Source organism: Prunus avium, chromosome 3, assembly GCF_965620075.1.
Source record: "Prunus avium chromosome 3, drPruAviu1.hap1.1, whole genome shotgun sequence".
Taxonomy (NCBI): domain Eukaryota; kingdom Viridiplantae; phylum Streptophyta; class Magnoliopsida; order Rosales; family Rosaceae; genus Prunus; species Prunus avium.
In genome coordinates, this window is record NC_142286.1 from 27,141,337 (window position 1) to 27,212,891 (window position 71,555).

The 71,555-nt window shown below is 40.9% G+C and overlaps 4 protein-coding genes and 1 pseudogene across 5 annotated transcripts; 3 read left to right on the forward strand and 2 right to left on the reverse strand.

Moving 5' to 3' along the window:
• The first annotated feature begins 5,013 nt into the window (after positions 1-5,013).
• On the forward strand, positions 5,014-26,260 carry LOC110757866 (UPF0481 protein At3g47200-like). 2 transcript variants are annotated; one of them, XR_015834779.1, is made up of 2 exons: positions 5,014-5,434; positions 5,558-6,240. XR_015834779.1 is itself a non-coding variant. In XM_088251224.1 (2 exons), the coding sequence occupies exon 2, from the start codon at positions 24,869-24,871 to the stop codon at positions 26,258-26,260; it is 1,392 nt and encodes a 463-aa protein (XP_088107350.1). In that variant the 5' UTR covers positions 5,014-5,434; positions 24,831-24,868. The 2 variants fall into 2 exon arrangements, 1 of the variants encoding a protein (XP_088107350.1); XM_088251224.1 differs by lacking the exon at positions 5,558-6,240 and adding an exon at positions 24,831-26,260.
• A 62-nt stretch (positions 26,261-26,322) lies between these two features.
• Positions 26,323-28,580, reverse strand: LOC110757859 (Clathrin light chain protein). The gene is made up of 3 exons (XM_021959596.2): positions 27,888-28,580; positions 27,337-27,490; positions 26,323-27,211 (listed from the first exon to the last, which is right to left on the reverse strand). The coding sequence occupies exons 1-3, from the start codon at positions 28,373-28,375 to the stop codon at positions 26,609-26,611; spliced, it is 1,245 nt and encodes a 414-aa protein (XP_021815288.2). The 5' UTR covers positions 28,376-28,580; the 3' UTR covers positions 26,323-26,608.
• A 1,445-nt stretch (positions 28,581-30,025) lies between these two features.
• On the forward strand, positions 30,026-31,743 carry LOC110757869 (B-box zinc finger protein 24-like). Its single transcript, XM_021959607.2, has 3 exons — positions 30,026-30,393; positions 30,687-30,986; positions 31,247-31,743. The coding sequence occupies exons 1-3, from the start codon at positions 30,205-30,207 to the stop codon at positions 31,481-31,483; spliced, it is 726 nt and encodes a 241-aa protein (XP_021815299.2). The 5' UTR covers positions 30,026-30,204; the 3' UTR covers positions 31,484-31,743.
• Positions 31,744-32,112: 369 nt separating this feature from the next.
• LOC110770170 (uncharacterized) lies at positions 32,113-35,015 on the reverse strand. The gene is made up of 5 exons (XM_088250803.1): positions 34,738-35,015; positions 34,410-34,582; positions 33,699-33,797; positions 33,453-33,604; positions 32,113-32,605 (listed from the first exon to the last, which is right to left on the reverse strand). The coding sequence occupies exons 2-5, from the start codon at positions 34,578-34,580 to the stop codon at positions 32,218-32,220; spliced, it is 810 nt and encodes a 269-aa protein (XP_088106929.1). The 5' UTR covers positions 34,581-34,582; positions 34,738-35,015; the 3' UTR covers positions 32,113-32,217.
• A 29,177-nt stretch (positions 35,016-64,192) lies between these two features.
• LOC148295845 (secreted RxLR effector protein 161 pseudogene) lies at positions 64,193-64,863 on the forward strand (annotated as a pseudogene).
• The last annotated feature ends 6,692 nt before the right edge of the window (positions 64,864-71,555 follow it).

The following is a 71,555-nucleotide window of genomic DNA, read 5'->3' on the forward strand; positions in this document are numbered from 1 at the left end:
TTCAAACAATGTATATGTGAATACGAATTCAATTTTTACTTATAGGGAGTTTGTAAATATTATGGACAGGTTAATCTGTAGATCATCATTTGACTGCCAACATTTACTTTTCCATCTTTGTTTGTATACGCTAGCTGGTGTCAAAGTAAATATTAGTGCTGGTGCCAAAGCTTGAAACAAGCAGGCAACAGGTGCCAAGATCTTGACATTTCATTTCCCTTGTGAGGGGACTAAAGGAATTTCTTCTTACTAGATCTCCTTATTCTTAATATGCCCTCTTAATTGTTTATTTGTATTATACATTCACAAAACTAAACATATATATTGGTTAGCATATGTTGAGTACAGTAGTTTATGGGTACAAAAATGAGCTGAGCTCATTTTTGGGAGGGGAGGAAATTGTCGGGTTGTCTGCCTCTGTTAAAACAGAGGTTGTTCTCTTTTTCTTTTTTCTTTTTTTAAACTTGAGTCAAAATGACGTTGTTTTAGCCGGGTTTATAAAAAATATAAAAAATAAAAAAGGTTTAGTAGGACGATGTCATTTTGACGTCGAGGAACAAAAAAAAAAAAAAAAAGAGGAAGCGCAAGGGTTGGAGGATGATGCGCGCTCTTTGGGGACTTTCATCGAGCAGTTTGCAGGGGTCAATTTTCTCCTCTCTAATGGTAGATTCCAGAGTTGCAGGGTTCACTTGACCACCCTTGCTCCTCTGTGGATCCATCCCTGCATGCGGTTATTGATACAAATACATGAAGTGTTTGTTTTAATGGTATTTGAGCATCTAATCCTTATATTAAATCGAACATTTTATCAGGACGATCCTTAGTAAGGACTAATTAATTTGGGCTATAGCACAGGTGGGGGTTTTTTTTAGCCCAAAATTTCTAATACAACCCACTCAAGTCTACCCGTAATATTACTTCACACGTAACCCCTTCACGTAACGTAAGGTGAATTTAGCTTATCCCATTTTGAAATCCTAAGTTCATTCATGACTTTTATGATGGATGGTGCTTTAAGGGTAACAAGGCCCAATTGTATCATTTTTTTTAATAACTTTTTTTTATTTTTTATACAAGTGATAATGGAGAAGGGGAAATCGAACTTGAGACCTCGGGTGCACATCTAAATGCTCTAAACCACATGAGCTACAAGCCCCGTACTATCATTCTTGGTTGTGGTAGTTAGTGCTCTTTTATGGGTTTCAAGGCGCAAACCTCACTTGCACCCTTCGTAGGTTGTCAAAAAAAACTGGAAATCAATTGATACGGAGGAGAAATTATTGTATGGTACTGGAATATAGTAATATGATATACCTTGTTTACGTGTTATAACAAGACTGGACAACAATATTATTTCTTACTTTCAGGGTATAATATCAATAAATATCCACCTATATTAAAAAAAGGGACAAATTATAGCAAGCGACCATACTCTACCATGGTATAATGTTGGAGTTATTTTTAATTACTTTATTTATAGAAAAATTAGAATTTGATTCATGAAAAACTGCAAACATGGGTTAGGCCAACTGATCAGGGCAGTGAACCCACCCTCTTGCACCCAAGTTCGAATATCGCTGCACGTATTTTAGATTAATGGACTTCTTAGATCTAGGTCCAAAACGATTAGCTGTTATTGGGTTTAGTCCTTGCGTTTTTGGTTTTAGATGTAGGTCCTTTGACATTTATTACTTTTTTTGTTGAGTCGATTTTATCCTTTGAGGTAAATAAGGAAAACACATTGAAAATCTAAATTTAATGCATTATTTCATTGTAATTAAATTCCATAATTTAAAGTTTGAATTTTTTCCTTGATGATTTTACTCACATATGGATAAAATAAATATCCACATATTATACTAGTCGATCAGACAAACACCCACATTAAATTATGTACCTAACAAACAGGTAAATAGTATTATTATTAGCAATGAAAATACTTAGGGCCAGTTTGGCATTGCTGTGTTATGAAAATAATCGCTGTCAGATTTGCTGTGAGAGAAATCAGTTGTGAGAGAAAGCAGTTTGGCGTTTGGTAAACTTTTTGTTAAGAGTGTTGTTGGTACTAATTCCCGCGTAATCAAAAAATGATTCCTGCATAATCATTAAACCTAGCGCCTCTTCGAAACTAATTCCTGCATAATCAGAAAATGAAAGCACCTCATTAGCTGCTTTCCCTTATAGCTTTCTCTCACAGCAATTTTTAACAAATAAGTGATTTTCTCACAGTTTACCAAACGAGCTGTGCTTCCCAAAATTTAAAAAAAATCACTTATTACCCCAAATAAGCAATGCCAAACTGGCACTTAGTGAATATGACATAAATGATTATTACCCGATTCAAGTCATAAGGGGCAACATTGGAACAAAAAATGATTTTAAAAATAAAATAATAAAAATATTATATAAAAAAATATTTAAAAAGGAATGTAATTCTATGTGACACAAAAGTCAAATGACTTGTATCAAAGTCACCAAATCTGAAGATTAAACCCAACTCCGCAATAGGAATTTGGATCTATATAAACTTTTTTATAAATTAATTTAGATTATCGCTTGAATAATATATAATATAAAAAAAACACAGTCAAGTCTAGAAATTAGTTTTATCTTTTTAAGACGAAATTGCCCTACGTCTTCCGGGATAGAATAACCTCTTTATGATTGCGCACTCCAAACCACGAGAATAACGAACGCACACTGTGTTTGAACTCTCTCAATGAAGCACACTTATTCTAGAAGAAATAAATAAACAAAAGTTTTCTTTCTAAAACAAACTCTAAAAGTTCGACAAAAAAAAACCAAACTCCAAAAGAAATTTCCTCCGACAAAATGATATATAGGACACCTTTTTCAAGGAGATGTGATTGAATTATAAACTATGCAACTCTTCAGCAACAAAGACAACATATGCAACACCGAAAAAACGTTTCACAAATAGTAAGATTGAAAAGTTTTAACCTTCTATTTCTTTTTTTGGAGATAGAGAGCGATCAACTAATCCAGGGGCCGGAGTCGCACACATGGGGTTTGCACACAAACACCTCTACCGCTAAGTTAAACACCCACTAATTTTATACATCTACAGAATATAAGAAATATTTGAATATTAAAATTTTAAAAATTTTAATACATGCAAGAGATTTGCAGCTAAACTAAAGTGATTAAGTGTATTTACCTTTACATCCGGGATTCTAAGTTCGATTCCTCCCTCCCTTTATCGCTTGTATCAATAAATTTTCCAACATACAATTATTCTGACATGGAGAGCCTAACATAATGCAATACTTTAGTGCTCCATTTGAATAGAGGAATTTAAAAGAAAGAGGGGATTAATTTGTAGGGTTGCATGCACGGGCATGGTCACTGTTGCAGCAAGAAAGGGGCCAAGAATTCTTCCATGCATAACGTGTGGTGGATATAAAATTTGTGAAGGAAGCAGTCTAAACCTAATAGGGCTGAAGATGTCAGAGGTCGTAAAAGCAAAATCACAGGGTCACACCCACATGCAATATTGTAAAAGTGATGAGATGGATGATGGGTACTCGAGAAGGGTATGTGCCCCACCGCATGTGGGAGGGGTTCCCTTTAAAATGTTGGTTGATTGTCTATTTTTTACTGTATCCCCCAAGGTACAGTAAAAAATAGACAATCAACCAACCTGTTGTAAATGTTGAGGTGTGGATGGGCCCACGTGTTGATGGTAAGGAAAATGTATTTATGAAAGATGAGAAGACTTTATGTGCAATGCATGGTGGTGAACATAAACAGATTGGCGAAAAAAGAAACAATTAACTTCCGATATAAGAGAATCCTCAGCAGAGTAATACTTTTATCTTTAGTCATGCAGTAGAATAACCAAATCAACAGTAGAATAAATTACAGAATACTGACTTGGATTGATGATAGAGTCATGCAGAGTTGCAGTGTCCTTTAGACAGTATTTCTCCTCTACCCTTGTGCTTGTAGTTCGATAGGAGTCTGTCCATCAGGATTAAACTATCACAAATCAAAGCCTAAGCACTGTGACTTTGATTTCTAATGAACAATGATATGATTTCTCTCAGGAAGTGCTCATGTATGAGAATGATAATGCTGTTCAAAAATTGTATTTTCTAGTTTGAACGAATTGTCAATATATAGAGGTTTGACACCTCTAATTGTTTATCATATTCGAATTGCAAATAATGATTTTATTTGAAAAACGAATTTCTAATTAATAAAAAATAAATTATTAATTAAATCAATAGAACCCAAGAGCATCTTTTGACAATTAAATATATATATATTCCAAGCCCAAACCCATGATGAGGCCCAATTTTGCCTCCACTAGGCCATAACCTATTTCGTATTTCTAAAATGTTAGTGCTTATAAGCCATGAAGGAAACAACTCTTGCTTATCCTATCTCCCCTTCTCTTGCTTGTTTTCTCACATGATCGGATTTTTTTATTTTATTACGCGTGTTCTCCCCTTCTTCTTCGGCTTTTTTAATTTTAAATTTTGTTGATTGTTTACAACAATACCCTTCGGAAATGTAAAATATAAAGTTCATGTATCCTGAGGATTTTATTGTTTTAGGGATGTTTCTGTCCAAATATTTTTGGTGAAACCAATGACCCAAACTGCTTTCTTCCCAACTTTACAATAGCAGAGATAGATACATATGAATTACCTTAATTTTTCTGAAGTAAGGCATATATCTTCAGTAGAGAGTTACAAGAGTTACAAGAAACAATCAATAATTTTGAATTATTCATATTGGGATATTTTTGTTTGCTTGTTTTGGTTTGTTTTGTTTTTGGAAAGCAGAAAGGAACGAATGTTTATAACAGCAAGAAGATGATCCATGAAAGTTGTAGGAATCCCTTACTTAATGAGAGAGTTAACTCCTACGTGCATAAAGCAGATATTCTTAATACAGATTCTTGCCCTATATGAACAGAAGAAAAGCCAGTCAAATTTGGAGTTTGGAAGGAGTTCATGATGATAGAGAGAGCAATGTGGACGAATATCTGCGTTATGATAGAGACCAATTTCTCTTTTGCTTTTCTCTCTCCAACATCGATCTAATCTTCTCCAGTACAAAATTGCTCCACCGTCAAACTTTATTCCAAAGCCATATGATATATATAACCTCCCTTTTCGGGTCAGTTATTCTTCAATTTCTTTATGATTTTAAATTTGTAAGAGAATAACCCAAAAAAGGAGGCAAAACAATTTAGAAACAGAGAAGCAAAACTTGATATATAAGTGTGACTTACGTTCACTAAAAAAAGGACTACAAACAATATGAGCAATGCGTGAATGGGGATGTGTTTTCTCACATTGAAAGGGCCTGCAGGCTTCGTCCTTCCTTAAACATCTTCTCTTAGGTTTCTTAAATATTCCATTCAAAATAAGAGCCTGCAACGACAATCTGGATCATCCTGCAGGTGAGTTTCTCCTACAAAAATGACCATTACACGTCTGTTTCTGTGCATAAGAGCTCTCGATCTTCCTCTCTTTTTATCATTGAAATTTAGATATTTTTAATTAAATCATGGTTTCTTATGCAGGAATAAATAAAATGTCACTCATCTATGCGTATACTGAAATAATTAATTTTAAGGGTTTAGGGTCTATGCGGAAAGAATAAAAACAAATAGAAAATTAGATATTAACCCAAAAGTTCAAATATTCAATGGGAAAATTCATGGGTTTTTTGGGATCAATTTAGGCCCATATTTTGGGTTTATATCAAAATTTGAATTAATAACCATGATGATGTGTCAATTGATTTTTTGAGCTAGATAGGTTGATTTTTCTCAATGCCCGTTTTACCCCTTTTTTTTTGTTGAAATGCCCGTTTTGCCCCTAATAATATATTTTTGTTGTGTTTTTTTACCCAAAAAAAAAAAACAACTTTATCCATTCATTGTGAAATTAATTGCACAATAATCCTTTATAATACAAACCTACACTTTTTCTTTCCCCAAAGTCTCTCACACCCTTCCACCAAAAAAAACTCTACAACACCTAAATTAAAATTTCTTCTCATTCGACACCAAGGCCTCGATGATGGTGGTTCTCTTTTTTATTTTTTGTTGCCCCTTTGTGTACGTAGGTAGCAGGGGTTTATGTAACTACGAACCTACCAAATAGTTTCAAGTATTGAGTTAGTCTACCTATCAAAGGGGAATGATTCGTGAGCTTTCTGTAGTCTTCCTATTAATAATATAACACAATTTTATATGTCTATGCATGCATTTTATTTATAATTAATGTTGACCTTTTGGTTAAGTAAATTATATGTGCATTTTACCTATAATGTTGATTTTTTTTATTTGATGTATATGAGTTAATTTTTTTTTAATTATGTTCAATAGTCAAATTTAAAATTTGAGAGTAACAATGCCTTAATTCGAGGACTTTTAATTTGTTTTCACTATTTATCTTCAAAGGAAAAATAGACATAGAAATTAAATAAGGAATAAAAATTGGATCTCGATTCTATAAGTGTAATACAAGGGTTTTTCCGAACATTTTTAGGATGAAATAGGTCTATATTAGAATATACTAGGGGTGCTTTCGGTGCGGTAACCGCACCGAAACAAAGAAACCGTTTACCAGCCGACTACCTGCGGTTTAGCCAAAATCCAAACCAACGCCGCACCGCACAAAGACGGTTACCGGAAGTGCCGGTTACGTGGGTAGCTGCGGTATCGGTCGGTTACCAAAACTGGAATAGCAAACCTGCAAAAAAAAAAAGTAGAGAAAGAGAGAGAAATAACCTTGATTCATCACAAACACAGAGAAGGAGGGAGAGAGAAATTTAAAAAATAAAACCAAATTTAGTTATTAACCTAAGAACCAGAGAGGAAATAGAGAAAAGGGAGGGGAGAGAGAGAGAGATGAGTTAAATAGAGAGGGGAAGAAGAAGATAAGGAAGAAGGCTCCTGGTTTTTTGTTTCCTTGGGCAGTGAAAGGTGAAAGGAAACCTTTGGCATTTATTAACATCCATTTAAAATATTACAAAATCCCATGACAATCAAAAGTTGTTAATATTTAGAATTTAAAATTTATTACATCACCCCATTTGCCCATTTCCCCACTAGAATATTAAAATATTGTATAGAATATCAAGAGAGTGAGAAGAAAATGTAACAGCAGAGAGAAACATTTCTCTCTCCTTTTTCTGTTTTCCTTCTTCTTCCCTTCTATCTTTTCTCTCTGTTTCTCATTTTCTTTTTGTTCTTCGTTTCTCTCTTTTCTTTCTTTTTCTTCCTCTTTCGTTGCTTCTCTCTTCTCTCTGTTTCTCTTCTTCTCCTTTTTTTGGCTTGGCTTGGTGGGGTTTTTGGCCTCCTGTTTCTCAGTTTCAAGGGGAAGACGAGGAGAGGAGGAAATTCAGAGATGACTAGGGTTCAAATTTGAAGGGAATGAAATGAAATGAGGGAGAGTCGATCTCAACCTCTAGTTTCTTCGGCAGGTGTATTTAAAATATATTTTTTAATATATATATCGGTTGGTTGTGGTTGCCGACAGTTTTGGTATCCTGCAACCGCAACCGCATCCGCATCCGCCATATTTCGGCTCGGTGGTCCAACCGCAACCGGTCATTGACCGGAAAAGTCAACGGTTTGCCGACCGGAAATATCGGTCGGAAACCGCCGGTTTCCGGTATTTGCGGTCCAACCGCACAGCACTAGAATATACCAATAAACAATTATGAATCATTCAGATTTTGGGAAGTAGACATGATTTTATTTTTAGGCTTAATTACACCAATGTCCCTTGAAACTACGGTTAAATCTCACATTGCTCATGTCGTTAACTCCATCCAAAACTCTGTTAAATATGATGACGAGGCATGTGCTTTTTGATAATTTCATCCTTGAAAATAATTTAAAGAAAATTTTATAAGAGCCTAAATTAAAATATAAAATAAAAGCCACTAGCCACCATCTTCTCCACATCACACCACCACCCCGTTAGCAAACCCAACCACACTAGCCCACCCCAAATTCAAGCCCTATCACCATCGTAATCCAATCTCCACCATCGACACCCAACTTTAGACGCCCAACTTCAAGAACAAGCAAGAATCAAGGGGCATATAATCTAGATCTTCCGCCCCTCAATCTCTCACTTTTTTACTTTTCTTCACAACCTCTCAATCTCCTCTTTTGGACTATGGTGAGGGGGCCTACGTTGTTGAGTTGTAGGGGTGGGTCACCTATGATGGGAAAAAGAGATGAAGAGGAAGGGATGGCGCTGCCCCTTCACTCCTATTCCGCTCCCCCTTCTCACTTAATTGATATTCTAATCTCCTAAAAGGAGATAGTGTCAAACATAGAGAAGATTAAGTAGAGAGAGTGGAGAATGTAGAGAGAATTGGAGCTGCAACATATTTTCTGATTTCAACTTGTTTCACTTTGTATTACTTACAACACATTTATAACTACAAGCCAAGAAGTCAAGAAGACAAGAAAACAAAGTTCCCTAAAACAAGGTAACCATAAAATAAGGACTTTGTGTTTCACACACAAGATGACAACTTCACAAGATGACAACTGCTAACACTCCCTCTCAAGTTGGTGCATAGATATCACCAATGCCCAACTTGATCAATGAGTTGTGGAATACTCTGCTAGAAACTGCTTTTGTCAATATATCTGCCAGCTGGTCTTCGGACTTGACAAACGGAAGCTGAATTTCTTTGTTTTCAAGTTTTTCTTTAATGATGTGTCGATCCACTTAAACATGTTTAGTGCGATCATGTTGGACTGGATTGTGTGCAATGGATATTGCAACCTTGTTATCACACTGTAGATGCATTCCTAATGTAGGTGCATATCCAATCTCTGTAAGCAATCTCTTTAACCAAAGGAGTTCGCAAATTCCTTTGGTCATTCCTCTGAATTCAGCTTCTGCACTAGACAAGGCAACGACATTCTGCTTCTTGCTTCTCCAAGTAACCAAGTTACCTCCTACAAATGTGAAGTAACCTGATGTTGATCGTCTATCAGTGACGTTTCCTGCCCAATCTGCATCTGTATAGCCACTGATATTTAGATGACCATTTTTAGAGAACATAAGTCCTTTTCCTGGTTCTGACTTCAAATACTTAAGAATCCGAAGAATCGCATCCATATGATCTTCACTTGGACAATGCATACACTGACTAGCAACACTTACAGCATATGTGATGTCGGGTCGGGTGTGAGACAAGTAGATCAATCGCCCCACTAATCTTTGGTATCTTTCTTTGCTAGTGGGTACTTGATTAGGATATTCCCCAAAGTGGTGATTTTGAATGATTGGAGTGTCCACAGGTTTACAATCTAGCATTCCTGTTTCTGCCAATAAATCTAGAACATATTTTATTTGAGAGAGAAATATGTCATGCTTTGATCGAGCAACTTCAATGCCCAAGAAATACTTGAGTCCACCAAGATTCTTCATTTCAAAATCTTTTGCCATACATTTTTGTAGTTGAGAAATTTCATGCGTATCATTTCCAATAATAATCATATCATCAACATAAATTATCAGCGCCGTTACCTTTCCTCCCTGGTGTTTTAAGAAAAGGGTATGATCAGAGTTACTCTGCTTAAAACCATTATGTTTCATTGCCAAGGTAAAGCGCCCGAACCAAGCACGGGGAGACTGCTTCAATCCGTACAATGCCTTTCGTAGTCTGCACACCACATTAGCATGAGTAGATGTAACATATCCTGGTGGGATATCCATATATACTTCTTCTTTGAGTTCTCCGTGCAAGAAGGCATTCTTCACATCAAATTGGTGGAGAGCCCAATCAAGATTTGCTGCAATGGACAATAGCACTCAAACGATGTTAAGCTTTGCAACAGGGGCAAAGGTTTCTTCATAGTCAATACCGTAAGTCTGTGTGTATCCCTTTGCGACAAGCCTTGCTTTGTACTGTTCAATAGACCCATCAGCATTGTATTTCAAAGTGTACACCCATCTGCATCCGACAGTCCTCTTTCCTTTAGGCAAGTTCTCCAGTGTCCACGTCTGATTTTTGTCCAAAGCTTGCATCTCCTCCTTCATCGCTTGAACCCATTTTGGATCCTTCAATGCTTCACTCACTTTGGTTGGAATGTGAATTGCTGATAACTGATGTGCGAAGCCTTTGAATGGTTCGGATAATTTGCCAGTAGAAACGTAGTTTGCGATAGGATACTTTGATGTTTTGCCATTGTCTGGTGAATAACTATTTGGAGGTTTTCCACGGTTCTGTCTAACAGGTAAGTGATATCTAATAGTTTCATCAACTAAAGCTGTAGGTGTAGTAGAAGCACTTACCTCAGGATTATTCTCAGGAGATTGATTAGTGGGTACTGAGATGTGAGGGGGGTCTTCATCATCATCGTTGATAAAATTAGAAAAAATTCCGGGCAGTCTGCTTTGCAGCGACCGGTCACTGGCTTCCTGGCCACCGGTCGTTTCCAGGCAGATTCGATTTTGGTCATCAGCTCTTCCTAGCGACCGGTCGCTTTTTGGCAGGTTCGAATTTCATCTTCAGTTCTTCGAAGCGACCAGTCACTGGGTTCCTGGCGATCGGTCGTTTCCAGGCAGATTCTAATTTCGTCTTCAGTTCTTCAAAGCGACCGATCACTGGCTGGCAGATTACATTTGTGCCTTCGTCTCTTGGGCTCATTGTGCTCCAATCTTCAAGTTCTTGAATTTCCATAGTATATTTTCTCATTGTTTCTCTTTGGATGTCCCTTTGAGAAGGTGAGGTGGACATTGGACCATGGAAGAACATCTCAGACTCCATAAAAGTGACATCCACGGTTGTTGTGTAGATACAGCTGCACCAAAATGGATTCAGTTGCATCCTCAACTTGTGATACTCGCAAGTGCACGAGCCGTTTGGTAGTATAGCGTATGTAAGTGCGAGGTCGATCCCACGAGGATTGGTGATTGAATGATCCAATTTAGTTTCCCTACACAAAACAGAAATGAAAAAGAAAGGAAATAAATAAAACAATGAAGAAAGAAATAACTAACTCAAGCAGATAAGTTCCCAAGTTCAATTAGATTAATGGATTGATTCTAGCTAAAGTATGATTAAGCCATGGTGTGTGGTCATAACCTTGTGTTCCTAATTCCCTAATTTGATCATTTGTTGTCTAACCTAAAATTAAGCATTAGGAACCCATTAAGCATAGAAGAACATTTTAAACAACCAAGCATGTATCTAATCCCTGTTGTCGAATGTCCATACATACTCTTCCTATTCATAGTTCAATTCGAATTAAAGCATGGTGTATACTCTTAATTCAAACCAAGATAGCTAACATGCAAGCCTAAATGGTGATCAATCATTCAAACTAGCATATTAACTTATAAGCATAATGAATAAGAACAAAAACCATAATTGAAACTTGGAAACTAATTAAACTTGAATACTTAAGAAAGAATGTACATTACAAGAAAAATAAATTACAACTAAGAAAACATTAAGGAAACTAAGAGAACTTTGAGGAAGAAAGGAAGTGTTTGAGAACTTTGAGGAGGGAGAAGAAAGTGTTTGGGAACTTTAGAGAATTTTGGAAGAACATGTGTTTGAGAGCTTTGAGGATTTTGGAAGGGAATGTGTTTAAGACATGGGGAATTTGGAAGAGAGTGTTTGAGAACTTGGAGGATTTGGAGAAGAAAGTAGAGAGGTGTTTTGAGAGCTTTGTGGATTTTGGAAGAGAGTGTTTAGGAACTTTGAGAATTTGGAAGAGAGTGGTTGAGAACTTGGAGGATGTTTGTGAACTTGGAGAATTTGAGAACTTAGGGAAGGAAGAGAAATGTGTTTGTGAAGTGTTTGAGACATGGAGACTTTTGGAAGAGAAGGGAAGTAGAGAGATGTTTGAGAACTTTGAGGATTTTGGAAGAACATGTGTTTGAAAGCTTTAGAGAATTAGAAGAAGAGAAAGGAAAAGTGTTTGATATTTAGTACAAAGAAAATTTAATAGAATGATCTTATTACAACAATTGAGAACTACAAAGGGAAACTAAGAGAATTTGAGGGAGAGAAGGGAAGGGAGCTCTAGAGAAGTGCTTGAGAGCTCCCCCCCTTGGGGTGTGTTTACAAGCTTAGAGAACTTCCCTATTTATAGGCCTAGGGGAAGTGAAAATCAGAATTCAATAAGACTAATGCATACAACACTTGAATTATAAAATCTGAAATGGTTGATGCACTTGTATTAGAAAATCTGAAATGGGTGATGCACTTGTATTAGAAAATCTTGAATTGGTTGATGCACTTCACCACTAAATCCCACCAGCAGCCCTAGCTCATCTTCATGTCACCATGACCAAGCTTCCAACCAGAAATGATAGCTCATACCTAGCTCACCATGACCAAGCATCCAACCAGCACATGCTGAGGTCAGCATGACCAGCAACTTCAAGGGCTTACAACTTGGGCTTCTCTTAATCAAATTAGGACTTTAAGCACTCTAAATTGAAGTTCAGAATGTCTTCTTTCCAGCCATATGTTATTTGGGCCAATCCAAGGTCGGAGGAAGAAGTTAAGGCCGAAACAAATTGCTAACTCATTTTCCGCGCTGATAAGATCCATCCTGAGCATGGCTCTGTGTTTGCTAGGTAACAGACTCCATATTTATCCAATGCGGCTGAAATTTGGATATGTTATAGTACACACCCATTGGAACAACTTTCATGAAGAATGTGGCCTCATTCGAGCTATGTAGATTGTTGAAACAATGCTTGCAATATGACCTACGGAACTGGACTGGCAGGGGGCTGTAGCCAAAATGAGTTTGTCTTTAAGCTCTTCATCCATTCATCCAAATTAGGCCTTAACATGCTTGAATTGCATGAATTATGCTCTCTAAAGCCATCATTATTACCTAAAGCTCAATGAACTGAAAGATAAACACAAAAAGGATTAAAAGCACAAGTTTAACTCAAAAACATAACCAAATCATAAGTTAAAAGGGTACAAAATGATATGTAATTTATGCACCGATCAAATACCCCCAAACCTAGATTTTGCTAGTCCTCGAGCAAAACAACACAAAACAAAGTTAAAAACAAAACTAGAAGTTAACTAAACCACTTTCGTAGGTAACTCGATTGCATTTAGCATATGCAACAAGCCTTTAAACCTCTAGGCATCCCTAGTAGGAGGAGTTGTGTCTCCTGAGGGTTTAACAGATACGATACCCACAAACGTTTTACTGACTCTGTAAAACAAAGTAATTAGAAAACTTAAAGATTGTTAGTCCTTAAGCAAAACCAAAAACAAAAACAAACACAAAAACACAAAGAACTTAAAACAATTTTTCCGAACATTTTCTGAAGAGAAATGACTCATGCACATGACTTAAACGTTTTAACAATAAAAGCTCAATTTTTAGACATTATTTACAAAGCGGCAAAGTTCTAAACACAATATGCTCAAAGTGTAGTAGTGTGATAGCCAAATGCAACAAATTCCCCAATCTTAGTTTTCACACAATTTCAAAAATCATACAAAGCATAAGTTCAACTTCAAATCTCACCAAAGTTGTCCTCTCACAAATGAATCACTCAGAAGAGGGCTATAATGCACACTCAGTTATAAACATGAGAATAGAGTTAAACCATAAGGGACTTAACTCGCAATAGAAATATGAAGAACTTGCATTAATATGATCTCAAGAAGGATGTCAAACACTTAAAAGTAGAAAAATGAATGCAATTCAACCACATGACATTTAAGATCAATTTAGGTCTTTAACATGGGTTGTAATGGGGCCAAGGGTGTAAGGTGAGTAAGAAATGAAGGATATGGATAATACAAAGTCCAAGGAACTCGCAATGCAAGAGCATAAAATAATTGTTTACAAGACTTCGAATCATCACGATTAGATTTTTTTCTTTTACCTGATCAAAACTCCTTATACCCTTCATTTACATTGATTCACTCCTTTCCTGAACAACCACCAATTTATTTTGAAGGCCCAAAAATGAAATTTCATTCAACCACCACTTAATCACAACTTTTCTCTTTTCTTTCACCAATTGTGTGATTTTTTTTTTCTTCGAAATTCCCAAACTTAGTATGAAAAACACATCCCAATTAAAGCTCATGAGTTCTTTAGAAAGGTAAATATTTGTTTTTCAGGCTAAGGCGAGGAAATATAATTGGTTAAATGAAAGAAAAGGTTTACATGTAGGCTCAAAATGGTTAACAATGGAAAATCATGCTTAAGCATGCATAAGGTTAGCTTGAAAGGCACAAACGATCCAAAGAGGGCCTTAATATCACTTCTTAAATGTCGTGAAGTCAAATTGCATAAGAATGAATGACTTTTAAGTGTTCAACCAAATCAATGAATAATGAGATCAAACAACAACTTTGATGACAAGAAAATAAAAGTATGTATATAACACTCATGAATTGAAGTACAAGGCTCAAAAGCTCACTTTATATGGTTGGTTATATAAGTCTAATTTATGCTTCATACAATTCTTTAGATCATGCAAATCCTTTAATTGGAAAATTATGAAACAAATGGCAAGTTTAAAGAAGGTTTCAAGCATATCATGTTAGAACAATGCCAAATTAATTTTTTTTTTTTAATAAAGAAAAAAAAATACTAAAATAAAATGAAATCCAATTTTCATTTAAGTCATGCAAACATTTATCACAATCTCATCAAATGTGTTCGGAAAGTGAATAAAATCAAAATAAAAATAAAAGCAAGACTCAAACAAAATAAAATAAAAATAAAAACAAGCAAAAAAATTAAATTAAATTAAGGAAAAAAATCAAATTTACATGCTAAACTCCAATACCCCCAAACCTAGAAATGAACATTGTCCTCAATGTTTAAAAATTAGGAACAAGCAATGTCATAGCAAGAAATGAAAGGTACTAAAGTAAATATAAATCACAAAACACACAAGAATTAAAATACACAAATAAAATAATTACCAAAATAAAAATTACAAAACAAACAAACAAACAAACAAAAAATGAAACAGTAAACCCTAATCACACAATTCTGAAACCCAAAAAAATTTGAAGCCCAAAGCCCACAATGAAATTAACCCACCTTGAAACCCAAACAAGGTGAAAAACCGACCCAAAATGAATTCTGAAGCCCACACATTTTATTATTATTATTTATTTTTTTTAAAAGAAGATAAAACGTGAATTATGAGCGCAAAGTGGGATTTCTGAAAAGAAAGCACGTGGTCCCTAATGTCGTCTCATGGATAGTCACGGGCAGAAAGCAGGAGCCACGTGTCGACGCATAGAGGCGCCGCAGACTCCACAAGCAGAAATTACGGGGCCATACAAAGTCGTGATGACTTTACTGAACGCGTCCGTTCAAAAAGGTCACGTCGAGATAAATGTGTTGGGTACGGTTGGAAAGCGAGAAGGTTGTGGGACTCGATGAATGCTGGAGATTCAGAAATGCTTAGACGCTGCAATGGCTAGGGTTTGTCAAAGACTATATCTATAAGAAGGAAAAAGAAGGGGATAAAAACAAAACCACAAACTCAGAAACACAAAAGAGAAAAGAAGAAAAATAGTGAGAAATCAAATGGCCTCTTCCTACCCATTTTCGTTGGATCTCAACCTAGCTCCACCGACTCAAACACGGGGCCAAGCAGCAGCACCAGTATGGATGCCCTACTTTGGCTCCTCACGGGGGCCTGTGTCTGTCAATGACTCAATACTCCTAGACAACGATGTTGCTATTGGAGTTGGCAGAAATTTAGTGACTCCCAAAGATATTCATGTGTTCGGGACAAGGGATGACAACCGAGTCACGAGTGATGCCCTGGCACTGAGCGTGCAGAGTACAGCATGTGTCGCAAGTTTGGGTCATCGCCTACTTGCGAAGTCCCATGAGGTAGAGGTGCTTAAAGCTCAGTTGGCGGCGGAGCGAAGTTTGGTTGAAGACTGTCAGAGTGCTATAAAAAGCTTGAAAAGGGAGAGGTCAAGGATTGTGGAGGTGAATCGACACCAGCTAGAAGTATTGCGAGACGAGAATAAAAATCTATCAAAGATGGTAGAGTTGTACTCTCGCGACATGAGAAAGCAACTGGAGGACCTAGACCGACCGGGTAAACGCAAGCAAGCGGATCGCGAGAGTAGTTACGCTCAAGCTAAGATTGCGATCTTTGGGAGCTCAAGTGATGAGCCCCAAGAGGCTGTGCGTGAAGCCCCGGAAGAGGACAGCCAGAGGGCCAAACTCAAAGCTCCTATGGTCGAGACACCGAGCGCCAAGAAGAAATGATTTCAGTTTTTATTTATGATTTAATTTTAAAGTGTATGTGTGTTTTTTTTTCTTTAATTGGAAAATAAAAACGTTAGCTATCTCAAAGAAACGATTGACCCTAAATGTAAAGAACGACAATCAAACAAAAACACGAAGACCCAAACAAGATTTTTTTTATTTTTATTTTTTATTTTTAGTTAAGTAAATACACAAATAACTGCTTCTTCTTTTAAGAGAAAAACTTAAGGATGACCAGTTAAGGGCCTCAGAAAACACAGCCAGGGGTTCCGGGAAGGTTGGAGGGGTCACAATGGTCCCGCTTAAAACCCTAACTTCTTAGACACCGAAGGTGTCGCCTTAAAGAACTCCTAGACACTGTATAGACTGCGGTTGCTCACTGGAGTTACCAAAAATTTAGCTCCTTCAAAGAATATCCTATGAGTTTTAAATTATACTACCTAATTAAATAAAAAACAAAATAAATAAATAAATAAATAAACTGAAATAAACACGCAATTCAAACAATAATTTAAAAGAAGAGTTGGGATTCTTGCACCAGGTGTCCAAGACGCATCTTTAATTTTGTCTCTTCTTCCAACTACATTATTAAGAAACCAGTCAAACAAGAAGAAAATAATTGAAAATAAAATAAAATAAAATAAAATAAAATAAAAACTGAAAAAGCAAAAACACAAACATCAGAAAACAGGGAGGCAAAAGTAAGTGAAAGTGTAGACATGCTCCCTTTTAAAAAAAAAAACGTGCTCGCAATTTGCGCCAGAAATGAAGGGATCCGAGAGAAAAGAGCACAGGATAGCACCCTCGAGATCCGAAGTGCTTTCGGCTCCCTCATCTGCATAAGTCTATTTAAACTCATCTCGGTGAAGTAGAAGAGCACCCCGCATTTCTTCCTGCAAATTTAGAGAAAACATCAAAAAATCCAAAAACAAAACAATGGCATCCTCATGCACTCACCTTGATGATCTTAGCCTTGAACTGTCCCTTGCACCACCGAATGCGCAGATAAGGGCTCCTCAAAACCATGTCTTCCCAAACTCCACATATCATCACGGTACGGCCTCAAACTTTGCTGAGGTAATACCGAACTTTTCTGAGGCAATGCCGAACAGAGCAGCGCTGCTTGGAGGCATGATTGGTAACAAGCTCACACCGACAGATCATCTGCATGTGGCACAGAGGTCTGACAAGGCAGCGGTGGAGGAGTCCCACAATTTAACTGTACTCCACGCGGTCTCGGCTACCAATTTGGGCATGCGATTGCTGGCGAGAACACGGGAGTGTGCCGCGATGAGCGAGGAAATAGCTTCCTTGAAGGCTATGGTGGCGGACTTGCAGAAGCGGCTCTATTGTGCCAATCAGCACGTGGAAGCACTGCAGAGAAAAAATGAGGACCATGTGGAGCTGCTGCAGATTCTACAAGTGCGAGAAAATAGAGGCAAGCCATGATGATGATGGAGATGAAGAAGATGAAGAAGATGATGAAGAAGATGATGATGTTGTTTTTTTATTTTTATTGTTTTTATTTTTGTTTTTGTTTTTGTTTTTGTTTTAATGCAATGTTTGAAATAAAAAAAAGTGTTTTAACACTCAGAAATAAACTAACTAACCATACCACGTAAATAAATAAACTAACATAACAAAACAAAAACAGAAACAAAACAAAAACAAAGACTCAACAGAAAAGAAAACAAAGAAAATTAAAAAAAAAAAAAACTTAATTTAAAAACACAATATACAAGCAACTCACGGATGACCAGTTAAGGGCCTCAGAAAACACAGCCAGGGGATCCGGGAAGGTTGGAGGGGTCACAAAGGTCCCACTTAAAACCCAAACTTCTTAGACACCGAAGGTGTCGCCTAAAGAACTCCTAGACACTGTATTGACGGAGACGCTCACTGGAGTTACCACGAGTCAGCTAATATAAAAAATCTTTTTAATTTTTTTTTAATAAAAGAAATAGAAAATTAAAATTACTAAAATAATAACAAAACAACTAAAGAGAAAAGATTGGAATACTCCCCCTTGAAGCGATTAGGTCGAGCATGGATGCATTTGGAGGTCGCGACTTCTCCCACTGCTCCACACTCCCCATTCTTATGATTGAGGTTGCCATCTCTCTCCATTTTTATTAAGCTATCATAAATTGCTAAAACGAACACAAAAAACTTGAAACAGAATTAAAGGATTACGAAATATAATAAAAAAACTAAAAATGAAAAGGAAAAATCAACACACGTCCAATTCCATGCTTCAAAGCAACAAGCACCAATGGGTTGTGTAAGCTGGGACTTAAACCCAGTTCTCTTGCTTGTTGGGCAATTGTCCTTTTCTGTTGGACTACAAACACAACTTGCCCATTAATGTCATTAACTTTAAAACTTGAAATTGTCCAGTTAAGAAAAAAAAATAAAGTAGGAAAGCCAAATAGAATCAAACAATGTTACCGATCCCCGGCAACGGCGCCAAAAACTTGTTGTGTAGATACAGCTGCACCAAAATGGATTCAGTTGCATCCTCAACTTGTGATACTCGCAAGTGCACGAGCCGTTTGGTAGTATAGCGTATGTAAGTGCGAGGTCGATCCCACGAGGATTGGTGATTGAATGATCCAATTTAGTTTCCCTACACAAAACAGAAATGAAAAAGAAAGGAAATAAATAAAACAATGAAGAAAGAAATAACTAACTCAAGCAGATAAGTTCCCAAGTTCAATTAGATTAATGGATTGATTCTAGCTAAAGTATGATTAAGCCATGGTGTGTGGTCATAACCTTGTGTTCCTAATTCCCTAATTTGATCATTTGTTGTCTAACCTAAAATTAAGCATTAGGAACCCATTAAGCATAGAAGAACATTTTAAACAACCAAGCATGTATCTAATCCCTGTTGTCGAATGTCCATACATACTCTTCCTATTCATAGTTCAATTCGAATTAAAGCATGGTGTATACTCTTAATTCAAACCAAGATAGCTAACATGCAAGCCTAAATGGTGATCAATCATTCAAACTAGCATATTAACTTATAAGCATAATGAATAAGAACAAAAACCATAATTGAAACTTGGAAACTAATTAAACTTGAATACTTAAGAAAGAATGTACATTACAAGAAAAATAAATTACAACTAAGAAAACATTAAGGAAACTAAGAGAACTTTGAGGAAGAAAGGAAGTGTTTGAGAACTTTGAGGAGGGAGAAGAAAGTGTTTGGGAACTTTAGAGAATTTTGGAAGAACATGTGTTTGAGAGCTTTGAGGATTTTGGAAGGGAATGTGTTTAAGACATGGGGAATTTGGAAGAGAGTGTTTGAGAACTTGGAGGATTTGGAGAAGAAAGTAGAGAGGTGTTTTGAGAGCTTTGTGGATTTTGGAAGAGAGTGTTTAGGAACTTTGAGAATTTGGAAGAGAGTGGTTGAGAACTTGGAGGATGTTTGTGAACTTGGAGAATTTGAGAACTTAGGGAAGGAAGAGAAATGTGTTTGTGAAGTGTTTGAGACATGGAGACTTTTGGAAGAGAAGGGAAGTAGAGAGATGTTTGAGAACTTTGAGGATTTTGGAAGAACATGTGTTTGAAAGCTTTAGAGAATTAGAAGAAGAGAAAGGAAAAGTGTTTGATATTTAGTACAAAGAAAATTTAATAGAATGATCTTATTACAACAATTGAGAACTACAAAGGGAAACTAAGAGAATTTGAGGGAGAGAAGGGAAGGGAGCTCTAGAGAAGTGCTTGAGAGCTCCCCCCCTTGGGGTGTGTTTACAAGCTTAGAGAACTTCCCTATTTATAGGCCTAGGGGAAGTGAAAATCAGAATTCAATAAGACTAATGCATACAACACTTGAATTATAAAATCTGAAATGGTTGATGCACTTGTATTAGAAAATCTGAAATGGGTGATGCACTTGTATTAGAAAATCTTGAATTGGTTGATGCACTTCACCACTAAATCCCACCAGCAGCCCTAGCTCATCTTCATGTCACCATGACCAAGCTTCCAACCAGAAATGATAGCTCATACCTAGCTCACCATGACCAAGCATCCAACCAGCACATGCTGAGGTCAGCATGACCAGCAACTTCAAGGGCTTACAACTTGGGCTTCTCTTAATCAAATTAGGACTTTAAGCACTCTAAATTGAAGTTCAGAATGTCTTCTTTCCAGCCATATGTTATTTGGGCCAATCCAAGGTCGGAGGAAGAAGTTAAGGCCGAAACAAATTGCTAACTCATTTTCCGCGCTGATAAGATCCATCCTGAGCATGGCTCTGTGTTTGCTAGGTAACAGACTCCATATTTATCCAATGCGGCTGAAATTTGGATATGTTATAGTACACACCCATTGGAACAACTTTCATGAAGAATGTGGCCTCATTCGAGCTATGTAGATTGTTGAAACAATGCTTGCAATATGACCTACGGAACTGGACTGGCAGGGGGCTGTAGCCAAAATGAGTTTGTCTTTAAGCTCTTCATCCATTCATCCAAATTAGGCCTTAACATGCTTGAATTGCATGAATTATGCTCTCTAAAGCCATCATTATTACCTAAAGCTCAATGAACTGAAAGATAAACACAAAAAGGATTAAAAGCACAAGTTTAACTCAAAAACATAACCAAATCATAAGTTAAAAGGGTACAAAATGATATGTAATTTATGCACCGATCAACGGTGACATACATACGATGGCTTGAGGGGTGATGGCATCGATATCCCTTCTGATGGGCAGCATAGCCTAACAAATCACATCTGAGAAACATGGATCCAGTTTACCACGTTGATTCTTATGGAGGTGGACAAATGCCACACAACCAAATACTTGAGGCGGAAGCATCTGAACGGAGGGCAAGGGGCCATGTTGGGCAAGTGCCTGTAATGGAGTCCGGAAGTCTAAAACCTTGGAAGGCATTCGGTTGATGAGGTAGACTGCCGTGACTATAGCATCATCCCAATGGTGGCGAGGAACATGGGCTCCAATTAGAAGGGCTTGTGTTGTTTCAAGGAGATGTCGATTTTTCCATTTCGCAACACCATTCTGTTGAGGAGTTTGAGGACAAGTGGTCTCAGGGATCATGCCATGCATTTGGAAGTAAGCCTGAAAGTCATGATTGATATATTCACCCCCATTGTTAGAACGAAGAATTTGAATCTTGGTAGAGAATTGAGTTTCAATTTGCTTGTGAAATGACTTGAATATGGGAAACACTTCAGTTTTATTTTTCATTAGGAAGAGCCAAGTCATGCAGGTACAATCATCGACAAAGGTGACAAACCACCGGAAACCAGAAATTGTAGAGATAGGCGAAGGACCCCAAACATCAGAATGTATCAAAGCAAATGGAGTAACACTTTTATTCGTACTTAATGGATAAGAGACTCTGTGGCTCTTGGCTAAGATATAAGTATCACATTGGAAATCAGTGGTAGAAGTGCTTGAAAACAAATCTGGAAATAGATGTCTCATATAACCAAAAGACGGATGCCCCAAACGCCGGTGCCATAGCCAAAGTTGTTGATCTTTCCAAGTAGTCGAGTGCTTCACACTATTTGCTTTTCCCATACTGAAATCATCCACATAGTACAACCCCCCTCTTTTAGTACCACGACCAATGATCTCCTTGATGAGAATATCCTGAAATAAACAGAAGTTGGGATACATGAGTACACAACAATTCATTTGCTCAGTAGCTTGTCCAACAGACATCAATTTATTAGATAATGATGGAACAAGCAAAGTATTTTCAAGCGAAAGAGATGGAGAGAGGCCAATGGTTCCAGCACCCATCACAGGAGAGGTAACACCATTTGCGTTGGCAATACTCGTTCGTTGTGGTGTGGTTGTACTCAGAAAATCGATTGGATCAAACGTCATATGATCTGTGGCTCCTGAATCAATAATCCAACCTGTGGAGTCACTTGTATATGATGTATGAAATACATATCCACAGTTACCTGAGTCATTGAAAGTTGAAGACTCATTTTCTGGTGCTGGGGTAGACTCTTCTTGAGGAATTAACGTTAGCAGAGGATCCGTGGTGACAAGGGCAGCACAACCCATTCCTCCAGCAAGTTTGCGAGCCTTGAGACCTTCCCACCAATCTAGATAGCCATGCAATTTAAAACAGGTTTCTCGAGTGTGTTTTGGATTCCCGCAATGAGTGCAACCATTCCCATCTGTAGGAGCCTTAGGTCGAGTAGGGGAAGTAGTTTTGTTGGCAACTGTCTGCAGCTGGAGGGGAGCAGCAACTGGGGAAGTGGACTTTGGAATTGGGCGAGAGGGTCGGTATGTTCCTTTTGTTGCCAGTCCTACTCCGGTTGGTGTTGGAGCTCCTAACATCACAGCTTGTCGGATATCTTCTCTTCGAACGTGAGCATAAGCTTGCTCTACTGTAGGAAAAGGACTCATTTGGAGCACATCACTTCTAGCTTTGTCCAATCGATCGTCCAAGCCATCCAAGAAAATATAAACTCGATCTTCTTGGATGATATCATAGTATTTCTTGATATCCAACTCGCACTTCATCTCATTTGGACGACGAAAATCGATCTCTCGCCATAAACCTTGGAGATCGTTGTAGTAAGTTTCAATCGAGCCTCCCCCTTGTCACATACGGGAGATTCGCCTTTTAAGATCATACACCTGAGAGGTGTCCGTGCCATCAAAGTAAGTTGTGGCTATTGCATCCCAAACTCCCGTGGCCGTCGGAAATCGAATGAAATTGCCAATTAATCTTGGCTCCATGAAGTTGATTAGCCACCCTTTCACAATTGCATTCTCTGTTACCCATCGGTTGAATGTCGAGTTTGACTGAGAAGGTGCTGGGAGTTCACCAGTGAGATATCCCAGCTTGTCTTTGCCAGCAACATACATCTCAATAACTTGAGACCACAAGGCATAGTTGGAGCCATCCAATTTAATGCCAATTTGTGCAGAAGAGGTTTCATAGGTAATTGTCGGAGTCGGGGTCGTAGTTGATGTCGATGCTTGTGCCTTCATCAACTCAGCCATTTGAGCAGCAAATTCTATGAAGGTAGGTTGAGAAGGAGTAGCCGGATCGGTGGTGCTACTTTCAGTGGAAAAGAAATCGTTTTCTCCCATGATAGCAGCAACAATTCGAGACTAGAGTCAGCAAGATTGCTGCTCTGATACCATGTCAAACATAGAGAAGATTAAGTAGAGAGAGTGGAGAATGTAGAGAGAATTGGAGCTGCAACATATTTTCTGATTTCAACTTGTTTCACTTTGTAATACTTACAACACATTTATAACTACAAGCCAAGAAGTCAAGAAGACAAGAAAACAAAGTTTCCCTAAGACAAGAAAACAAAGTTTCCCTAAGGCAAGAAAACAAAGTTCCCTAAAACAAGGCCATAAACTAAGGACTTTGTGTTTCACACACAAGATGACAACTTCCCAAGATGACAACTGCTAATAGATAGCATACATATGAGGTTTTTTTATTTTGGCTTCTGGGTATTCATGGGTTTTGATACATTTGTTGTGTGGCGAATTGGTTGTGTGTTGGGGTACGGGCTGTGAATGATTGGGTCTAGTGAGGGGATGGTGGTTGCAAGGTTTGTAGGGGGAAGTGTGGCATATTGGTGCGTGCTAGGGTGTGGTCTACCATGGGCGGGTTGCAGGTGGATGAAGTTCATCTTCAGGGTGACGTGGGCAGCGTGGGAAAGATTAGGGGAGATGGTGGCTGTAGGGAGGAAGGTCGGGGCTGTGGGGAAAAGGATGTGGCCTGTGATGCCAAATTTTTTTTCTTACTAATAACTTAATTTTAAAAATTTGTGTTTTTTTTTCTTTTGGCTTTTTGAATTTTTATTGTTGTTTTTATTTTATTTTATTTTATGAATTTGTTTGATTAGTTTACGTGGAGTCACATTAACATAAAATAACCCACGTGTTTAAAATTACTCAAACACCCCATGCCATGTCATCAGATTTAACAGAGTTTTGGATGAAGTTGACGACATGGAGCAAAGTGGGTCACCAAACCTTGGTCAAAGGGGAAAGTGGGCCATTTTAAGCTTGGGGAGGCAAAGTGAGATTTGACCGTAGCTTCAAGAGGCATTGGTGTAATTAAGCCTTATTTTTATACGTCAAAACCGATGCTAGCGAGAATGAAAGTGAAGATGAGATTTAGAGGAAAGATGAGAGGGGGGAGGATGAGAGGGAAGAGTAACAAAAGTGAAAACTAAAATTACAAACTGAAATCTATTTGAAATTGTTCAATTTCAAGTTTTTGTTTTCACTTTTGTTACTCCTCCATCTCAACCTCTCTCCTCATCCTCTCCACTCTCATTTTCCTCAATACTCTAGCACACAAAAAATGAAATAATGAAACTAAAAACTAAAATTGAAATGGTTATCAAACGGGTCCTAAACTTTTAAGAATCTCATGGTTCAAAGTATTAGGTGGTGGAGAAAGCAGATAAATTAGATTAAGAGGTATTATTCACTTGAAAGTTTCTGTATGGTTCCCATTTTGGTCGTACTTGAATTTATTGACATTTTTTAAACCTATATGTAACTATTTGCATTTCTTTTCCGTTTGAATAACAGCAGAGTTAGTCAAATTTGGACTTTAAAAGGAGTTTACGATGACAGATAGCAATGCAAAAGATCACTCTGTGATGGAAAATAGAGACGATCACAAGGAAAAAGCAGATAATGTGGGCAAGCAAACGTTGAACGGAAACAAAAATAAAGACAAATTATTAGCATCCTCAATACAAGGAAAACTTCGGCAGGAATCTCCATTACCAGATCAAACTTGCATATATAGAGTCCCTCATAAACTGTTTAGGCACAACGAAGAGGATTTCGTCCCAAGTTTGGTTTCAATTGGGCCGTATCATCATGGAGAAAAGAAGTTGCAGGCCATGGAAGAAATGAAGCTGTGGTACTTGCATGGCCACATTGAACGGAAACAAAATCAGAACACCCGTTTGGAGACGTTCGTGGCAACAATTAGGAGTATGGAACAATTTTGTCGTGATTGCTACGACGAAAAGTTTGATAATCTGAGCAGTGATAGATTTGTAGAAATGATGGTGGTTGATGGTTGCTTTATTATTGAACTTTTCCGCAGACACAATTTGGGGTACCGGCACCACGATCCAATTTTAAAAACGCCATGGATATTGTCGGCAATTAGAGATGACTTGTTGCTACTTGAAAACCAACTTCCTTGGAAAGTTGCTGCCTGTTTATTTGAACTCACAGAGGAAGAAAACGAAGCTCTTCGGTACCTTGCTGCGCGGTTCTTTGGAAACGTATTCCGCATCTCAATGCCAGTGGAAAACATATCGAGTGAAAGACATTTACTTGACATCGCAAGAGGTGCTGCCCTTGGACCGGTGGATCCTCGTAATCGTCGTAATTTTTATCACCCGATTCCCTCAGTGACAGAGCTTCTGGAAATCGGAGTGGATTTTGAACGTAGAGAATCCACGCAAACTGAAATCGGAGTGGATGTTGAACGTAGAGAATCCACGCAAACTGATCATCTGCTTGGCATTACCTTCGAAACTGGGTTGATGAGAATCCCTCCACTGTGTATTGGAGAGAATGGAGAACGTTTCGTAAGAAACCTCATAGCCTATGAACTGTGTGCCCTAAAGCACACAAATTATTACGTTACCTCTTATGCAAAGTTGTTCAGTTGCCTTATTAAGTCTACCAAAGATGCCGAATTTATGATGGCGAAAGGAATTATAGAAACGCAGTTGAGCAAGGAGGACATGGCCTGTTTCTTCACTAGGGTTTGCAAGGACATTGAAATTGAAGACGACTTGCTCTACTTCGGTGACCTCACCTGTTCTGTGGAAATGTATTGTAAGCGTCGCTGGCTAAGGAGTTGGCTCACAATGATCAAACGAGATTATTTATACAATCCATCATCAATCTGGTCTGTTTCCAGTGGGGTCGTCGTTATTCTCATTCTTACCATCACACAGACAATTTATACTGTTCTCTCCTACTACAAGTAAATCTGCTGATGTTGTTTTCCTTTCTTTTTTTCTTTTTTCTGAATTTTATTTTTCTCAATGTCTTGATGAAGGAGTTTATTTTGTATTTCCTTATGACTTAATAACAATGGGTATTGGATCAAAGGACGAACGTAACTCAAAAAGCTAAAAAACATGAATGCCAAACACCGAACGCAACAAAGTAGCTAGCCTACAAAACCCTAAACACCAAGTCAGGAAGAAACCTCTGCAGTCTATACACTCCATGCTGCAGACTCTGGATCATCGATAAAGATTGTGCTTATTCTTCGTAATGATTTGTAAGAAGAAGAATGAATAAACTAAAATAATGAAAAATATGATGGGTCATCACTCTGCAGGGGTTGGCCTGGTTTCTGCAGGTTGCTCACCCTCGTGTTCAGCCGGAGTCTCTGCTTTTGATGAGTTGGGAGTGGTATTAGCGGTAACATCTTTGGCAGGTGAAACAGGTGCGCTTGCAGCTGCAGCACCGGCTGCAATGGGCGAAATAGTTTTTCCATTCTTGGCATCCTTCCCTTCCTTGGAATCCTTGGAATCATTTGCATCCTCTCCTCCCTTGGCATCGTTTCCTTCCTTTGCATCTTTTGCATCCTTTCCTTCCTTGGCATCCTTTGCATCCTTTCCTTCCTTGGAATCCTTTGCATCCTTCACTTCCTTGGAATCCTTACCATCTTTGGCAGGTGGGGGAGGAGGCATCATGTGTGGTGGAGGGTTCTGTTTCAGCTTAATGAAAATTTGCCGCATCCTTGAAAGATCGGTTGGTTTCCCAGGTTTTGGACCCTGGATGATCAGCACTGAAGGATTCTTATCAGGATCTTTCTTCCCTCTCTTCTTCTCAATATTAGGGACCTCACGAGGAATCAGCTCCGCTATTGCTTTCCAATAATGTTTGTCAGCTTCTTTGTGGAACTTCTCTTGGTTGACCAGGTAAAGCTGCACAGACAGTCAAATCATTTGTCTTAGATATGAGGAAAGGTAGCAAGGGAGAGAGAGAGAGAGAGAGAGAGAGAATCAGGATCAGGGAAAACATGGAAAATGATGAGATTTAGTACTAATACCTTCTCCCTTTCTCTGTTGTGAGCCTTGTTAGTTTCACAATTGAGCTTCCGTTTCTCATAAAAAGCCCGTTTAAATTCCTCAGCTTCCTCAATAATCTGGTTCCGCATCTCCCTTTCTCTTTGTTCCTTTTCTTCCAGATGGATGACATTTAGACTGTAGAAACGGACGCCTTCATCAGGGCAGATGAGAACAATGGAAAAGAAAAGAAAAACACTAGATGGTTTTTAAACGCTCCTTTCTTTCCAAGATTAATTTAAGATCATGCAAGCAAACCAATCATTATTTCATCCAAATAAGAATTACCAATTACTAATTTCAGACCTCAAGCTTAAAAGAAATGGCAATGAACACAGTTACACAAATACACAAATCAAATTAAGGCAGATGCAATTAAGCCTAAAAAAGACCATGCATGCACAACATCATAAACAGCTTTTTAACTCAAATTGATTCAAACAATGCCATTCAAAATTGCCACATTTAATTAATAATATGATTTCCAACCAACAAAAATCCACACCACATAAATCGAAGAGAGATCTAAGCTCACCGACGCCACTCGCGCCGAGCAAAGCCTTCCTCTCGCATCTCCTCTGGTGGAGGCAGCACCGGCTCACTCGAGGCGAAAATGTCCCCATCGTCGTCGCCGCCGCCGCCACCACCGCCCACACCGCCTACGTCGTTGTCCTCGGGCACCGCCGAATCAAACGGCGACACGTAGTCGGGGTTAGGGGTGGAAATGCCGAAGCCGTAGATTTCGGGCGACTGCTGGTCAATGCTATGGCTGCTGTTGTGGCCTCCGCCGCCGGGGAGAACGACGTCGTCTTGGAAATCAGTGTGGAGGGGAGGGGGCGCCGGGTCGACGGCGGACGAGGAGAAGTCGTCGTCGTCGTCGTGGGTGGGAGGGTTGAACGACGCGTCGTAGCGCTGGGAGGAGAGGCGGGGGTCGTAGCCCATGTAGCCATCGTCGTCGAAGGGGCGGGTGGTGGGGTCGTGGTGGGTTCCGTCGTCGTTGGGGAAGGAGTCGAAGGACGACATGTTTCGGAGGATAAGTGGGGTTGTCGTAGAGGATTAAGATTATGGAGTTAAGCTAAGCATTAAGCATTAAGCATTAAGCAGGGTTATTATGGGGTTAATTAATGGATGTGATTTTTGGTTTTGTTATTAGTGTGAGATCGGCGGGTTCGGATCCAGAGAGAGTGCGTGGCGTTGGATGATTCTTTCAATTGCTACGTGTTGGGAAACCATAATTGTTGATGCAATAGAGAGCAAGCAACACACAGGTGGCGTTTTTGTTTCTCTTTTTCCAAAGGTCACATCACATGCTTCATATTTTCGCAACCATAGCTTATTATTAATTGACTTGAATTTTAATGCCCCTCTCACACATGTGCAAATAGGTGATTTTTTTTTTATCACATGCGCTACGCAACTGTCAAAGATTGTTTATGCAGAAAAAATTTCCTTGTAAATGTACAAGATGAACTGACTATTATTTAATCCGATTTTATTTTGGAAATGTTGTTAAGAAGAGAGAGAAAGAGAGAGAAAGGGATGGGGTGCAATGGAGGTTGGGAGAGAGAGGGGCAAAGAGAGAAGAGATAAGATATAGGAGATAAAATTACTAAAATGCCCATATCACATCACAACACTTACAATTTTGTGGATGAAAATGGACATAAGTGATAAAGTGAGAAAATTTTAGCAATTTGTTTTGAGATTTTGGGAGTTAAGTGAGAAAATTTCAGTTTTAGTAGGTAGAGTGAGATCCAGAGTCCGTTTCAGGTGATAAAATAATAATTCACCTATTTTAAAATATCTATTGAAGTACATATATTTACAGGATGTTGAAGTGCCCCATAAGCCATCAAATTTAAATTTCATGTTTGAATTTTGTCGTCTCCAAGGGAGATGCTCTAAGGTTAGGTAGTTGTGATGTTTTGACTAGACATTGTTTTCTCATTGTCTTTATGCATAGTTCATCAATTTTAATGCATTGAACTTAAATACTAAATCAGTAGTGAGTATTCACGTCAACAAATTATCTCACACCCTTAATCTGGGACACTCGTCACCCTCCCTCATTCGATCAAATGTCCCTGAGTAAGTTCATTTTGATAAATACGTTATAAATTAAGTATTTTCGTGACAACGAGCCATTTTCTTTGGAAATGCATCCACGTGATACTTGGAACATACGGTTAGTTGTCAAGCTCAATGTTGGGCATGATTTAATTCATAAAGAACCAAAACTGACATTTATTCGCCCTGTAAAGAAAACCCAAAAATTTAAAAAGGCGGGGAAAAGTTCCGTACTGAACGGTTTGAGGCACAAAATACCGGTTAACGGTATAAATTTTGACCTACTAAAAGTTTGGTATGATTAATGAGTTGGGCTGTCTCCTCAGGTCTGGTTAATAGGTTGGAGCGATGAGAATGTCAAAGTAACTAGGGCTGGGGAATGCTATATACGATACAATATCACACGCATGATCAATCAAACGGTCCAGATTGATGTTAGTGAAAGAGACAGCAAGCAAGCAGCAGGCAAGAATTGTCGGTAGCCACAGACACATGCAGGGATGCTAGCCGTGCACGCAGCGCAGACAATCCAGTGGCTCTACATCCACAAAACACAAGCTGGTGGGCCCCGCAAAACACAGCTTCTGCGATTCTCCACCAGTTACTTTACTTGGCCTTCTCTCTATCTTCCCAGAATCAATCCATAATCATACAAACAAACAGTCATCACTCCAATAGTTGTTGGTGTAAGGGTTTAAGAGGTTTTTCGAAAACTAAGCTGTTTGTTTGTGCTTTCTTGGAAAGCTTTGATTGTTGAAGGAGGAGCTTTTGGAGAGAAAAGGAAGATGAAAATTCAGTGTGATGTGTGCGAGAAGGCTCCGGCGACGGTGATTTGTTGCGCAGATGAGGCGGCGCTGTGCGCCAAATGTGACGTTGAAGTGCATGCAGCAAACAAGCTTGCAAGCAAGCACCAGAGGCTTCACCTTCAGTGTCTCTCCAAGTTGAACAAACTCCCTAGATGTGACATTTGCCAAGTAATTTCACTCCCCACTTACTTTGTATTGTGATTTTGATTTTCCTGTTTTTCTGTTGGACTTGTTAGTTTACCTGAAATTGCTAAGATAAACAAGCTTTCCCGTTCAATATGTTGCTCAATCGGAGACGTGAGTTAGGCTAGTTCAATCAGAGACGTGAGTTAGGCTAGTTGGTCAAGGCACTCAAGTTCGAGCCCCCTCCTTATAGAGTAATTTAGACTATCGCTTCGCTTGTATATAAAAAAGAATCTGTTGTTCAATCTCTCTCTCACATATTATTTTCTGATTTGCAGGATAAGGCAGCTTTTATATTCTGTGTTGAAGACAGAGCCCTCTTTTGCCAGGATTGTGACGGATCAGTTCATTCGGCCAATAGCCTCTCTGCAAACCACCAGAGGTTCCTCGCTACCGGAATCCGGGTGGCATTGAGCTCCAGTTGTACTAAGGACACTGAAACAAGTAGCTTGGAGCCACCCGGTCATGGCTCACAGCAGATTTCAACAAAATTGCCAACACCTCAGCCTTCTGGCTTCTCATCCCCTTGGGGGGTTGATGACTTGCTGCAATTATCAGATTTTGAATCTTCTGACAAGGTTAGGAAGTTACCGGAATACATATACATACATATATATATATTGGAAGTTATGTAGCTTTACTCATCACAAATATTATTACATAAATGAAAGAAAACTTTAGAGTTTTTAAGACTGTCAAAATAAAACAATCTTGCAAAGCTTTCAACAAAAGAAGCTCAGTTAAGATGATTCTTTCTCCTAAGATATATGAGATTTGCATTTTGTTTCATCTATTCATGTCCTTGAGATTAAGAAGCTCTTGTGTTTGGTCATTTTAGAAAGGGTCGCTTGAGTTTGGAGAGCTCGAATGGATAGCAGATATGGGTCTTTTCGGTGAGCAGTTTCCGGAGGAAGCCTTGGCAGCTGCTGAAGTTCCTCAGCTTCCGGTATCACAGCAACCCAATTTTACCTCATATAGACCCCCGAAATCGAACAATCCATACAAGAAGCCAAGAATTGCAATGGCAGAGGATGATGATGAGCACTTTACTGTTCCTGATCTTGGGAGATTTTAGACATGTATAAACTTGATCATAGGTTGAAGTATATACATGGTGACAGGTTTAAGTATATATATGTTCATACTAAGTACATACCGGTATGTATTTATGTATGTATGTAAGAATTTATAATGCATTTGGGGGATTTGCTTCTTTCGTTTTCGTTTATTTGATGCATCAATATGTAATTTTGCCTGCTTGGCAATAAGACCATATGCCATAGAGGAGCTTTTTTGAGCAAGAAGAGTTGAAGAAATTCCTTAGCAAATGGGCAAGCTGATGCCTCCCTTGTGCTCGTTTCTGTACGTTATATTATCACATTCACATATGTTTCAACTCCAATGATCATTAATCAGATTTCTTGAACTGGAAACACAGCTTCGATTCGATTAACCGATGCTTAGGGAAATCAGTTGCAGTGACATTTGCAAATGGCTTGCTTGTGTATTTAGGAAATATTTATCAACTCTGTTAAATCATTTCTAGTCAGGCGAATTCCTTGAGCACCCAACAAGGAGACCAGGGTTGATTTCCAATAACTTTAAAATTAACTAATTAACAGAAGTATTTCTGGGCATGCAAAACAAGTAGAATGATATCTCTGTCCTTCAGTGACGAATTTCCAAGTAAACTACTTTAATGCGGGAGCAAAAGTCGTGGATCGAATTTAATACAAAGAAAATTGTATACAAGATTTCAGAAACTGCTATAAACAAGAATTGGTTCTATCTCATACAAAATTAGCTGTCTTATATAAGCCAATTAACACTAACGTTGCCAAGCCATGTAAAAAGAGGGAACTGTGCCAAAGCAATAAAGAGCAAAAGATAGTGATGCTTGCTTGAATCATAGCTCCTCACCTCTGCAAAAAGGACTCTTTTCATAGTCTTCACCAAAAAAACTCCCATGCATAAACAGGTCCAAGGCATCAAAAAATAGTACGAGTAACTCAACACAATCCGTCCAAGTACGGCCAAGCACAACCCTGTGAAAGCATAGCCAGCATACGCCACCATGTCCAGCAATGGTGCCTCACCACCACCCAAGGAAAGCAATGTTACTTTCAGTAGTGCAACTTGCATAAACCAGCCAAGCAATCCCTTGATAAACAACCAGTTTAGAGCTTCAGGACTAAACCTGATAGGCAATAAACAAAAAACAATTTTAAAATACCATGAGTTTCTAACATTGAAGGATTGAAATAACAAGAACATGAATAAATCTGAATTGAAACCATGATGAAGTTCAGGAAGCTACAGACAGGCCATCACACATTCAAACATGCAGTGATAATACAATCTTGGCCTCGAAAATAGTTCATTGTTTCACTTTAATTTACAAATATAAATTCATCTGTCGTGTATTTATATAGAAAAGATAAAAGGAAAAGCAAAAGAAACTTGTGCATCAACAGGGGGTTAATGATTTCTCTTTAAAAAACAGCTAAATTTGGCCTCATCATGAGAACGGTGTGGGCTGCTGAAAGAGTTTTGGTCCCAATGCAGCATACCTCTTTGGTCATACGTAATTATCCAACTTACAGGTCAAATGTATAATCTAGGAAAATAATGTTATTTTGAGCATCATCTTCGATGAATAAGCAAGCACTTCTCTTGCGTTTAAGCCTTAAGCAACTAGAAGGTACTTCGATAAAGACCATGAACAAGGGAAAAACTAAATGCGGCTACAGTATACTACCCAAAAGGAACCAATACATTGTGTTGAAAGTGGACAAGGAAGAAGGAGCAAATAGATTGGGTACTAAATAGAACTCTTTTTCCACAACTGGGGGACTAAAGTAGAAATTACAAACTAATAGTAGGATACTGAATTGCAATAAGAGGAAAATAACAGCAAAAAAAACAAGAAGTTAAGACAAAATGCAATCTTCGTTCTCATATCATAATGATTTCCCATCACAGGATTAATATGAATAAAAGAGGAAACTGCTTAGAGTAATATCTAGAAATTTCACAAAACTTACTTTCCTTGAAGACCCAATGAGAAGCCAGCTAGTACCACATAGGTACCAAACGCCATAAATGGAATGTACAGGTCCGGTGCATTTATGTCATAGATTGGGGGTTTATAAGAAAGCCTGCCTCCTACTGGTTCAGTTATTCTGGTCCAATGGCCCTGAAAAAACAAAAGAGCGGGCAGGGGTAAGGAGTAAATTCTATGGCAGGATAATCTGATTCCACAAGGAAAAATTCCAAATGTTAGCGCTTACCCTGTGAAGAAATGGAAATAGAACAACCTTCAACTTGTTCCGGACATACTGGTCATTCACTTGGAAGTAGTATTGAGGATCAGAGAAATACCTACTGATCTGCTCATTTCAACACAAAATATCCGAATAAAGCTCAACTACCTCAAACAGACTTAAGAAACTCTAACAGCTAAGAAGTAAAGAATTTAGAAAAGGCCTAATCTAGTCACTTGATGGCAATCATACAAGGCCATTATCTTGCTTAAAGTACGTGAATACAATTTGCATGAGTGGGAGACCAATGCAAAATGTTATAGAAGCATCTCCATAAACCAGTTCCAACTTACGCATCAGGCCATAATGTACAAAACAATATACCAATCTAATTGACATGGATCATCAAACTTTCACCCAATCAAGAGCATGGAAGAAAAACAAAGAATAAAACAATTTGATTAACCAAAATCAAGCCTTTCCAAAATGGTTCATTCAATAATGCCAATCATCATTCTGCCAAATTAAAAGAGGTCAATTTCATAATGCAAGATAAATTTTTTTTGACAATGATTCATGAAACTTATATGCTAGAATAAAAATCTTCCAAACTTTCATATGATTTACAGTTAAATCAAAAACTTTATAACTTGACCACAAAGGGGAGTAATAAGCTAATGGTGCATATCGTAATCTTCAATAGCTGAACCCAGATCATAACAGTGGTCAACTACTTACATTGCTTTGTACATACTCAGAACTTGATCCTAAAATTTTCTCTCCATACGCGCCCAATCCACCACGGATAAGTCCTGAACCGGCACCGTAAAACGTATTTCCAAACGGATTTGGCTGCGAAGTTGCAGGCGGTATTGGCACCCCAGGCTGGGCTCCCACATTATTGTACATTTCTGTAGTTCAACACACACAGAAAAAAAAAGTCAGATACAGATTGCTTCAATTACAATGCACCCAGAACAAGACTTCATTGGTGATAATAAATATATATTTTGAAATCAATCCAGAATCCAAGACCAGCTAAATAGAAAGAGAGAGATGAGTAAACCCTAGATCTGGAGGTTGAGATGGAGAGACTAAGGAAGAGACGGAAGTCGCGGGGTGCTGACGGATGAGAGAAGAAGCTGGAGGCTGGAGGCCGCGTCGATTTCTGCTCTAGGTTGGCAGAGCCGGCTTCGACTTCTGCCCTAGGTTGGCAGAGACAGGATCGATTAGAGAGAGAGACAGAGAGAGATGAAGAATGGGACGGAGTTAAAAAAACTCAGGAAAAGCCTATAGCCCTTTTTTTTAATTTTCGGTCTGGGTTAAGGCACCGGTCTGGGTTAAGGCACCGTCTAAACTATAGTGCACCGGTGCACTCATACAACGTTTTTGTTTTGGAACCTGTCAACCGGCTCTCAAGGTTTACTATAATTTTTTTTTTCTCTTTAAGTTTCAAAAATTTAATAATTAATCGTTTTAGTGACCGTTTGGCATTACTTATTTGGGGTGATAAGTGATTTTTTAAAAATTTTGGGAAGCCCAACGTGTTTGGTAAACTATGAGAAAATCACTTATTGTTAAAAATTGTTGTGGGAGAAAACTATAAGGGAAAGCGGCTAATGGGGTGCTTTTATTTTTTGATTATGCAAGAATTAGTTTCGAAGAGGCGCTAGATTTAGTGATTATGCGGCAATCATTTTTTGATTATGCGAGAATCAGTACCAATAACACTTTTAACAAAAAGTTTACCAAATGCCAAACTGCTTTATCTCACAGCTGATTTCTCTCACAAGAAATCTGACATCGATTATTTTCACAGCACAGCAATACCAAACTGGCCCTTAGTGTCTAAAAAATACTCCATAAGTTTTTGTTTTTATTTAATCAGAAACAAGTTTCCTTAATATAGGAAGACAAGAGCCAATTACACCAGAGTGAACTTAAAAGATAAGCTCCAATAAGTTCAACATAAAAGGCAGAAAGCCCACTAAAGAAGAGGTGTGATATGGGAAGAGAAAAAGGGAGGAACAACAGAAACTAGGGTGGAGAAAATTGGGGGACAAGGGACCTAAACAATGAGGGATGGTCATGTGGGGATCTGGGGATAGAAAATAGAGGCAAAAAGCCCCAAATGAGCAAAACTCAAGATCACACCCACACAAGGGGCAGAAGGGCCACAAAATTGGATCCAGCAGGGAGGAAAACCTCAAACACACCCACACAATAAGGGAAATGGGCCACAAAATGGACCCAACAGAGAGGAGAAACCTCAACCACACAAAGATTTGAAAAAGGTTCTTGGTGTTCATGATATGTTCATAGGAGTTCTTGTCAAACATGCTTTTTGATCTTATCTGATACTTGACATTTATAGGTTGAATGTTAGTCAAAAACATTTTATGACATCCTATAACATTTTCATATAATATATAGTTTTTGTCCCCTAAAGTTTTGTTCACCCGTTTTACTTTTGTTCTTGTGATGGTAGGGTAAAGTTCCCCATTGCCTTGAGAACCATTGACTGGTCAACAAGTCAACTTTCTTTAATGTATGAGCGTGCCACTGCTAGCAATAAAAAATCCTAGCAGACTTCCTAAAAACAGATAACTTGCGCCCCAAGTTACTGACTTCTAAACAAGCGGTTGTGAATTTGGGTGATGAATATCTCCCAAGTAAGTTTTTTTCTTGCCTCAGACTAGTGAGGACTTCATAATTTTTCACAGTACAAAACTAGTAGTTCTGGCCAGAATAAATGATAAGAAAGTGAACTGTTTTCAGACAGAATTCTTTTTTACAAAACTCAAAAGGGAAAAACTGACTCTAAAAAGACAAAAAGAAGACTGGACTTCCATTTCTGTTTGGGCAGATGCTTCTGATTCGGGCTGGATTAGATATGCATGTGCTGGACTGGACTATCAACAACTTCAACCGGTCTGTTTCAGCTGCAAATCGATGCCAACGTTCGAATTTGGCAAAGCTTTAATTTATTTCAAACCCTGGAAGGCTTTTGATTGGGCAGAATTGGGACTTCTTCAGTCTGGAAGAGGCAGAAGTGGCCGAACTTGACTACTGGGCTGGAACTGCACTGTGGTATCTGTCTTGCTTGATCAGGGCTCTTCATAAATTTGTTGAGGTTTTCATATTTGTAAAAACCTGAACTATTCTTGTTTTGGTTTATGCTGAACCAAATTTGTAACGAGAGAAATCTCGTTTTGAATGATTTATTTCTCTAAGTCTGAACTGAAGTTGGGTGTCTTGATTGGTAGTTGTTTGAAGGCTTTTAAGATCAAGTGATCATTTTGAGTTTTTGTCTTTGGTTGATTTCTTGGTTTTTTTTTATTTTTTATTTTATATTGATTCCCCTTGCTCTGTTCACCCTCTCCTATATTTATAAGAAATATTTTTGGAGTGGGAGTTCTAATTCTTTTAATAATGGGCGGCAAAAATTCTTGAAAAGATCTTTTATTTTTAAATGCAAAGAAAAGGGGGTTTTATCAATTCTGGCAAATAAGCACTCAATAGTCAGTTCCTGAGGCAATCACTTCCCTGTATTTTGATGGGAAACCTAACCCTTCTTCCAGTTTAACTGCTCCTGTAAGAGTTTCAAACTGTGATGGTAAGTTTTATTTTTCAGTTTTGAACAACTCCCTGTTTCCCTCTTATCTCCTTTTTAGAAAACGTAGTCTGCGTATCCCTTGAAAATGGTGCCTTCTTTGGAGCAGAAAAATATCTCCGAATATACAAAAGGGATTTGATCTCCTGGCAGCAGAGTTTTTTCAGAGATGTTCTTCTTTTATACCTGGCCCTATTAATTCCTTATTAATCCAAGTTGAAATTGCTGACTTTTCCAAGTCAGGGGATCACGTGGGTTTGTTGCTTTTTGGGCTTCTCTTCCTTAATTTTAAACATGCCAAGCCCAATTTGGGTTTCTTCGAGGCCAAAGTCATTCTCGCGGTTTGATAGTTTTCTGGGCCTCCAATGTTGGGTCGAGTATATAGTCTTGGTCCGATTATTTGTTGGTGGCTATCCAAAATTGATATGGGCTGAGTGTGTCAAATTAGGCCCAAACAAGTTTTAAAAGAAACCAATGAAAATGAAGATGCTTTTTGGGTACAAAAGATGGTACTACCTTGTGGTCCCAAAATCACACCATCTTTTTCAAAATATCAACACACACAACACAACGCACGCACACACACTTTCTCCTACATGGCCAGCCCCACCCTAGGATCCCTTTTGGGGTCCTCATGCAATTTTTGTAAATTAGGGGCTGTTTATGCAATTTTTGGAAAATTACAGTTTTGCCCAAAACTTTAATTAATTGCGGTTTTTGCCCCATTTCACTAAATGACAAAGTGTTTTCATCCTTTTGTGAAAATTGTTTATTTGTTTGAAATAAATGTGTCATTGAAATTAAGCCCATATTATCCAATAACAAATTTTAGAATTAGATTCTAAGTTAATTATCTAATGAGATTAAATAATCAAAGAGATGATTATGGACTTATGAACACAAATACATGACACAATGTGATTGGCCGATATTCATTAGATGAATGGAATAGGTTTGATTTATTGGTTTGTAAATTAAATAGGGGCTTGCATGGCTCTCATATCTCTTAATCTCAAATGTAATTCCCTTAAAGTCCATTGGGCTTTAAGTTCTCTATCTCAAGTTCTCTATTCTCAAATAGTCATAGGGAAGAAGGAAGATCAAGAGAAGGAATAATCAAGTCAAGATTACTTGTACTATTCATGGGTCCAACACCCAATAACAACCATGAATGTTTTAAGTAGTTAAAACACGTAATAAAATCAACCTCCTTCCAAAGACCTTAGATCCGACATCTTGGCTAGATGTTAGATCGAAGTCAAGTCCATAATCATCCATAAGCATATAGATGACTATTTATCTAAACTTAACGAAATGCAAAGGTTTTCTGTTAGTAGTGGTGCATATTCCCAAATCTCAAATAAAAGAGTTTTATAATTAATTTGATTTGCAAAACAAATCGTGGGAGTATTGTACAACTACTAATATGATTTAGAATAAAAGTTGTCCTAGGCCAAGTAGTTTAATTGGATTAAACATGTTTATGACGAGACCTTAAAACCCTCAATTAACTAAATTAAGTAGAAAAACAATAGACTTTTTGAAACCCTAGTCGTGGCCTTCCACCATGGTGAATTCTGAATAGGCTTGATCCTTGTGAAGGCTTTGCCTCAGATATTGGGGGGCTAACAGCAAGATGTTCTTGCTTAGGAAGAATTCATTTATACATTGGATGTTGCAAGGATAGGCTCAAACATGGACCAACATTCTATTATGATGAGGTTCATGATTGTATCACTATACTTTGCAAGAATGGTGGGCTAATACTTAACTAGTACAATGATGCCTCATGATAATATTCGAGCATATACATTTGCTAGATGCCAAATTATATGGGAACTCACATCATGATATGAATGAGTAGAAGGACTCTCTCTTTATTATTTGTGTTATCCCTAGATCCTATTATGGTGCAGTGATCCAAATAATAGGAAGCCTCCCATCCCGCTAAGAGACATCTTACAAAAGTCTCTCGTATTCCATTCTTGAGGGATTATTGAAATCGTTTAAAATAGGGGGAGGAGCCATAGAATTTAAAGACCCTAAGTCTATAGCTTTAACCAAAACAATCTAATTTTATTTCTATTATGTTTGTAGATACTTCTGTAGAACCCTATTCATAACATATTACACAAAGCAAGCCTCAAATGAACCATATAATGTCAAAAGGGATTATCTTCCATAGGATGCTAAAAGGAAGAAGAGATGTAATGTACATCTTTCATGCACAAGGAACAAAACTTATGAAGAAAGCAATTTTGTTCTTGAGTCAGTAATGGCAATTGAAACTTACTCCTGGATAATGGATTCAGGAGCTAGCAGACATGTTTGCAATACATTGCAAGGTCTAGCAGATCATATGAAGTTGTCAAAAGGGGAAATAGTGCTACATGTCAGTAATGATACCCAAATATCTGCAAAAGCAGTAGGCGCTTTCCACCTTAAGCTACCACATGGGGAGACACTTGAACTTAAAGAATGTCTTTATCTTCCAAGTTGCGTAAAGAACCTAGTATCTGTTTCAACATTGCTAAATGAAGATTACACTGTCACATTCAATAGAATGGGATGCTCTTTACAACAAGGCAATCGAATCATATGTAAAATGTACTATGATCGATGGTTTCTACCAAATAAAAATTGTGAAAAATAGCAACTGCTTGATTGAGATGCCAAGACCTAAGAGGCCCACAGAAGAACTCAATCCGACTCAAGCTTGGCACCTAAAGTTAGGACACATTGGCCAAGATAGGATCCAAAGGATGGTCAAACAGGGATACCTTGAATCTTTGGGTTCAGTACCCATGCCCACCTGCGAATCTTGTCTTCAAGGCAAAATGTCAAACTTGCCTTTTTCAAGAAAAGGGAAAAGAGTCACTGAGCTTCTTGAATTAATCCACACTGATGTATGTGGGCCATTGTCCACTACATCAAAGGGTGGCTTTTCTTACTTCATTACGTTCACCGATGATTACTCTCGGTTAGGCTATGTATACCTAATAAAGTACAAGTCCGAGGCCTTTGAAAAGTTCAAAGAATTCAAGAACAAAGTTGAAAAGCAAATAGGAAAGAGTATCAAGATTCTAAGATCAGATCGAGGAGGAGAATACTTGAGTACTGAGTTTCTGATCAGTGAACTCCACCTGGAGCTCCACAACTTAATGGTGTCTCCAAAAGGAGAAACTGAACATTGATGGACATGGTCCGATCAAGGATGAGTTATACTGACTTGCCAGTATTGTTTTGGGGATATGCACTTCAAACTGAAGCATACCTGCTAAACAAAGTACCTTCCAAATCCGTGCCTAGAACACCATATGAAATGTGGTTTGGGAGGAAGCCAAGTCTTAATCATCTTAAGATATGGGGTTGTCCGGCTTATGTCAAGAAGCATGATATTGACAAGCTAGACGCTAGATCAGAAATTTGTAGATTCATTGGATATCGAAAGGAAACTTTAGGATACTACTTCTACCATCCAAACGAACAAAAGGTGTTTGTTGCAAGATCTGCAAGATTTCTTGAGATTGATTTTGCATTGGATGGCACCTGTGTGCAAAAGGTTGAGCTTAAGGAAGAGTCTGGAGAGCCTCATGAACCTGAAGTAGAGTCTGATCCAGTTGACAATCCGGTCCCTTTACCTACACTAACCCAACCTCTACGTAGGTATGTGTTGGCTGCGCAAATCTCACAGCCTGGAGCTCCGGGCCGAGGGGATATGCGTTTAACACGTGACGTCCTTCTTTTGGATGCGGTGCGGTTGTGCGCGGGCGTGCCAGCACGGTCTACCGTGGGTCGAGATGGTGATGTAGATGAAATGGTTAAGTGGTGCGCCTATTTGGGTTCGACTCCTAATCAAACGATTGTGGCCGAGAGAGGAACTGATCTCGGCCGTCAGGTTCACGGCCTGAGCTACAAGGCCGTTTAGTGGTGGTATTGATGGTGGATTTTGGGCGGTGCTCCGGCGCGTTGCTCAGGGAGCGACGGTCGTATGATATATGAGATGAATGAAAGAGTAACAGAGATGGTGCTCCGGCGCCTTGAAAATCAAGGGTCGTATGATATATTGATGAATGGATTTTCCTTACAACCTAACACTACTTCTAGGAAAGCAAGTAAAGATATTGAAAGTGCATTACAAGAAAATATAATTTGCTCCGTGGGAGGCTTTTGGTTTGGTGTTTGAACCCTTTGAATGTAGCTTGAGTTTGATATTTATAGGAAGAGCTCTTGGAGGAGTAATCGAGGCTGAAAATCTGCATGGTGGCGCCTGATCAGAGCAAGTGGGTAGTCTAATCGATATTTGGGATCATGAAGCATGGTGGTGTGACCCCATGAATCCTGGTAAATCTCGGCCGCCGCCCTGATCGTGGGTTCTGCGCTTCTGGCCGTGGGGACGCATTAAATGCCCTGGTCCGGTGGTTGGTGATCTGACCTTATGTTGTAAGAATATTTGTAAATATGTTTGCGCCTAACCACTCTGATCTCTGTCACCAAATCCTGACTTTAGTCACTTCCCTTCTTCCCTCGTGCATTAAATGCCCTTTTGCGGCTAGTGGGTTTGCTAGTCATAGGCGTTACTTCATTAAATGAAGCGTGGGACCCGGCTGCCACGTGGCGATTTGACTCTTAATATCTTCGGCCGTGTCCCCTTCGTCCTTCGGCCTCGGCCTGATGATACTGTGGTTGTAAGGCCGAGATGACTATGCCTTCGCAACTTTTCCTTTGTTTTGAGGAAGGGAAAAACGCCGCGTTTTAGTTCATGAATAGGTGCTAAAGCCGAGGAAGGTCCTTTTGGCCAATTTATGGCCGTGACTTATTAGGCACAAGCATTGCCCCCACATCCCCGGATTCTTCGGTCTCGTCATGGGCAGAGGCCGAATGGATTCCAGGGGATGGACCCTTTGCATTCCTTCTGAAGTGATTGACAACTGGTGTATTAAATGCGCAGGTCAGTCGGCGCATTTAATGCTCAAGCACGTCGTGCATGCCATCATTGCCCAGACTTACGCGAGGCGTCGCTTCGCCTCGTCAAATGAAACGACGGTCTCTGGGCTTCCGACATGTCATCGCGCTTTTTGAGCACGCTGTCAGATTGTCACGTCTCTCGAGAGAGCCACACCCTTTCGTTTCGAATTCTAGCGCCAATATAAAAACCCAAACTTCTTCGTTTCTTCTTTATGCTTTCAGAATTCTCAGACGCCCAAGCTTTGCCAAAAAATTCTTTCTCAATCCTTCAATCCTACCTCTCCGTCATTCCTGATGGTGAGACGGAGAACGACCTGAAGGAGATCTGGGGCTCCTTCCTAGTTACGCATGACCTTCACTGCAGCCTGTCCAAGGCTGGGGCTGAGGTTTATCTGCCAAATTTCGTGGCGCGGCAATTCGGCCTGATCTAGACGGCCCCGCTTCCCCCGTTGTCAACCAACCGGCTTTCATCCTGGAGGGCCGATGTCGTCCAGCAGCACAGCGTGGCTGGCATTTCCTTTCAACTCCAAAAGGGGATGACCTTCCTCACTCTGACGCCTTGGTTGCATCGTAATGTGTATGACGAGGATGGAAGGGTCTGGTACGAGGAGTGCATCTCGGCCAGATTTATTCGGCCTATTGAAGAGGCCGTGAGGGGGGCCCTGAAGAATGCAGATTGGGACCCCCTCCCTCCCAAGGCTGGCAAGGGGAAGAAGGCCTCAGCCGAGTGCCCCGATTGCGGCCGTATCCAGAACGACGACCCCTCCTACGACCGGAGTAGCGGTCGTGACTACAACCGTAACCCCTCCTCCTAGGGTGACGGCTATGGTGGGGGCGCGAAAGACCTTGGCGCATAGGACCGTGCCATCGATCGCGCCGTTGCCAGTTCGCCCGAGCACCGCCGTTGGTAAACACTTGCCCTTTCAGCTCCTCACTTTCTCCTTTCTTTTTCGCTTCTGACCCATGTCTTATCCATTCGTCCATTTTCACAGCTCTAAGCTGCAAAAGAAGCCGAGAAGTTGCGGCTACTGGGACTCCTTGTGAGGCGGGGGTAGCAGAGACTTCGGCTGATGCGAGCGAAGGGATACAAGCCACCGAGGCTAGGACCGAGGCAGCAGTCGTGGAACCGCCGAGAAAGAAGATCCTCCTTATTCTCTCGGAGGGTGAGGATGAGGAGGAGGCTCCTCCTGCAACCGTAAGTAAATCCCTTTATTTTCTTCATGTCTGCCTTCAGTTCCATTATCTCTAACGCTTGACAATTTTTGGTTCTCCTGTTAGGGCACGGTGACAAACGCCGAGGCTGAGGCGGAGGCTGAAGAGGTGCCGATTGCTGAGGCGTCGATTGCCGAAGCGGAAGGAGCCGGAGTGGAGGGAGTCGAGGCGTCGATTGCCGAGGCGGAAGGCGCCGGAGTGGAGGGAGTCGAGGCGTCGATTGCCGAGGCGGAAGGCGCCGGAGTGGAAGGAGCGGAGGCGTCAATTGCCGAGGCGGCCGCCGTAGACCCGCCGTTGGAGACCTTGGTTGAGTCTTCGTTAATGGTGGAGGCCGTGGCTTCATTGGCGGTCACGGCCCTGATTGAGCCACCGTTGGTCACTCCTTGTCGCCCTGGTGGCATTGTTTTTCGTTCGGTAGGTGTCTTGTTCCTCGTCATCCCTAGTCGGTTTATTTTAGATCTCTGTACTAACACTTCCTTGCCCTCAGCCTCCCAGGCCGTCATCACCTTCGTCCACGGCCCTTGTTGCACCGAGCCCGCAGGTTGTCTCGGCCGCCATGTCGATCCCTTTGGCGCCTTTATCGCAAGAATCGACGGTAGTTACTGAGCTTGTGGTTGCAGAAGTCCTTGCTGCGCCGTCGGCCGCTGAAGTAAGTATTTGGACTTTTATCTTGTCATTCCCCAAGTCCCAGCTGGTTGTTTCTCATTTAAATCTCTTCTTCCATTTTCAGGAGACCACCTCCTCCGACGATCTCGAGGAATTATACGCCAGCCTCCATGAGGAAGGAGGTAGCTCGACCTCGGCTCCCGTGGACGAGGATTCCAGGGTTGTCGTTGAACGGCACTGAGAGTTCCTTTTCTTTGGGGTTCATCAAATGACCACCACCGAGGCGTTCATGGAGTTCAGGTCCTGCCTGGATACGGCTATGGCGCTCGGTTTGCTAAACTCGGCCCAGCTGGATGAGTTGCAGGCCCGTTTGGCCGAAGGCGAAGAAATGATCGGCCGGTACGCTGAAGCCATTATGAGAATGACCGAGGGATGCTCGCTCGAGCAAGAGCTGGTGGTGATAAAGGAGCAAGTCCGACCTGCGATGGCGCAATTAAAGGAAAATGACCTCGTTGTCCAAAGGGAGAATGAGGAACTTGCGCAGGTTGAGGCTCAGATAGCCGAGCTTCAGGCCCGTCGAGATCTCATCCTTCAGCACCGAGACGGTGCGGTTGCAGTTGGAGCCAAGCTGAGGTCTTCGGCCAAGCAAATCCTCAAAGCAGCAACCGATAAGAAGAAGGCATTGGCCGAGAGGAAGCTGATCTGGGTGAGGTGGCAGGCGGATATAGACGGTGGGGACATTGCTTGGAGAAGGATCACTTGCCTGATCTGGGGAATGTTCAGCGAAGGGGTCTAGGTGGGCGGCCATTTTTAAAGACTTTGGGATGTAAGGGTACTTCGCCTTCTTAAAAATAAAAGAAGGAAATGCTAAGGCATGATCATCTCGGCCTCAAGCATAGGCCGAGGCCGAGATAGAGCAAGGTCACGGCCAAAGGGATTAAAGTCAGATCATCACGTGATAGCAGGGTCCCAGGCTTCATTTAATGAAGTAGTGCCTGTTTAATGCAACAAAACCCATCGGCCACAAAGTAGCATTTAAAGCATGAGGGAAGGTGGGAAGTGACTGAAGTCAGGATTTGGTGATGAAGATCAGATTGATTAGACGTGGACATTCTCACAAGAATTCTGACAGCTTGAGATGTTGGTTCACCAGCTATCCAGGCCATAAATGCGTCTCCACGGCCAGAGGTTCAGAACCCACGATCAAGAGCGGTGGCCGAGATTCACCGGGATTTCTGGGGTCTCATCACCATACTTCACGATCCCAAATGTCGATTGGACTACCCACTTGCGCTAATCAGACTCCACTATGAGCAAATTCAGCCTCGATTACTCATCCAGGGACTCTTCCTATAAATACAAGACTCGAGCTACATTCAAAGGGTTCAAACACCAAAACAAGCCTCCCACGGAGCAACTTATTTTCTTCTGTAATGCACTTTCAATATCTTTACTTGTTTTCCTAAGAGTAGTGTTAGATTGTAAGCAGAATCCATTCATCAAATATATCATACGACCCTTGATTTTCAAGGCGCCGGAGCACCATCCTTGTTTGTTCGTTCATTCACCCCATATATCATACGACCGTCGCTCCCTGAGCAGCGCGGCGGAGCACCGCCCAAAATCCACCACCAACACCATCACTTGACGGCCTTGTAGTTCAGGCCGTGAACCTGACAGCCGAGACCAGTTCCTCTCTCGGCTACAATCGTTTGACCAGGAAGACAGATCAAACAGGCGCACCATTTGTTCGGTTCATTTTTACACATGATTTTTCATGTTATTCACCCACTATTTTGAGTTAGTTCTTGACATTTTATAGCTTTTTACTTCCTTTTTGTGTTTTCTTAGATTTTGCCTTGGTTGGGATGAAAATGAGCTAAAAGTGCATTATTAGTTATAAATTCTGTTTTTGTTCATTTTCGTAGGTCAACTTCTTGGCCTGGGATCAACATGCTCTGGTGCTCGGATGAGGTCATGATCTTCATGAGACTTGTTCCAATGGATGTTAACTACAACATATCCAAATTTGAGCTCCATTGGACAAGTATTGCCTATCCAACCAATCCATCATGTTACCACAGTTCTGGAAATCCGGATTTGGCCAGCTTTTACCTCCCTTGTGTCATCTTAACTTCTTGTTACCATAACTCTTGGTAACAAGGAATTACATTTGTAAAATAGATATTTTCTGAGCTTTTGGCATCTTTGTGAAGTCAAAGCTCCATCATGGCAAGGGGACAATGGGCTAAGGCTTTATCAAAGGTGGTAGTTTTATATTAAAAGGTAAAAGCTGGAAAGGAGGAGAGAGGGAGGAGAAGTCAAAATTGCAATCTGATATTGGGAGCCTTTTGATCGTGGGAAATCAGGCTATTCCAGATTCTACACAACTTGAGAGCAGCTTTTGGGGAGCTAAGAGCAAGGAAGGAGAAGGAGGTGCAGCCAAGGAAGAAAGGAGAAGACTTCCACCATTGAAGACTTCAAGCTTTCATCATTTCCAAATCTGTAAACTCCTTCTAGTTATATTTCGAGTTTGTATTTGGAATAAGTATGAGCAACTAAACTCCATAGCTAGGGCTTAGGTTGAAGCCCTAAACATGATTACCTTATTGTTTTGATGCTTGAGTGTATGAATTTCTAGATGTTGTTGATGAACCCCATTCACTAATTGAATTTTATGATATGTGTTTGCTTCCTTTGCTTAATCACCTTAGGTTGTATGCATGTAGCTAAAGTTGAGAAGTTGTGTAAGATAACCAAGAACACAATTTCTAATTAGCAACAAATGATTGAACTTGTTTAAGTGAGCATCATGTGAATTGGTTTCTTGACAACAATTGATGAATTCCAATTCACCAAATTAATCTATCCTTGATGTGTGTTTTCCTTGATTGATTACCTTTGAAAGCATGCTTCTTGAGGTTGTTGGGATTATGTGTATCTTCATGTTTTCCTAAGCAATAGATGGATGGAGTAAGAACCATCCATGTGAATTGGTTTCTTGAATACCTAATGTAAACACCATGCTATTAGGGTTCTTGTGATGTTCATATTCTCTTTGAACTTAATGGGTTTTCCTTGCAATCGAATCGAAGTACGAACCATACCTAGGTTCGGTTATGAGGAGGGCACAAGTATTGTAGCACGAACCATGCACTTTACGTATATTAGAGAGAATCAATGCGTCTTGAGCCACGACCCATGGTCTTGATTGCGAACATCTTCATCAATACATTTAGAGTTCATCACTTGAGTATCCATGAACATGGGTAGAATTGTTTAGGGTGGATTCCGAAACCCTAGTGTTTGTTACATTTTAATTTCACTTTTTGATAATTCATCTCTGCCATTCACATTTAAATTCAAAGTCCATTTACTTTCATGCAATAGAAATAGGTCACTTGAACCAAATCAAAAAACCCCCCCCAATGTGTGTGTGAGTTGCGTGTTTGACACGTTTTGTGTCTTTGTCACTGAATTTTGTTTGTTTCCGTAATTGTTTTGGACTTTTGGTCCGCGTTGTGTTCTTGCATTTTCTGTGCTGATTCCAACCGTATAAAGAACGTGAATTTTGGATAAACGGTTGGAAAGTTATAGGTCAAAAACTGAACAGAGGTCGAAACTGAAAAACAGAGAAACGAATCTGTCCAAATGGTGATAAACGGGTGATAGAAAGTGCTGTTTGTGTTTTTCTTTGTTTTCTTGTGTTGTTTCATTTCTTTTATCTTCCTTACTTCATTTTTAGTTTCCAATTTGTATTGTGTTTGTGTGTTGTGTAAAATTAGTGTTCTTTACGTACTCAAATTAGAACTTATAGGAAACCGACAAGTTCTTCGTGGGATCGACCCCGTACTTATATAATCTATACTTCATTAGATTCGTGCACTTGCGGGTATTTTTAATTGGTTGTTTGCACATTAATTTGTGTCCTTTTAGGAATGCAACAATTTTTGGCGCCGTTGCCGGGGAACTGGCACGGTTGCTTATTTGTTTTGTTTGAGTATGTTTAGAGTACTTAGTTTTATTTTTGTTTATTGATTGTTGTTTCAGTTTATCTTGATTTGTTTTTGTTTCTTTTTCTTACAGGAACATCCGAGGAGTCACCTCCACCATCTCCAATGGCAGCCGCAACTGAAATTGTGGAACTTACTATGTAAGAATACTCCAATAAATTTGTGATGGAAGAAGCAAATGTTTTTGGCTCATTTCATAATGAATTGCCTATGAATGAATATTTCCGACAAACATACAATTCGGAGTGGAGAAATAATTCAAACTTCTGGTGGACCGACAATCCAAATTTTCAACAAGGGTCATATCAACCATATCAAGGCCAACATAATACTTGTCCACCTTATGGTCAACCCCAATATTATAATCCACCACCACTTAGTCAATCTCACCCACCACCTCAAGGACCAACTTTGGAAGAAATTGTTGCTTCAATGGTTAGACACACAGATAGTTTCATCATGCAGAGGAATGACACCCATATGCAGAGGAATGATACCCACATGCAGAAAATGGTTAAGGCCATTGCCAATCTAGAAAATCAAGTGGGGCAAATTGTCACATCTTTGAGTCAAAGGGAAGCTAGGATAATGTCTAGCCAAACAGTGATACAAAATGGGCGTGAGCATGTTCAAGCAGTTACCTTGAGAACTGGTAAGGTAATTGGTGAAATTGATGGTTCTAAAAATTTGATTCACAATGTTGATGAAATGCAGGTTGAGCAAGTGATTGGGCCTAAGGAAAAGGATGAAATCAACAAGGGGGAAGATAAACAAGCAGCATCTTCACCTGAGTGGATCCCAAAGCATGAACTTGCAAGAAGGGCAAGAAAGGAGAAGGTAAGTCGTGAACCTACTGATGAAGATATCTTACATGCTCCTTTTCCTCACAGGTTGATGAGTTCTAGGAAAAATCAACATGCCAAGGACATATTGGAAACTTTCAAGCAAGTGCAAGTCAATATTCCTTCCTTGGATGCAAACAAGCTCAAGGAATGCGAAACTGTTGCATTAACGGAAGAGGTTTCTGCTGTTTTGCAAAGGAAGCTTCCTCCCAATTTGCAAGATCCAGGAAGTTTCACAATTCCTTGTATAGTTGGTGATAAATTGTTTGAGGAACCTTTAATTGATTTCGGTGCTTCAATTAATCTAATGCCATATTCTGTTTTTGAAGTACTAAAGGAAGACAAGCTGAACATCCATGTTCCAAGCACCAATCATATGTTCAATGTCACTCCTTCTACTCAAATGAGAAGGCCACCCGACCCTAAATATGTGCCTCCTCCATCTAATCCACGTATTGAAGAGCGCTTAAAATTGCTTTTGAAACCTACTCATGTGCATAAAAAGAAAAGAATACGAAATGGGTTGATTAGATGGCAAAGGGATTTGAAGAAACTTCATGTTCGGCACAAGGAGGCGATTGAGCCAAAACCCCCCAAGTGACCCAAGTATGTTGGAAGTCCGGCAAAAGACTTTAAACTTAGCGCTTCTTGGGAGGCAACCCAAGGTGAATAGAAGAAGTTTGTTGTCTTCCTAATCGCTTCAAAGTGGAGTTTCTCTAGACTCAAACTTACTTTTATTTTACTTTATTTATTTATTTTCCTTTTGAGTTAGGATTTCAATCTCCAACCAAGGTAATTTCGATTTTCTTGTTGTTTCTCTTTGTTTTTCTTACTTTTACTTTCCTTTACTTGTTTGTGTTTCTATTTTGTTGTTAAGTTTGGGAAGTAGATTGCTTCATGATTGCACACACTGAACTTTGGCTCAAATGTTTATTTCATTCCATACATGTGATTCCAAACACAAACTTAAAATAAAAAAAAAACAAAAAAAAAAAACAAAAAAAAAACAAAAAAACATAAATTTCTCAATCACATGTTCATTGTTGCATTTTGCACCACCTGAGGCTTCTGCTAATTGCCTCTGTCTGTTCTTGCTTGTAGAACCTGCAACAGCTCTACATGATCTTCATTCCTCTTTTGCAGCATCTCTACATGCTGGCTGGCACTGTAGAGCCGCTTCTGCAGGTCCGCCACCAGAGCTTTCAGGGCCGCCACCTCCTCACTCAGTGCCCCGCACTCTCGTGTTCTCGCCAGTAGGCGCATGCCCAAATTTGTGGCCGAGACCGCGTTGAGCACGGTTAGATTGTGGGACTCGTCCACTGCCATCTGGTCAGACCTCTGCGCCACATGCAGATGATCTGCAACTGTAAGTCTGCTGACAGTCATGCCCTCCGGCATTACTGCCCTTCGCGGCACCACCTCAGAGAAGTTTGAGGCCGAGCCATGATGGTATGAGGAGTTTGGGAAGATAGGGTTTGGAGGAGCCCGTATCTGGGCATTTGGTGGTGCAAGCGACAACTCAAGGTTAAGGTCATCAACAAGCATATCTGGGGATGCCATTGATTTTTCTGTCTGGGCTTTTTGTTGGTTTTTCTTGAGTTTGCAGGTTGAAATGCAGGATGCTCCTTCTTTCAACCGAGAAGTGGTTTAAATAGACTTATTCTCATAGGGGAGCCGACACCACTTTGTATTTCCGGAGCAATTTGCGGATGAGTCAAGTTAAACAGGGAAGCATTTCTGCTTTCACTTTACTTTCTTTCCCTCCCTGTTTTCTGGTGCATTGTGTTTTGATTTCTTTTTAGTTTGTCGTCTTTGTTTTATTTCCGTTGGGGAAGTGTGCTTTGTTTCTTTTTAGTTTGTCGCATTCCCTTTATTCAAGTTTGGGAAGTGCGTTTTGTTTTTCTTCTTTGTCTTTTGCAACTTTCTTTTCTTTTATTTCCGAAAACGAGAAATTGAAAAAAAAAAAAAAAAAAAAAAAAAAAATTTCACCGAAAGGCAAAGACAAACAGGCACACCAATAATACACTAGAATCATTTTTTTCCAGTGCTCGGTGTCTCGACCATAGGACCCTTGAGTTTAGCCCTTTGGCTATCCACTTCCGGGGCTTCACGCACAGCCTCTTGGGGCTCATCACTCGAGCTCCCAAAGATTGCATTCTTAGCTTGAGCGTAACCACTCTCGCGGTCTGTTTTCTTGCGTTTTCCCGGTCGGTCTATGTCCTCCAGCTGCTTTCTCATGTCATGGGCGTAAACACTTACCATCTTTGAGAGATTTTTGTTCTCTTCCCGCAACGCCTCCAGCTGGTGTCGATTCACCTCTAGTATCCTTGCCCTTTCTGTTTTTAAACTTTTAATAATACTCTGGCACTCTTCAACCATACTTCGCTCTGCCGCCAACTGACCTCTTAGCACCTCCACCTCATGGGACTTCGCAATTAGGCGATGACCCACACTTGCGACTGTTGCTGTGCTTTGCACGCTTAGTGCCAGAGCATCGCTCACGACCCGGTTGTCATCCCTTGATCCCAGCACCCGTATATCCTTGGGAGTCACTAGATTTCTAGCAACTCCAAGGGCAACATCGTTGTCCAGCAGTATCGAGTCATTCACTGTCACGTGCCCCCGTGCTGAGGCAAAGTAGGGCATCCACACTGGTGCCACTGCTTGGCCCTGAGTCTGAGTTGGTTGAGCTAGGTTGAGATCCAGCGAGAATGGGTAGGAAGAGGCCATTTGAACTTTCTTTTCTTTTGTTCTTGCTTTTCTCTTTTGTGTGTTTCTGAGTTTTGTGTGTTTTGCCCCAACTCTTTCTCTTCTTCTTTTATAGAGTTAGTTTCTACGTAACCCTAGCCACTGCGCTTCTGGTTTGGCGCGGCCCTTGCGGCCTATCCCCCTCTATCGCCTCACCTGTCCCCCAACCCCTTTAATTGCATTTCCGCCTTTCAGCGCTTTCAAGAAACGAAAGTCGTCACGCCTTCCTATGAAGGCAATAATTCTGGCTTGGGACCGTGAGAGAGACCTCTGCTTGTCGGCACGTCTCTCACTTTGTATCCCGTGACTCACAGGAGCCGAGACATCAGGGCCCACTTTTTATTATTATTTATTTTTCTGAGTCCTCGCTCTTTGTGTTTCTGACTCAGTTTCTTTGTTTTATATACTTCCTTCGCTTTTGGGCTTTCCTTTGGGTTGGGCTTTCATTTTGGTTTGTGCGTTTCTTTGGGTTGGATTTCTGCGTGCGTAGGACTGTTGTTAGGGCTTACTGTTCTGCTTGTTTTGTTTTGTTTTGTTTTGTTCAGTTTGGTTTTGTTTTGTTTTGTTTCGTTTTGTTTTGCAGTCGTGTTGTAGTTGTATTTCTTGTTTGTTCTTGTTTTTACTTGCTTTATTCCCTTTATTTCTTGTTATAACATTGTTGATGCCTAAGTTCTTTAACATTGAGGACAATGTTTATTTTTAAGTTTGGGAAGGGATAGCAAGTCTTTTTCGTTTCACTTAAACTCTTGCTTTCTTTTATTTTGTTTTCTTTTCTGTTTTGAGTCCTTTTGTTTTCAAGTCACTTTCCGGACATATACGATGAGATTGTGATGAATGTTTACATGACTTGATTGAAAATGCTAAAAAAAAAAAAAAAAAAAAAATTTGTTATTCACTAAATGGCATCGTTCTAGCATGATATGTTTGAAACCCTCTATGCACTTGCCATTTGTTTCATAATTCTCCAGTTGAGGGATTTGCATGATCCAAAGAATTGTATCAAACATGAATTAGACTTGTATAACCATATAATGTGAGCTTTGAGCCTTTTGCTTCAATTCATGAGTGTTATACACATATTCTTATTTTCTTGTCATCCGAGTTGTTGTTTGATCTCATTATTCATTGATTTGGTTGAGCACTTAAAAGTCACTCATTCTTGTGCAATTTGATTACATGACATTTAAGAAATGATATTGAGGCCCTCTTTGGACCGTTTGTGCCTTTCAAGCTAACCGTATGCATGCTTAAGCATGATTTTCCATTGTTAACCACCTTGAGCCTATATGTATGTAAGCCTTTTCTTTCAAGTAACCAATTTTTACTTCTAGCCTTAGCCTGAAAAACAAGAATATACCTTTCTAAGGAACTCATGAGCTTTAATTTAGATATGTTTTTCATGCTAAGTTTGGGAAGGGTTATTACATTTCAAAAAAAAAAAAAAAAAAAAAAAAGAGTACTTCACTCAAAGGGTGAAAGAAAAGAGAAAAGTTGTGGTTAAGTGGCAATGGTTTCAAATCCAATTCCATGTTTCTTGGTTGTTCGAATGGAAGGAAGGAGTGTGAATCATAATTAGTGGAGGTACAAGGCTTTGTGGTCTATTTGATCACCCCTAAAAAAAAAATAAAAAAAAATAAATAAAAAAAATTGAAAATCTTAAGCGTGATGTTTCAAAGTCTTTTAGTCAACGATTATATGCTCTTACATTGTGAGTTCCTTGGACTTTGTTGTATCCATATCCTTCATTTCTTACTCACCTTGCACCCTTAGCCCCATTACAACCTATAATAAAGACCTAAATTGATCCTAAATGTCATGTGGTTGATTTGCACACATTTTTCAGCTTTTGAGTGTTTAGCATCCTTCTTGAGATCATATTCATGCATGTTTTTCAGCTTGCTAATTTTGAGTTAAGTCCCTTATGGTTTAACTCTATTCTCATGTCTATTATTGAGTGATGCATTGTAACCCTCTCCCGAGTGATTCATTTGTGAGAGGACAACTTTGGTGAGATTTGAAGTTACATTTGTGCTTGGTATGATTTTTTGAAGTTGTGTGAAAACTGAAATTGGAGAATGAGTTTCATTTGGCCATCACACTACTACACTTGAGCATGTTGTGTTCTGAACTTTGCCGCCTTGTGACTAATGTCTAAACTAAGTTTTTCTTGTGAAAATTTTTGAGTCATTTGCATAAGTCACTCTCTCTTTGGAAAGTGTTCGAAAAGTTTTGTTTCGAGTCTTGTTTTAGTTTCTGTTTTGCTCGAGGACTAGCAAAAGATAAGTTTGGGAAGTTTGTTCGGTTCATTTTTACACATGATTTTTCATGTTATTCACCCACTATTTTGAGTTAGTTCTTGACATTTTATAGCTTTTTACTTCCTTTTTGTGTTTTCTTAGATTTTGCCTTGGTTGGGATGAAAATGAGCTAAAAGTGCATTATTAGTTATAAATTCTGTTTTTGTTCATTTTCGTAGGTCAACTTCTTGGCCTGGGATCAACATGCTCTGGTGCTCGGATGAGGTCATGATCTTCATGAGACTTGTTCCAATGGATGTTAACTACAACATATCCAAATTTGAGCTCCATTGGACAAGTATTGCCTATCCAACCAATCCATCATGTTACCACAGTTCTGGAAATCCGGATTTGGCCAGCTTTTACCTCCCTTGTGTCATCTTAACTTCTTGTTACCATAACTCTTGGTAACAAGGAATTACATTTGTAAAATAGATATTTTCTGAGCTTTTGGCATCTTTGTGAAGTCAAAGCTCCATCATGGCAAGGGGACAATGGGCTAAGGCTTTATCAAAGGTGGTAGTTTTATATTAAAAGGTAAAAGCTGGAAAGGAGGAGAGAGGGAGGAGAAGTCAAAATTGCAATCTGATATTGGGAGCCTTTTGATCGTGGGAAATCAGGCTATTCCAGATTCTACACAACTTGAGAGCAGCTTTTGGGGAGCTAAGAGCAAGGAAGGAGAAGGAGGTGCAGCCAAGGAAGAAAGGAGAAGACTTCCACCATTGAAGACTTCAAGCTTTCATCATTTCCAAATCTGTAAACTCCTTCTAGTTATATTTCGAGTTTGTATTTGGAATAAGTATGAGCAACTAAACTCCATAGCTAGGGCTTAGGTTGAAGCCCTAAACATGATTACCTTATTGTTTTGATGCTTGAGTGTATGAATTTCTAGATGTTGTTGATGAACCCCATTCACTAATTGAATTTTATGATATGTGTTTGCTTCCTTTGCTTAATCACCTTAGGTTGTATGCATGTAGCTAAAGTTGAGAAGTTGTGTAAGATAACCAAGAACACAATTTCTAATTAGCAACAAATGATTGAACTTGTTTAAGTGAGCATCATGTGAATTGGTTTCTTGACAACAATTGATGAATTCCAATTCACCAAATTAATCTATCCTTGATGTGTGTTTTCCTTGATTGATTACCTTTGAAAGCATGCTTCTTGAGGTTGTTGGGATTATGTGTATCTTCATGTTTTCCTAAGCAATAGATGGATGGAGTAAGAACCATCCATGTGAATTGGTTTCTTGAATACCTAATGTAAACACCATGCTATTAGGGTTCTTGTGATGTTCATATTCTCTTTGAACTTAATGGGTTTTCCTTGCAATCGAATCGAAGTACGAACCATACCTAGGTTCGGTTATGAGGAGGGCACAAGTATTGTAGCACGAACCATGCACTTTACGTATATTAGAGAGAATCAATGCGTCTTGAGCCACGACCCATGGTCTTGATTGCGAACATCTTCATCAATACATTTAGAGTTCATCACTTGAGTATCCATGAACATGGGTAGAATTGTTTAGGGTGGATTCCGAAACCCTAGTGTTTGTTACATTTTAATTTCACTTTTTGATAATTCATCTCTGCCATTCACATTTAAATTCAAAGTCCATTTACTTTCATGCAATAGAAATAGGTCACTTGAACCAAATCAAAAAACCCCCCCCAATGTGTGTGTGAGTTGCGTGTTTGACACGTTGTGTGTCTTTGTCACTGAATTTTGTTTGTTTCCGTAATTGTTTTGGACTTTTGGTCCGCGTTGTGTTCTTGCATTTTCTGTGCTGATTCCAACCGTATAAAGAACGTGAATTTTGGATAAACGGTTGGAAAGTTATAGGTCAAAAACTGGACAGAGGTCGAAACTGAAAAACAGAGAAACGAATCTGTCCAAATGGTGATAAACGGGTGATAGAAAGTGCTGTTTGTGTTTTTCTTTGTTTTCTTGTGTTGTTTCATTTCTTTTATCTTCCTTACTTCATTTTTAGTTTCCAATTTGTATTGTGTTTGTGTGTTGTGTAAAATTAGTGTTCTTTACGTACTCAAATTAGAACTTATAGGAAACCGACAAGTTCTTCGTGGGATCGACCCCGTACTTACATAATCTATACTTCATTAGATTCGTGCACTTGCGGGTATTTTTAATTGGTTGTTTGCACATTAATTTGTGTCCTTTTAGGAATGCAACACCATTCACCCATCCAACACTCACCGAAACATCAACGCACGGTAAATCGTGCTGGCACGCCCGCACACAACTGCACCGCACCCAAAAGCAAGAAACCCCGTGTTAACGCACATGCCCTCGACCCGGAACTCCAGGCTGTGAGATTTGCGCGGCAGACACTTTTGGCACGCCCGGTGGGATCTTTGTCAAAAACTTATGATGGAAACCAGCATTCCAATCACGACGGACCGCATGGCCATGTCCATACAGAGACCAGCAGTGATGGAAGAACTAATGTCCAAGCAAGCCGCAATGGACAGATTCTCCTCCGGGTTGCGGACACTTTTCCAAGAGGTGATGCCGACGGCCTCGCCCGCATTGTCTCCTGGAGCTGGACAAAGAGGCCGAGAGCACGAAAGGGCCGAACCTTACGACGAAAACAGCAGTCTCGGCGTCTCTGACCATGCCGAGGCATTAGGTTACGGCTAGCACTCTCTACGACCGGCCGATAGCTGGGGGCAGAGCCAGCCCACGAGGACGGATTCTAGACCAACCCATCCAGCAAAAACAACGCGCGGCCCGCTCCACGCTTTAGCCAAAGCATTAGGGCAGAGCAGCCCTGCGGTATCTGCGGTCCAGCATCCCAGCCCAGCTCACGCGTTGGCCGACCAGGTACAGATCGGCCAGAGCAACGTAACCGAAGCATCGCCACAACAGTGTGACCAGAAAGGCCCGGTCGTTCCACTACCAGTACAAATACCCGATCCAGCCATTCTGATGACAACGCAGACGCACCGAGGTTCCCGCCCTGATCCGGACCAACAAAACCAGATAGCCATACCTCGATGGCCGGCAGACCAAACGTACCCCGGTCGAACCCACGGCGTCTCTTTAAAACAACTCAGCCCGGTTATGACGGCCGAGCTTTACGTTCAAACGGCCCAGCATGTAAGGCCGCAAAACGGCGTGCAACAGGACAAGCCGCTTCAAGGGCTTCAATCCGAGCACATCCGGCCTGTCACAAAAGACGGTGTGATACAGGGGGAACCGGGGGCACCCGGTTACCCAAGACCGTGCCTACCAGGGGGACCTAGCGAGCGGCACAACTTGTTTCCCAAAGTTTTTTGGGCCAGCCGCGCCTCAGAGAATCCGGTCGTGGTCACGCCTCTCTATATCTTGGCCGACGGCCATGGCCCTAATAAACTATTAGAGAGAAGGGTTCGAGTCCTTCGGGCTGTCGGGCAACGTGGCCGAAAGGGGAAGGCTCACTCGCAGATGATGCTCAGGAGATCGAAGAAATCAGGACAGTCGAAGCTCGACGACTACCACTCGGCGCAAGATCAAAAGAAGATGGCACCGAGGACCTATGATAAAAGAGTTAAGAAAAAGAAAAGAGGGAGGTAGGTGAGCGAGTCAAATAAACGGTGCGGTCAATATAAAGCGAAAAGACATGCATTCGGTCATTCAGAAAAGGAGGGATCCACCCTATATTCAGTTTTGAGAAATCATTTGTCCAGAGGGTTAGAACGGCCAGTCGAGGCAGAAACGGTACATAGATGTGCTAGCCTAAAAACCAGGGTTTCACTCCGGCCTTCATAAACGTAAGGGCCGTCACTCAGGATACAGGTGCGGCAGGGTAAACCCAAGGCCGTCATTACGACCAGTGGCCGGGCCGTAATTCTGGATATAGGCGCAGCCAGGCGTGGCCAGGACTGGCACTTCGGCCACGTTAAGGGCCGTCACCCCGGCCATGGTAAGCGGCCATCCATCTGCCCACGGTAAGCGGCCGTCATTCTGGCTGAATTAAGGGTCGTCACTCCGGCCATATTGAGGGCCGTCGCTTCTGCCGTAGACGCAACCACGGTACTCAGCTGGACGAATACAGCCGTTTTGAAGTCATCATGCCAGGTCGTTCCATCTCCGTCAATCACTTTGCAGTTCCTCCTCGACTTCGCAGGAAGAAATGTCGTCTTCTTCCACAATCGAAAAGGAATCTCGGCCGTTTTTTGCCCCTGACCCACAACGACTTTCCAGAATAAAAGACGATTAGTGGACGGCAGAAAGGGAGAAGCCATCTAGGCCAGGCCAAACTGCCGAGTCATGAGGATCAGCAGAGGTGATTCTTTGGCTTTGGAAGGGCTGCAGCAGAGGCTATTAGGGCAGAAATTAAAAGAGAGGCTCGGAGTAGCTTTTGAAAGGGATGAACTCGGGGATTTTTTGGAGTATGAAGAAAGGGCGAAGGAGTTAGGTTTTTATACTCATACTGAAATTCGAGATGAGGGGGTGTGATTCTCGTAAAACGGAACGGCCCGACAGCATATTCAGAGCACGCGAAATTATGGCAGGAGCCTGGCGGCCGGCGATTCGATTCGCAAGAGAAATGATGGCTCGTGCGAATAAAGGGGGCAATGGCGTGTTAAAGGTCCCGCGACCGTCATTTCACTTGACAAGGTGAAGCGACGCCTTGGGCAATAATGACCTGCACAACGTGCCCCAAAGCGTTAAATGCGCCGACTGACTGACGCATTTGGTGCCCCAGTTGTCAGTCACTTCAGAAAGGAATGCAAAGGGTCCATCCCTTGGAATCCATTCGGCCCCTACCTATGCTGAGGCCGAAGAATCCAGGGATGTGGGGGCAATGTTTGTGCCTGATAAATCACGGCCACGAGCTGGCCGAAGGAGCCCTTTCTTTCGGCCCTGGCACTTGTTCGCAGAGGCTGGAATGCAGCGTTTCGCCAGGGTACTTCGCCTTCTTAAAAATAAAAGAAGGAAATGCTAAGGCATGATCATCTCGGCCTCAAGCATAGGCCGAGGCCGAGGTAGAGCAAGGTCACGGCCAAAGGGATTAAAGTCAGATCATCACGTGACAGCAGGGTCCCAGGCTTCATTTAATGAAGTAGTGCCTGTTTAATGCAGCAAAACCCTTGTTTGTTCGTTCATTCACCCCATATATCATACGACCGTCGCTCCCTGAGCGGCGCGCCGGAGCACCGCCCAAAATCCACCACCAACACCATCACTTGACGGCCTTGTAGTTCAGGCCGTGAACCTAACAGCCGAGACCAGTTCCTCTCTCGGCTACAATCGTTTGACCAGGAAGACAGATCAAACAGGCGCACCATTCACCCATCCAACACTCACCGAAACATCAACGCACGGTAAACCGTGCTGGCACGCCCGCGCACAACCGCACTGCACCCAAAAGCAGGAAACCCCGTGTTAACGCACATCCCCTCGGCCCGGAACTCCAGGCCGTGAGATTTGCGCGGCAGACATATATATATATATATATATATATTATTTCGGCCCTGACTGGCCGTTCTCTCTTTTTGTAAAAATGACCTTTCAATCTGAATATAGGGTGCATGCCTTCTTTTCTGAATGATCGAATGCGTGCCTTTCGCTTTACATATTGGCCGCACCGTTCGTTTAGCTCGTTTGCCTACTTCCCCCTCTTTTTCTTTTTGACTTTTTTGTCGTAGGCCCTTGGTGCCATTTTTTCTTGAACTTGCACCGAATTGTAAGCGTCGAGTCCTAACCGTTTTAAATTTTCTAAACCCTGGGGCATGGTTTGAGTGCAGTCCTTTACCTTTCGGCTAAGTCGCTTGATAACTCGAAGAAATCGAACCTTCAGCCCCATTAGTTTTTCGGTGTCATAGCCGTAGGCCAAGACATAAGGAGATGTGTCCATAGCCGAGTGTTTTGATGTGCGGCGTGCCCAAAAAGCCTTAGGGAGCAAGCCGCGCCAAGCCCTGGGTTTCCCTAATGAACACAGCTCAGTGTATACTGGTGTCTCCGGCCGCCTTTGAGCTAAGCCATCCTCGGTCATACACCGGATATCTTCGAATCGGAGCCCCTGAAGGGGCGCTTCTTGCTGGGCCGCACATGGCCGCGGGATCTGTTGCACATCGTTCTGTGGCCTTATCTGCTGGGCCACTTGAACAGGGGGCTCGGCTGGTACGGCCGAGCTGGTTGGCGCTAAATGAGTGCCATGGGTTTGGCCAAGGTGCGTGTACATTGCCGTTGGAATGGCCGAACCGTAATGAAGGTGGGAGCCCAACGGGAATAACAACGCCTGCAACGATGGTGAAACGGTCTGATTGCTCTGATCGTATTGCTGTGATGGAGCAGCGGTAGCGTTGCTTGGGCCAGGGTGAGTCTGGACAGCCGCAGTGTGAACTAGGCCGAGTTGCTGAACCGCGGAATGCGTGGGACTGGTTTGTCCCAAGGATACGGCCAAAGCGTGGAGTGGTCCGTACGTCGTCTCTGCCGGGTAATTTGGTCCGGGATGCGCCCATGTGGGTTGGGATTGCCCCCAGCTATTCGTCGGCAGCAGCGAATGCTAACCGTAACCTGACGCTTGGGTTCGGCCAGAGATGCCGAGGCTGCTGCTTTCGCCGTAAGGCTCGATCCTTTCGCGCTCTTGGCTTCTCTGTCCGGCTCTAGGAGGTGTTGCGGGTGAGGTCGCCGGCATCCTCTCCTGGAAAAGCGTCCGCAGTTCCGAGGAAAACCTGTCCATCGTGGCCATAAAGGATGTCTCTATCCTGTGGGCCTGCTTAGACATCAGATCTTCTACCACGGCTTGTTCTTGTATGGACTCGGCCGTGCGATCCGTTGAGATTGGGATGCTGGCCGAGATTCTGACCGCATGTTCGGTCTCGGTGATAGTGATTGGTGAGGTGGACTCAGGAGTCTCAGAAGTCATTTCGATTGTTTTATTTTTGAGCTTTGCCTGTGCCCTAGTTTCCACCATGAGTTTTTGACAAGAGTCCCACTGGGTGTGCCAAAAGTGTTGGCTGCGCAAATCTCACGACCTGGAGCTCCGGGCCGAGGGGATATATGTTTAACACGTGACGTCCTTCTTTTGGATGCGGTGCGGTTGTGCGTGGGCGTGCCAGCACGGTCTACCGTGCGTCGAGTTGGTGATGTAGATGAAATGGTTAAGTGGTGCGCCTGTTTGGGTTCGACTCCTAATCAAACGATTGTGGCCGTCAGGTTCACGGCCTGAGCTACAAGGCCGTTTAGTGGTGGTATTGATGGTGGATTTTGGGCGGTTCTCCGGCGCGTTGCTCAGGGAGCGACGGTCGTATGATATATGGGATGAATGAAAGAGTAACAGAGATGGTGCTCTGGCGTCTTGAAAATCAAGGGTCGTATGAAATATTGATGAATGGATTTTCCTTACAACCTAACACTACTCTTAGGAAAGCAAGTAAAGATATTGAAAGTGCATTACAGGAAAATATAATTTGCTCCATGGGAGGCTTTTGGTTTGGTGTTTGAACCCTTTGAATGTAGCTTGAGTTTGATATTTATATGAAGAGCTCTTGGAGGAGTAATCGAGGCTGAAAATCTGCATGGTGGAGCCTGATCAGAGCAAGTGGGTAGTCTAATTGATATTTGGGATCGTGAAGCATGGTGGTGTGACCCCATGAATCCTGGTAAATCTCGGCTGCCGCCCTGATCGTGGGTTCTGCGCTTCTGGCCGTGGGGACGCATTAAATGTCCTGGTCTGGTGGTTGGTGATCTGACCTTATGTTGTAAGAATATTTGTAAGTATGTTTGCGCCTAACCACTCTGATCTCTGTCACCAAATCCTGACTTTAGTCACTTCCCTTCTTCCCTAGTGGGTTTGCTAGTCAGAGGCATTACTTCATTAAATGAAGCGTGGGACCCGACTGCCACGTGGCGATTTGACTCTTAATATCTTCGGCCGTGTCCCCTTCGTCCTTCGGCCTCGGCCTGATGATACCGTGGTTGTAAAGCCGAGATGATTATGCCTTCGCAACTTTTCCTTTGTTTTGAGGAAGGCAAAAACGCCGCGTTTTAGTTCATGAATAGGTGCTAAGGCTGAGGAAGATCCTTTTGGCCAATTTATGGCCGTGATTTATTAGGCACAAACAGTATGAAATGATTAGTAAAGAACTTGATAGATATCTGGGCTCATACCATGTTATTCTCATGGGAGATGACATGGAAGATCCTGAAATCTACACGAAGGCAATGTTAGACATTGACTCAAAGAAATGGCAGGAAGCCATGAAGTCTGAGATGGATTCTATGCATGCCAACCAAGTCTGGACTCTGGTTGACCATTCCGAATGTATTGTACCAATAGGAAACAAATGGGTTTTCAAGGAGAAGAAGGGCTCAGATGGCAAGGTGGAGACCTATAAAGCTAGATTAGTAGCTAAAGGCTACAGACAAAGAGAGAGAATTGACTATGAAGAAACTTTCTCTCTGTTGGCGTTCGCAAATATCACGGCCTGGTGCTCCGGGCCGAGGGGATATACGTCAACACGTGACGTCCTTCTTTTGGATGCTGTGCGGTTGTGCGCGGGCGTGCCAGCACGGTCTACCGTGCGTTGAGAGAGTGATGTGTTTGGGTAAATAGTTAAGTGGTGCGCCTGTTTGAGTTCGACTTCTAATCAAACGATTGTGGCCGAGAGAGGAACTGATCTCGGCCGTCAGGTTCGCGGCCTGAGCTACAAGGCCGTTTAGTGGTGGTGTTGATGGTGGGTTTTAGGTGGTGCTCCGGCGCGTTGCTCAAGGAGCGACGGTCGTATGATATATGGGGTGGATGAGAGGGTAACAGAGATGGTGCTCCGACACCTTGAAGATCAAGGGTCGTATGATATATTGATGAATGGATTTTCCTTACAATCTATCACTACTCCTAGGAAAGCAAGTAAAGGTATTGAAAGTGCATTACAAGAAATGAAAGACAGGGAAATATAATTTGCTCCGTGGGAGGCTTTTGGTTTGGTGTTTGAACCCTTTGAATGTAGCTTGAACTTGGTTTTTATAGGAGAGGTCCTGGAGGGACAATCGAGGCTGAAAGATCTGCGTGGTGGAGCCCGATCAGAGCAAGTGGGTAGTCCAATCGGCATTTGGGATTGTGAAGCATGGTGGTGTGACCCCCATAAATCCCGGTAAATCTCGGCCACCGCCCTGATCATGGGTTCTGCGCCTTTGGCCATGGGAACGCATTTAATGCCCTGGTCTGGTGGTTGGTGACCTGACCTCTCAAGTTGTAAGAATATTTGTGAGAATGTTTGCGCCTAACCACTCTGATTTCCATCACCAAACCCTGACTTTAGTCACTTCCCATCTTCCCTTATGCATTAAATGCTTTTTTGGGGCTAGTGGGGTTGCTGCAATAAAGGCGTTACTTCATTAAATGAAGTGTGGGACCCTATTGCCACGTGGCAATTTAACCTTAATATCTTCGGCCGTGTTTCTTACGCCCTTCGGCCTTGGCCTATAATACCGTGGCCGTGAGGCCGAGAGGATTCCGCCTTCGCAGCTTTTCTTTTGTTTTTAGGAGGGCAAATGCCTAACGAACCGCCACGTTTCAGTTTATGGGCTGGTGCGAGGGCCGAGAGGAAGTCCTTTCGGTCAGTTTTATGACCGAGATTTATTAGGCACAAACACTCTCATGTAGCAATGATAAAATCCATCACCATACTTCTTGCCATTGCAGCATATTATGACTATGAGATATGGTAGATGGATGTGAAAACGGCTTTCCTACATGGCCACCTTCAGGAAGAAATCTACATGGATCAACCTGAAGGATTCATATCTAAACATGAAGAGAAGAAAGTATGCAAATTTCAAAGGTCAATCTGTGGACTGAAGTAGGCTTTAAGGAGTTGGAACATTCGTTTTGAAGAAGCCGTTAAAGGTTATGGTTTTAGCCAAAATGAAGATGAACCTTGTGTGTAGAAGAAAAACAGTGGGAACACAGTCATATTCCTCGTACTATATGTAGATGACATATTAATGTTTGGAAACAACATAGGCATGTTGACCTCTGTGAAACTATGGTAATCAAAGACCTTCTTAATGAAGGATCTGGGAAATGCATCTTACATACTGGGTATCAAGATCTATAGGGATAGATCGAGAAAACTAATTGGATTATCTCAATCCCTGTATATGGACAAGGTGCTCGAAAGATTCCAAATGGAACATTCCCAGAAGGGTTTTCTGCTAGTTAGACATGGTATTCACCTGTCTAAGAGCATGAGCCCTAAAACCCCAGATGAGTAGGATCCCATATGCCTCCGCAATTGGGAGCCTAATGTATGCCATGCTGTGTACGAGGCCTGATATCAGCTATACTGTGAGAATCACAAGCAAATATCAATCAAACCCAGGATCAAAACATTGGAGTGCTGTAAAGACTGTGTTAAAGTACCTCAGAAGGACCAAGGATATATTCCTAGTCTATGAAAGAAACCCAAAATTACTGGTGGAAGGATATACAAACTCAGATTTCGAATATGATGTTGATGATCGGAAATCCACTTCTGGATATGTGTTCACATTGAATGGAGGGGCAATCAGTTGGAGATGTTCCAAGCAGAGCACCACTGCAGACTCCACAACTGAAGCACAAAGGAAATGATTTGGATGAGGAAGTTCATTACTGAACTTAGAGTGGTTCCATGAATTGAGTCACCACTCATTTTATACTGTGAGAACAATGGGGCTATAACACAAGCCAAGGAACCAAGGTCTCATCAAAGATCAAAGCACATTCAGAGGTGCTATCACTTAATCAGGGAATACGTTGCTGATGGAGATATTAGCGTGCTCAAGGTGGCTTCAGCAGACAACGTAGTAGATCCACTCAAAAAGCCTATGAGTTAGCTTCAGTTGGACCGACACATGGAGAAGATGGGTATTAGATACATGTCAGATTGGCTTTAAAGTGCACGTGGGAGATTGTTAGAAATATGCCCTTAAAGTCAACTAATTATGTAATAGTTAGAGTTAAGGATATCTTTGATAAAAGACATATTATGTTATAGCATGGAAGTCCTTACTCACATGTCAAGCTGGAACTCATAAATTGCAATGGTGCAAACTAATCCTTAGACCTGAGGCATCATAGATGTTTTGTGGCTATGTTGTTAATCTTTGAGGGCACTATACGGTCATGCTGAATTAGGCATAGCTTAAAGGTGCTCATCAGGATTCTCAATAAAGTCATGGAAGCAAAAGAATGTACAACAAGGAATCTCTACTCTCAGTAAAGGAGAGAGAATACTCCAAGATATGATTGGTCAACTCTTTGCGCAGAGTAGTGGATAAGACTTGAAAGATGAAGTCTTCAAGTCTTACCAGGATAATCATATAAAAGGAATGATTCACATTAGGATATTGACAATCGGATCCATGATCTAATAATGTGAATAAGGAGTATTGACATAAGAGAAGGATTGAATTGCACGGTCATTCCAATTTGAATGGGTTCTTTCACAACGTATCATTTAGCTCGGATAACCGTGACTTGCTGCTAAGCGACAACTATGGTTTGTGGATGTCCTAAAAGGTTTCAATTAACCTTTATTAGTAGGAAGAATTAAATTGTGGAATTTAATTCGTATATCATCTCTGAGGAGTTGAGTCAACCAACTACCTTGGCAAAGGGAACTTACGGATCTGCACACCCAAAGAATGTGATTAGAGGTACAAATGTGGAGAAATGAAATGAGGAGACACAAGTCAATGGTTGATAATCAAATGTCAAAGTCAACGGTCAAAAGTCAACATGTTGACCGGAGCAATTGACCAAAGTCAAATAGTTTGACTGGATCAATTAAGTAAGACTATAATTATAATTTAATAGTTAAATTATAATTAAAAGATTAATTATGGAATTAATATTGACATATAGAAATATTGGATTGGGCTTTTAAATATGATTTAAAAGGAAAAGAACAAAATAGCCCGAAAGGCTATTGGGCCTAATGGATAAGTGGCATAAGATAACATGACCCATGGACCAAATGGAGCCCCAAATACCCACCCAATTGCCTTTTGTGTTGTCTTATATAAGCTAAGTGTTGAAGAAAACCTAGCTAGGGTTTTTGGTTTCCTACTTTGGTTGATGAGTGATCATCTTTGTATCTCATCTTCCATAAACCAAAAATTTGTCCAATCAAGAAGTAACTAGCATCCATACTTCTTGATTGCCTTCTCTTCATCTCTAGGAGCATTTGGTATGGTGAGGTAGAGGACTCCAACCTTGGAGCCTTAAGGTGAAGAAGCCAAAATCAAGAGAAACAAAAGGCCTTTCCAACAAAGGTGTTCATTCTTGAGAAATCAAGAAAAAGATCTATTCCCTTTTTCCTTTTTCTATTTGTGTTCAAAGAGACTAGGCTAAGATACTTGGTTGAAAATGAAAAAAGGTTTAGCTCAACTAATATAAACAAAATGAATCCGTCATTTAGAATGTTTTTGTTATATAGGTTGTGGCTAAAGTTCATTTTCTAAGCATTAGATGTATGTTTCATTCATATCGATGATATGGGCTAAGTATCCCACACATCCTTTCTTGAGTAACCGTCTCACCGTTATGGCTGAGATGAGACATGATGGGAGAACTCTACGCTCTCCACAGAAAATAACCTCAGGTTGCCCCAGACTTCGAAGTATAACCTCCTTTCGAAAACAATCAACAGATGCATGATGCTTCTCCAACCAATCCATTCCCAACATGACATCAAGATCAGCCAACTCCAGAGGAATTAGATCGGCTTCCAACACTGCATCACCCACTTGGATATAACTATCTCTGAATACCATGTCTGCAAAAAGGACATTCCTCGTACGTAAGGAAATACTAAAGCTTCTGATGACAGGTGTAGGTCTGACACTTGCATATGGCACAAAACTATGTGCAAAGAATGAGTGTGTGGCCCTGGAATCTATCAAAACACGTGCAAAATACCCAAAAACAGGAATCATAGTGGTAATAACATCGGGTGTGGCCTATGCCTCCTGTTGAGTCATAGAGAAAACACGAGCCTGAGTAGTAGAACGCCCAGACTAACCCCTCTGGTGTCTACCACCCTGCCTCAAAAAGTAGAATGCACTCCACTATTGGATGGAGAGCCCGTAGCTGATGATGACGCACCACTCTGGCTCTGGTTCTGACCTTGACTACCCTGCCCCTACTAGGCCCCAGTCTCTTGTCTTGTAGTGCCACCGAGAGAAAGAAGAGGGCACTCACTCTTAAAGTGCCCCACCTGACCGCAGTAAAAGCAACTCCCACTGCCCCTCTGGCTGGGACCACCACTCTGCCCAAGTTGTGGGCAATCCCTCCTAAAATGTCCCACCTGTTCACAGTTATGACTAGTAGAGCCTGTTTGTCAAGAAGGTGCCTGGTCATACTGGCCATAGATTGCTGCCCAGAATGCTGACTCCAAGTTGGCCCGGGCCCAAATCTCTCACTACCATAACTGGACCCATGTCCTCCAGACCATCCACTGCCTGCTAAAATAGAGCTGGATCCGCCTCTCTTTGATGGACCCTGACTTGGTCCACTAATGCCAAATGCATCCCTGCGATGTCTACCTGCGCCCACACTGAACTTCTTCGCTACTCTGTCCGCCGCTTGGGACAGTGCCCTCATAGTAGGATATGTGGTGGCAGTGACCACGACCTAAATGTCTAACCACAAACCCTTCTCAAAGCGTCTGCAGTTCTCTTCTTCGTTAGGTATCAACTCAGGAGCAAATCTGGACAATTTGTTGAACTTTTGCTCATACTCCAACACCGACATCAACCCTTGCTTCAGATGAAGGAAATCAGACTTCTTTACATTGCTGTAGGAGTGCGGATAGAACTGCTCAAAGAAGACTCACTGGAATTCCGCCCCAGTAATGGCAGTAGGGTTGGCATAACCCATACGGACCGTCTTCCACCAGTGATATGCATTCCCCTTCAAGAGGAAAGCCGTCAATCGTACTCGGTCTCCATCAGGACACTGTAGGACCTCAAACACTCTGTCAATGTTAGTGAGCCAAATCTCGGCTTTAGCTGGGTTTGCACAGCCGAAGAACTCATGTGCTCTCAACTCTTTAACAATTTTGACGTCGGAGCCTTCGGTGTTACGTCTCCCTTGCAAAGCTGTAGTCACAGTTCAGGTGAACTAATCCAGTACATGGCTCAAATCGAGCTCATTTTCACCAACTTGCTCTCCGACAGGTGGAGGTGGTGGAGATGAGGGTGGTGATAAAGGTGGAGATGGTGGTAGAGGTGGAAATGGTGGTGGAGGTGGAGGTGGTGCATGTTCCCCCCATCTCGGGAAATGGATTCTTGGCCTACCACATCAAGGAGGCATAGTTCTATATGAAAGATGACAAAGGAATCGTTAGTTTCAAGAATGCAATAGAAGCTTGAAAGTCAAAGGATGAATGAACCTAATGCTTTGATACCAAACTGACAAGACTTGCCCTGAATTCCTCTGAATTCGGGACGAATCCTGTGGAAATTCCAACATCGTACTGATGCCGGGCCCACTTACTAAAGAAATGAGACTTTCTGCAGAAATTTCGACAGAGTCTCCCCTGAAAAATGGACATTCCCAAAATTTCTAACCTGTTAAAAACACAGTTAATATCACCAACTGACATCAATATAGGCGACATCATAGCATATCTAACAGAATTCAGTTTATAAACAGAAATAAAGTTCAACAGAAGAGATACGAATAAAAGTTTATTTACTTAAGCTCGGTTCGGAGTTCGCGACTTGATATGGCCATTCGATTTCAAGATGGTCTACTGCCTGGGGGGCGCAAAAACAGAAAAGTGTGAATGGACAAAAACAAGGTTTAGTTCACATTGAAAACAACATAGTATAACCCTACCATTTAGAAAACGATGCTGAAAACCATATGCATTCAAAACTGTTAGAGTCATATGTATATCTATAGTTTAGTCAAAACCATAATGAAATCCGAAATCCCATAATGATACTTTATTTCTCACCCCATTCAAACCTTTCCCAAACTATTTATCTCGAAATACGTGCATATTGGCACGACGAGCGAGGAAGTATCTTCACTGATAAACAAGAACGAATGAGTAGGTATATATATATGTATGTATAATAGAATAGGGTAAATTACGAGAATGGTCCTCAAATTTGTATCCGATTTACATTTTGGTCCCTAGACTAAATTATTCGTTCAAATGGTCCACCAACTCTTTATTAATTGGTGCTTTGGTCCGATCGTTACATTTTCTGTTAAATTTAGTCATGTGAGCAGCAAATGCTACATTTGGGGGGGGGGGGGGGGGGGGTGGGGGGGGGGTTAAATAAGACTTTTGACCTATGCATCACCCCTTTATCACCACTTTATCACCACTGTATCACCTATGAATCATTAACATAATTTAACAGTAGAATCAATGGAGCGATTAATATAAAGTTGATGAACCATTTCAACGAATAATTTAATTGAGGGACCAAAATGTAAATCGGGTATAAGTTTGAGGACCATTTAAGTAATTTACCCTAATAGAATATAATATATATCTATATATCTAAGTGTGACCACTACAAAGTTTGTACTGGGGAAACAATCCAACCGGGGAATTTTTGACTATCCACATGGAAGAATCCTCAATTGACCATGTGGCTAGGGAACAAGTTGTCCAACTAGGACTCAACTCACCAGCACGTACAGCAGAATCCTCAATACTCGTACGCCTATTACAAGTCTTACGTGCGCAAACTAACCCCGCCAAGGGTCTACAAAACACCCCGTCAAGGGTGCCCGGGTTCCAACATTTCCAAATATCCCATATCACCAATTATCCAATTCCAATATTCCAAATCCAGAGAGGTACATAGGGTAGTGCTTATAGCACTTCAAATTGACATAAACTATAATCCACTCTCTTTCCATAATCTCCTTACCAACACCCCACATACCCCACACATAACCAAGCATAGATAGAAATTCTCGAAATTAATATACATAAACTCAAGCTACTCAAATATTCCAAAACTTGAATATATTGCACTTACTTTACAAAAATATCAAGTTTCAACAATTGATTATAAAATAAATTCAATAAACCATTAAATCAATATGCATAGTTTTTCCGTCATGAAATAATGCTTATTAATTGAAAACAAAGTCCACTCACAAGTAGTCCCATGCTGCTTGACCCTGAGAGGGTCCTGCCTGCTGAGTAAAGCGCTTTGAACGAGACTTTAAATTAAATTCCTAATTTTCCAGGATTTAAGTGTGTACGACAAACGAGAAGTTTCTAAGGTCCAATTGCGTGTTTCGGATGATGGTATAGCCACTGAAGACGCTCAGTCAACTAAGTGGTCAAACTTTCCAAATATGGTCAACTGGGCCCTCGAGGCCCACGACCTTTGATTTCTGATTCGAAAGTTCCTATGGGTTCAACAAGGTTTATTAACCACGTCCTGTAAGTTTGGTCCGAATCGAATGGTCGGATCGCTCGCGATCGCACGATCGGACGGTTATTAGTTTATGCAAACTTTAAGTCATCGAGCCGGAGCATCCGGGGCTCTGATTCACGATATGCGAATTCCTACATGATTCTAGAGATGCTTATATCAACATATATGAGATTGGAGGTGATGCAACGGTCTGAACATATCGAACCCGGATAACGCCTAATATGCGTAATCCGATCAACGGTCAAACGGTAACCAAATTCAAATCCGAGCATATCGTCTTGCTCGGGACGACATGAGGATCATTTTAGGACCAAATGGGTCACCCAAATAATGCCCATGTGCCACCACACGCGCTGTCAGCGCGTGGGTGTCTAGAGAAATTCCGATGACTGAAAATCTTCAAACCGCGGGTCAAGATCTATACCTACATGATTAGGACAATAAGTGGAGCAACTTTTGTTTTTGGACCATGGCCAAAAAGTGATCGAAACTTGCCAGAAACACGAGCTGAAAACCGTCCAAAATTTAAGCAATAAATCAAGTTACAAAACGCAGAAATCGATCCTATTCAACCCAACCCTCAGCTAGAACACATTGAGAGGATGAAAAAACATACATAGAGAAGAAATTGGTGGGCGGAATCGTTGGAATGAGCTTCGGGAAGTTTTGAGAATAACCAGCCAAACCTTCATGTTTTCCGGTGAAAGGCGTGGCGGTTGATGGCGGTTGAGGGGTAGGATGGAGAGAGGAGGTGTAGGCGGTCCTTTTGGTACTTGCCTTGTGACAGGGGGTGGATTGTGGTGGCGGCGAGAGGCCAAAAAGGCCATATATGAAAAGTAATAAGGGGGTTTCGCGAGGGTGAAGCAGACCAGGTCGAGAGAAAGAGAGAGAGAGAGAGAGAGAGAGAGAGAGAGAGAGAAATTTCAGATTTTTAACAAACCCAATTTGAAATATTTACAGTTTTGCCACTATGCTTACTTTGATCGTAACTTTTTCATTACAACTCCGATTTGAGCCCACTACGTGTCTACAGACTCATCTCGATGCTTTCTACGCAATAGTACCATTTGTGTCCCCAAAATCTTTCCGGATTAAAAAGTGACCAAAATAACCCTATCCCGAGGGGAAAATTGTAATTTCACAATTTATTAAATTAATTAAGTTAAACG

Coding starts and splice junctions, on each gene's coding strand:
- LOC110757866 (XM_088251224.1), top strand. CDS start 24,869: ATGACAGATAGCAATGCAAAAGATCACTCTGTGATGGAAAATAGAGAC.
- LOC110757859 (XM_021959596.2), bottom strand. CDS start 28,375: ATGTCGTCCTTCGACTCCTTCCCCAACGACGACGGAACCCACCACGAC. Junction 27,491..27,887: donor GCTCGGCGCGAGTGGCGTCG/GTGAGCTTAGAT, acceptor CCGTTTCTACAG/TCTAAATGTCATCCATCTGG. Junction 27,212..27,336: donor ACAACAGAGAAAGGGAGAAG/GTATTAGTACTA, acceptor CTGTCTGTGCAG/CTTTACCTGGTCAACCAAGA.
- LOC110757869 (XM_021959607.2), top strand. CDS start 30,205: ATGAAAATTCAGTGTGATGTGTGCGAGAAGGCTCCGGCGACGGTGATT. Junction 30,394..30,686: donor CTAGATGTGACATTTGCCAA/GTAATTTCACTC, acceptor TCTGATTTGCAG/GATAAGGCAGCTTTTATATT. Junction 30,987..31,246: donor ATTTTGAATCTTCTGACAAG/GTTAGGAAGTTA, acceptor TGGTCATTTTAG/AAAGGGTCGCTTGAGTTTGG.
- LOC110770170 (XM_088250803.1), bottom strand. CDS start 34,580: ATGTACAATAATGTGGGAGCCCAGCCTGGGGTGCCAATACCGCCTGCA. Junction 33,605..33,698: donor TATTTCCATTTCTTCACAGG/GTAAGCGCTAAC, acceptor TTGTTTTTTCAG/GGCCATTGGACCAGAATAAC. Junction 32,606..33,452: donor TCATTGGGTCTTCAAGGAAA/GTAAGTTTTGTG, acceptor ATTGCCTATCAG/GTTTAGTCCTGAAGCTCTAA.